The 64565-nt window shown below is 37.3% G+C and overlaps 1 protein-coding gene across 1 annotated transcript; it reads left to right on the forward strand.

Annotated features, from left to right (window-relative positions):
- The first annotated feature begins 6031 nt into the window (after positions 1-6031).
- TXNRD3 (thioredoxin reductase 3) lies at positions 6032-56522 on the forward strand. Its single transcript, XM_011376067.2, has 16 exons — positions 6032-6464; positions 19955-20015; positions 21012-21121; positions 22858-22962; positions 23202-23274; positions 24724-24843; positions 31484-31626; positions 33108-33223; positions 34046-34271; positions 35478-35570; positions 40085-40161; positions 40739-40895; positions 44491-44598; positions 48207-48302; positions 51929-52063; positions 52266-56522. The coding sequence occupies exons 1-16, from the start codon at positions 6237-6239 to the stop codon at positions 52326-52328; spliced, it is 1911 nt and encodes a 636-aa protein (XP_011374369.1). The 5' UTR covers positions 6032-6236; the 3' UTR covers positions 52329-56522.
- The last annotated feature ends 8043 nt before the right edge of the window (positions 56523-64565 follow it).

Below are 64565 nucleotides of genomic sequence, written 5' to 3' on the forward strand. Positions count from 1 at the left end.
GATAGATGATTGGCTAAGGAAGCTGTGGAACATATGTACAATGGGATATTACTCAGCCATAAGAAGAGATGAAATATTGCCTTTTGCGACAGCATGGATGGACTTTGAGATAATCATGCTAAGTGAAATAAGCCAGACAGAAAAAGTTGAAAATCACATGATATCACTTATATGTGAGATATAAACCTAAAATCAACAAATGAACAGGACAAACTAACAGAGACTCATGGACACGGACTATAGACTAGTGGTTACCAGAGGGTAGTGGGGAGTGAAGAGTGGGGATGTAGACGGGGTAAAGGGGGTCAAATATTTGGTGACAGAAAGAAATCTAATTATGGGAGGTGAACACACTGTGTTAATATATATGCACCTTACTGTTAAAGTGTATAGCTGAAACTTATTGGATTTCATTAACCAATGTCACCATAAAAAATAAAAATAAATAAAAAATTAAAATTAAAATGTAAAATCAATGGCTTTTATTACATTCACAGAGTTGTGCATGATGACAATCAATTTTGGAACATTTTTATTACTCAAAAAATAATAATAAATACTGTAACCTTTAGGCATCCCTTTCCATGCCCCCATATATTCTCCCTGACTTCCCAGACCAAGGCAACCACTAATCTACTTTCTCTTGCAATGTCTTCTTGGCTATATTGTCTGATTTCTCGTATCTGTCTTCAATTAATTAAGAATTTACAAGAAATAAAAAGTGATTAATTACATTATATCCTGTCCTAATAGACATACATAGAAGAAAAAGACAAATACATGTTGAAAAAAAAAGGATGAAAAATGATACATATACAAATGTCAACAAAACAAAGTAGATTTGGCCACAGTAATATTTTTAAAAAATAGAATTTAAGAACTAGAGTTATCTAGGTAGGACAAAGAAGGATATTTTATGATATAATCCATAAAGAAATTACAAGTCATGAATTTTTCTGCACCTAACATCATAAACTTGAAATCTTTTTATTCATTAGGATGCTTTTCATTGCTAATAACAGAAAGCACAATTTAAGTTGGCTTAAATTGTGAAGAGAATTCACTGGACCACAATAGTCCAGACAGGACAGCTTTCAGGTAAGATCTGATCCAGTGGCTGAATGAAGCTCTCAAAGACCTTATTTCTTTATTCTTCTCATCCTTGCTTTCAGGGCATTTTTTCACCTAAAGCAGTCTCCTCATGATCAGAGGACGGCTGCTAGAAGGATATGTAGATAAGTATTTCCTCATGAGCATCTGGTCTGAGTTATCTCTCCCTTTTACTACACACACACACACACACACACACACAAATAATACTCTTTGTGGACTAACTTGGGTCATATGATCATGTCTGAACCAGTCCATGCAGCCAGGGGAATGGCAGGTAGTGGTGGCTTAGGCTTGGCTTATGCATAAATTCCGAAATAAACTGAAGCAAGGAGGAAGGCATTTCTCAGTTATCTGAGACCATCATGGCCTACCCATGATTTTTAACTTATCTCTCTTATGAATTGACAACCAAAATAAATAAGGATGCTGTGATGTGAATTATAAAATCATAAGCTTCTACTTTGTATACAACACATTAAAAATGCATATTCCTTTCAAACAGTCAAGAAACAGTAGCAAAAATTAGTTGCTGTCATACTATGAAGAGAATCTTAATAAATTTCAAAAAGTAAAAATCAGAGAAGCCATATTTTGAGCATAATATAATTGTTTTTGCGAAACTAGACAGAATATTCCAGCACAGCAAGACTCCAATCTCTCCTTTATGACAGACTGCAGAGTGGTTATGGCTAGGAGTCCTAGAGCCTCATGCAGGTTGATGATATACATTCCTCCACCACTGTCACCAGACTTTCCAACAAACTCTAGTGGATGATCTGCCAGCAGAGTGAGATACTGAACAAGAACTTGCTTAGAAACATTATGGCCAACAGGTAGGGATCCGAAGATCTCATCAGAAGACAGTGGCTGGGTGAAGGGGGCACTAGAGGGAGTGGTATAATCACTCATCTGGAGCATGATTTGAACCATCTTGTTGCTGGTCTGGGTTTCAAAAGTGAACTGGTCCATCCTGTTGACAGATGTGCTGACAACGGTTTGGTTTTGGAAATGCTTCATTAAAATAGAGATTGTCTTAAAAACTGTGTCATGGTTCTGAAAGGCCCATCCAATGATGCTTTGATGGATCCACTAGTTGTAAGGGAATGAGTAGGATGCAGAACAAAACATGAAGTACCCAGGAAGTAGGGAAGCTGAAAGAGCAATGTGTTATCCTTCCTCTCAATGACCCAGACTCTGGCCGAGGAGACTACCAGAGGGTGAGAATGAAAGAGGAAGTGATAATGACTGAGTCACAGCCCACAAAGGTTTGGAATAGGGAGGTCTGATTGTGAAGCTCTTGAATTTTGAAAACAGGTTGGATGCATCCTTAGGGCCAAGAAGATAACAGATTTGGCAAAAGAGTATTAAGGACAATGAACATAAATTGAAGCTTTGGGTAGCCCTTTCCTACTATAATATTTTTCAGCATAGAGCCAGTTGCATAGAAAGAAGTTATACTTAAGAAACCACAGAGTCCTGTGAGTAAATGGTTAACAGCAGGCCTGGACTGACCTTGGCCTACCTGGGAAAATGACCTCAGTTCTCTCTTCTTTCAGTACCATCTCCCTGGAAATTATAGGGGTAAGATAGATATGTAATGTTGTGTCTGCTTTCTTTGCTGTTTCTCTGTGATTTGTGGGTCTATACCTGGACTGGGGTAGCTGTGCTTTACATGGCCAGAAGAATATTTTTTAAAATGGTGAGAAATTGAGGTGACAGCTTTTGTGTTGTTACCCTTGAATATTTTGTCTGTCATCTGCAGCAATTATGCATGTCTCATGTGTGTAAGGGGACATCAGAAGTTGTGTACCTGGGTAGCTGTTGGAACCTCCAAAAGATGAAGTGATGATGCACGCTGAGTATCCTGTCCTGTGTATCCTTCTATAAAACTATCTAAACATAGTATTAGACCAAAGCTTATCATGGTTTGTGAATTTGATTGCCAATCTAAACCTGTGACAACCATTGGTGATACTGAAAGAACAAGTAAGAAATTGTAGATGAATGGCACACATCACAGAAGAATCGACCCACAATCAGACATTGGGAGAATTCACAAAAGTAGTTCTCTATAATTTCAAAAAAGCTAGAGAAAACATGTCTTTTTTTAAAAAAATGAGGGTAGAAAGCTCAAGAGAAAAACGTATAAAATTTCAAAGAAGAAATAATAAGCTCCCAGAAAGTGATCAGCTAATTAAAAGAAAGCAAGCAGAATCCATAATATAAATTACAAATAAAAATAAAGGTAGTATAGAGCACAAGCCACATTAAAAAACAGCAAATATATTCTACATACAAGTAGTTATATATAAAATAACACATATAGAACAAATGTGACTGAAAACACAGTTAGGGACATGGTTAATAAGCTAGAAGAAACAAAAGCAAAAGTTAGTAGAAAACAATAAGTTTACAACAACAATTATAGAGATAATAAATGTGAAAGCAAAAGAAACCTAACATATCATAATTTTCCAAACGAAGAAAAACAAATAAAATAGAAACGAGATCTAAAGATGTAATAGAAGAAAATTTCCTTATAAAGATATACCTGGATTTGCAGCTCAAAAGGTCACCAAGACATAGCTTGGTGATTTCTCCAAATTTCAAGGATAAGTAAAAATTAGAATAGGCTTCTATATAGAAAAAAAAAAAGGACATATTATGTGGTAGTCTTCAAGATATGCCCACAAATTCTTTGATACAATTCAAGAGGTGGAGCTAAATTCTTTTCCCCTTGGGTCTGGGCTGGGCTTAGCGACTCATTTCTAGGTAAAACAATACAGCAGAAGTGATGGGATGTCACTTCTGAGGTTAGGTTATGAAAAGGTTATAAAAATGTGGCTTCCGGCTAAGTTGTGCTTACACTCTCTCTCTCTTTTTAATCATTTGTTCTGAAGAAAGTCACTTGTCATTAGACACTCAAGAAACCTATAGAGAGGCTCAGGTGGAGAGGACTGAGTCCTTTCAACAATCATGTTAGTGGGCCTAGAAGCAGATTCTTCAGCCCCGGTGGATAGCTTCATTGCAGCCTCATACAGACCCTGAGCCAGAATCATGCAGCCAATCTGTTCCCAAATTTCTGGACCACAGAAACTGAGATAAAAGTATATGTTCTTTTCAGCCCAGTTTTCAGGTAATTTGTTCTGCAGCAATAGATAATTAACATGTGATACAAGAAGGAAACTATTGTTTTCAAAATTTTCTGTATCCATATTCCATTCCAGAAGATAGGGAGCAAAATCTGAAAAGTTCAGAGGGAAAGAAAGCATGATCCAGGAATTTTAGGGCTAGCTGAGTTGTTCACATGTGTATGTAACAGACAGACATGCTCAAGAATGTAAAAACTCAGGGAAGACAACAACTGTGATAATTTTGGCAAAAAAATATTTGATATAATTCAAACCAAACAATGAAGAAGGGATTAAAATTCTAAAATACATGAATAAAAAAGACATGGCAAGAGTATTTGACTTCAAAACTACTAAAATAAGATTAAATTGTGAGAGGTTTAGATGGGATGCAGAATACAAATGTTATAAACTTGACAATGTGAAAATAATAATATAATTCGTAAAATTCATGAGTAAGGAGAGAAGAAATTGTTGTAATTTCTTCATTTTTCTTACCAGAAGTAAAAATATACAGTTGAAAGTTGAAATTTAAAAAAAATTAATTACCTCGATCTCATTATAATCATTTTTCTTTAAAGAGATCTTTAGAAACTAATATCTTCTCTGGAAAAAAATTTGTGAATAAATAATTTCTACAGTTATATTTTAGCTTTGTTCTTCAAATTTAATTTACGTTTTACTTTGAAATTAGCATGACTATATGTTAGAAAAGTATCTCTCTCGATACTTGTATGTGTTTAAATGTTTACAGAGACATCTGGAATCATGGTCATGGTACATTAAAAATAACTTCTTTTACTGGGACGATTATTACCGTATATTTAGTTTTATCCTTTCTATTTTTATGTGTTGCTTGAGCTTTTCTGAAAGAAGAGTAATGAGCATATATACTTTTTGCTAAATTAATATTTATTTTTAAACAAACGAAGAGATAAATGAATTAAATGTATAGCATAAGGAATAGGAAAAAATGAAAAGTGAACTCCAAATATGACCAAAGGCACTAACAGGCGAAAGTTCCTCACCACAGTGATCTTCTCTATAGATTTCTTCCTGGGGAGGGGGAAATCTGGCTGAAGAAGTAGAAAACGTACAGACCCTAAGGCAAGAATGGGTTTGACAAATCTGAGGCACAAGGTGGCTGAAGGACAACAATCTAGAGGGAGCATGTCAGGAGATGACATATGAGGACTAGGCCATACGGGCTGGTCAAAGTTCCTCTCTTCATTGAGGTTTCAATTATTTGTTGCAGCGCAGGGGACTGTAAATCCCAGTGATCAAGTTCAGCCCTGAGATCCTGCACCTATCCACCCATCCAAATAATGGATTCCTGTCTGAAATAGATGCTTTCAGTGTCTCCTTGTTAGTGGTGCCTCCAGAATTCTATGTACTGGGTAGGGACTGAGAGGTAGCAACCTAGGAAACTCGTTTTGAAACAGCTTTGCGATAGGGAACATAGTATTTTTATTTAGTTTGTGGTAGATAAACTTTTAAAAACTAACCATTTTTCCTAAGGATGGCTTTATTTATTCACAATTTCCAGAAGAATTAAACATTCATCCTCATTGAAGAATATATATTTTTAAGGTAGCTTGAGGAGGCTGGTGGAGATTACAAGGCGTGGAGAGTCCTCCACAAGGAGCACCCCGGGGCGGTATCACGGAGACTGAATAGCCTGGGATGTACACATAAAACTGGGATAACGAGAGAACGCAGCTTTACACCCACCTCTTTGCGGAGGGTAGGTGACTCATGCGCAGCTGCCCGGCACACGGCCTAGTTCGCATGCGCGGGGCGGGGTGAGCGACGGTCCCGCGGATTTGTGGCGGATGCGGGCTGTGGGCGGTGTTTACGGTTCACTTTTCCGACCTCAGTCCCCGCGCCGCCGCCCGCGTATCGGTCTCTGAGCAACCCCGGCCCGGCCCGGCCGGGAGTGACAGCGAGGCCCTGGCGCAGCCGCCACCACCACCGCCGCCGTCGCGGGCGCAGATGTCGCCAGGGCCGGTGCAGGTGGGCGCTGTCTCCAACCGCCGTCCGGGCAGCGGCCGCAGCGCCCCCATGTCATCGCCGCCCGGGCGCCGGGCCCGCCTGTGGTCCTCCGGGACCAGCCGCTCGGCACCTGAGGCCCGCGAGGAGCTACGGCGCCGCCTCCTGGGCCTCATCGAAGGCAACCGAGTGATGATCTTTAGCAAGAGCTACTGCCCGCACAGCACGCGGGTAGGCGGGGCAGGCGCGGTCGGGGGCGAGGCCGCTGGGGGTGGCGGGGTCTTCCGGTGTCCGGGCTGGTCCTTCCTTCTGTACTTGGGACTTCGAGCTGCCCTTTCTGCTCCCAGCAGGCAGAGACTCGGAACCTTTTCCCTTGGGTGGTGACTCGAAGCCAGGGCTGGGTCTTTTTGCTCGGTCCCTTTGGCATCTATAGAGAGGTAGCCAGAGGGCCAGGCCTCCCGGAGCAACCGCCACCGCCTATACTCCGGCTGACTTGATTTGGGATCGCGGCCTGTGGGATTAATCGCTCATCCTCTCCCTGTTGGCCTGGTGCTGGCTTATTTATTAAGAGCTTTTCCGGAGGAATAAAAGATATATCTAAAAAGTTTAGGCCTTTTACGAGTAATGCGAGGAGAGGCCACGATTTGGGAGTAAACTAGAGCTGGAGTCATATCCCACTACCTGTGTCACTTTGACCAGTTAACAGCTCCGCAGAGCCCTGGTTTCCACGTTTTGTAAAAATGAACTTAAGAACGGGTGTGAACATAGTATGCAATAGTGGGTAATTTCAGCTATATTGCACACTACCTTAACTTTGGGCTATCTAACTGGGAATCCAGCATTTTTATGGGCAGATTTGTTCTGAATTTTAAAATAACCCACTTAGAGATGAACACTTGGAAGATAAACCCATCTATATTATAGGGACTTTCAATATTTTTAACTGTACTTCACAGTATCAGAAAATTGAAACGAAATAAGCAAGCATAAACTGTTGGATAGGTTCCTGGACTTACAGGCTATGTTCTTCAAATTTCTTTTCAGGTTTACATTGCCTTATATATTGTTTCATAAAACATGCATATCATGCACGTACATCTTAAAGAATAAAGAAACAAACTAGTATTCCAGAAACCACCTTGGATGTCTCTCTCTGATTATATTCTCCTCTTCCCTCAGAGTTAACCACTATCCAAAATTCCTTGCTTTTCTTTATGGTTTTACCAAATACATATGTATCCTTAAACAATATTTTGTTCCTGTTGGCCTGTTTTGGCACTTTATGCAAGTAGAATAATATGTATTTTCTTGCAACTTTTTTTCCTCAACAATTATATTTTATAAATTTGTGTATGTTAGTTTCTGCAGCTTTGCTTTGTTAATTTTCATTACAATAACATTCTCTAGCATGAATCATACCAGTTTATTGATTCTGTTGTTTCTAATATTTTGCTCTTAAAAGCAATACAGTTATGTCTATTCTTTCACGTATCCCTCAGTGCACACATACAAGATTTACTTTAGATGCCTTGAAGCTGAAGTCATGGAGGATGCATTATTTCTACCTTAGCTAGGTGATGCCAAACTGTTTTTCCAAGAGGTTATGTCATGAGATTCTTGAACAGAGAGATGGGACACTGAGCTATAAGCAGGAAGCAGCGTTTATTGATGCCGGCACTGGCTCAGCAGATTCTTATCCAAAGGCTGAGCCCCGATTGTAACATACTAGGCAGTTTTATATAGTCTTGTCATTCCTACACGACTACAGATATAAGCAGGAACAGTGATTGTTTGGCAAACTATGAGAAAACTGATGTCAGCTGGAGAGTCCTTGGAAGGAGGTGGGGAGACAGTCAGGAACGAAGTTGTTTGAGCAGGAAATGGCCAGGCAGTGTCAGGCTGCCACAGTTATACCAATTTACTCTCTCACTGGCAGTAGGTAACAGTTCCCCCTTGCTCCATGTCCTTGCCAACAGTTGATATGTTTAATTATTGCCATTTTGGCACTTTTGAAATGGTGTTTTGTTGTGGTATTAATTTTGTATTTCCCTGGTGAAAGTTGAACATCTTTTCATGTGTTTATCTGTCATTTGAGTTTCATCTTTGATGAAATGTTCAGGTCTTTTGCTTTTTTTCTCTGTTAGGTTGTTTTATTTTTGTACTGACTTATAAGCATTCTTTATATATTTTGGATACTAATCCTTTGTTTATATGTATTGGAAAATCTAGATTTGGTTTTTCTTTTCATGCTCTTTATGAGATATTTTGGCTGAATGAAGTTTACAAGTGTAATATAATTGAGTTTATCATTCTTTTTCTTTTATGATTTGTGCTTTTTGTGTCTTATTCAAGGAATCTGTTTCTACTCTGAGGTCATAAAGATACTCTCCTATTTCAGCTCCTGAAAGTTTTAGAGTGTGCTTTTCACATCCACCTTCTTTTATTCCACCTGGACTTGATGCTGTTGTCAGTGGAGATCCGGTTCATTTTTGTTCTTTATGGCTTAGCAGTTGTCCTTGCTTCACTTACTGGAGAGTCCATCCTTTCCATGCTAACTTGAATGCTCTCACTTATACATTGGTCTGTTTTCAGGCTGTGTTTTCTACCTCTATTTTTTGCAATTTGTCCTTTGGAGCTAATAAAAGGGCCAAGAGATCAGAATTGTGCCTGTCCTCTGCTGTATCGCTGGGGCCTCTGCTGTATCGTTGGGACATGTAGTGTGGGTTGAATGAATAAATGGTCTTAGATTATTCTAGTCAATCCTTTGTCAACACAGAAAACCTTAGGAAAATGTTTTTCATTCTGTTTGTTTCTACACTCCCAGTAATGTGGCCACTACTTTGAGTCCTATTACATAATTGGACAGCTTTTATTAGAATTTTTTAAAAATTGAGCCAAATCTGTTCTCCTGAAACATTTACTCACTTTAGGAGGTTAGTGTTGCTCCTGTGTGCAGAATTAAGAACCCTGCTTTTACTTGGATGACAGATCTTTCAGTATTTTTCCTGAGTGTTTTTCTAGCCTGGCTAAGCAGTCCACTTTCTTATGTGCTCATATCATCTGCCTTTACATGTGATTCTTCACTAATTCTATTTGGAAGTAGTTTGACCATGAACTTCTTAAATTTAGCATCCAAAGTGGACACATATGTTTCTTGATTGGCTACTAATATCATTTAACAAGTGTTACTGGGTGTTCAATGTTGTTTGGGACACAAAAATGAATAAACCGTGGTCTTACCTCTCAAGAATTCATAGTCTAATTGAACTCTAATCAACCAGCTTTCATCTACAGAAGTGCCTGTGGAAAACAAGTGCAATGAGAATAAGAGACAAAAATAATTACTTCTGTGGAGGATCAGAAAAATTTAAGGAAATGTATTTAAATTGGTCTTTGAGAGATAAATTGGAAGTCTGAAGTAAGGAACAGCATCTAGCTAAAGAAGTAGTGAAAGTAAACACAGGAACTGATGCAATGAAAATAGTGGGGTTAAACACAGGGTATATGAAAGGAGATGGGCAGAATAAATTGGAAAATGACTGGAAGTTTAATTTCAAAGTCATATTGGGGAGATCTTAAAATGCTTGCAGATAAGTGTGGACTTAATGATTCAGGCAGAGAAGTCATCTCAGACTTCTGAGAAGAAGAGTGAAAGAGTTAGACCTGTGATTTGAAAATTGGCAGTAGTAGGAAGACTAGATTACAGGTGGAAGCAGCTAGTCAGAAAGTAACCATTAAAGTCAGATACAAAATGATGGCCCAAACTAGTGAAGAAAATGCCCTGATTTCTTTTTAAACCCCTTCTCCACATTAATTTTAAGCCATGTTTTCTCAATCTTGATTCATATACTTGTGGGTCAGCTTCCATTGCTCAGCCTTTTTTTTTAAATAGTAAAATATAGACAACACAGTTCACTATTTTAATAGCTTTAAAATTCAGCAGCATTAGTACATTTACATTGTTTTGCAACCATCATCACTAATTTACCCACAGAACTTTTTCATCTTCCCCAACTGAAAGTTTGTATGCATTAAATAATCTTACCCTGTTCCCCCTCCCTCAGGCCTCGTAAACCACCATTCCCTTTTCTGGCTCTATGAATTTGACTGCCCTAGTTGCCTCAATACAAGAGCAATTATGCAATATTTGTCCTTTTGTAACTAGCTTATTTCACTGAGCTTAATGTCCTCTGTCTTATATTGTGTGAGAACTTCCTCCATTTTAGGGCTGAATAATATTCCATGGTATGTGTGTATATACTACATATTGTTTATCCATTCATCCATTGATAGATGCTTGAGTCACTTCCACCTTTTGGTTATTATGGATATTACTGCTGTGAACATGGGTATAAAGATACCCGTTTGAGTACCTCTTTTCATTTCTTTTGGGTATATACTCAGAAGTGTAATTGCTGAATCATATGGTATTTCTATTTTTAATTTTCTGAGAAACCACCATCCTATTTTCCATAGTGGCCAACTCATTTACATTCTCATCAACAGTGCACAAAGATTCCAGTTTCTCCACATCCTTGTCAACTCTTCTTATATTTTTTCCCAGATGGGTATGAAATGATATCTCTGTGGTTTTGATTTGTAGTCCTCTGATGGCTAGTGATGTTGAGTATCTTTTCATGTCCTTATTTGCCATTTGTTAATGGCCATTACTTTCTTTAGAGAAATGTCATTTCAAGTCTTTCGCCAGTTTTTTTAATTGGGTTATTTTTTGTTGTTGTTGAGTTTTAGGAGTCCTCTATATGTTCTAGATATAAATCCCTTGTTAGATACGTGATTTGCAAGTATTTTCCCCAATTCTGGAGTTGCCTTTTTACTTAGTTGATAATTTCTTTTATGCACAAACATTTTTTAATTTTTATGAGGTCCAATTTGTCTCTATTTTCTTTTGTTACTTGTGCCTTTGGTGTCATAGCAAAAAAAAAAAAAAAAAAAAGCCGTTACCGGACACAATGCCATGAAGCTTTGGCCTGTTTTCTAAGAGTTTCATAATTTTAGCTCCTACCTTTACATATTTGATCCATTTTGAATTAATTTTTGTGTATGGTATTAAGTAAGAGTCCAGCTTCATATTTTTGTATGTGAATACTCATCCAGTTTTCTCAGCACCATCTGTTGAAAAGACTGTCCTTTTCCCCTTTGATCTTGGCACCACTGTCCAAAATCATTTGACCTGATACGCAAGGCTTTATTTCTGGGCTCTCTCTTCTCTTCTATTGATCTATGTCTATCTTTACGCCAGTACTAAATTGTTTTGCTTACTGTAGCTTTGTAGCAAGTTTTGAAATCAGGAAGTGTGAGACCTCCAACTTTGTTCTTTTTTTTCAAGATTTTTGGCTATCTGAGGTTCTCCTGATATTCCATATGAATTTTCAGATGGGTTTTTCTATTCACAATTTGTTTTGGGGACTTTGATAAAGATTACACTGAACTCATAGCTCACTTGGGATAGTATTCACAACTTAACAATATTAAGTCTGCTAATCCATGAACGTGGAATTTCTTTCCACTTATTAGCGTGTTATTTAATTCTTTCAGCAACATATTATAATTTCCAGTGTACAAGCCTTTGCCTCCTTGTTAAGTTTATTTTTAAGTATTCTTTTTCATGCTATTATAAGTGGAATTGTTGTCTTAATTACTTTTTTTAGATTATTCATTTTTAGGTAGAAAAGCAACTGATTTTTTGTGTATTCACTTTGTATTTACAACTTTGCCGAATTTGTTTATTAGTTAACAGTTTTTTTGGTACAATCTTTAGGGTTTTATACATGTAAGATCATGTTACCAGTGAACAGAGGTAATTTTACTTCTTTTCCAACTTGGATGCCTTTTCTTTATCTTCCCTTATTTCTCTGGCTAGGACTACTATGTCGAATAGAAATGGTGAAAGTGGGCATCCTTGTCTTGTTTCTGATCTTGGAGAAAATGCTTTCACCATCAAAGATGATGTCAGCTGTGGGTTTTTCATATCTCACCTTTAGTGTATTGGGGAGCTTCCTTTTCTTATTAGTTTGTTAAATATTTTTGTCATGAAAGATGCTGAATTTTCTAAAATGCTTTTTCTGAGTCCATTGAGATAATCGTGTATTTTTTTCCCCTTTTATTCCATTTATGTGGGTATTATGTTGATCTGTGTTCGTATGTTGAACCACCCTTCATTTTAGGAGTAAATCCCACTTGGTTATGGTGTATAATATACATTTAATATGGTATTGAATTTGTATTGCTGGTATTTTATTGAGGAATTTTGCATCATATTCATCAAGGATATTGGTCTGTAGTTTTCTCGAAGTGTATTTGGCTCTGGTATCAGGGTAATGGTGACCTCATAGGGTGAGTTTAGAAGTGTTCCTTCTTCATTTTTTTGGAAAAGTTTGAGGAGGATTGGTGTTCATTCTCCTTTATATGTGGTGGAATTCACCAGTGAAGCCATCTAATCGTGGGCTTTTCTTTGTTGGGAGGCTTTTGATTACTGATTCAGTCTCCTTACTAGTTATAGATTATTCACTTTTTCTATTTGTTCATGATTCAGTCTTAGTAAACTGTGTTTTTCTAGGAATTTACACATTTCATCCAGATTATCCAATTTGTTAGTATGCAGTTCATAATACTTGCTTGTAATCCTTTTTGTTTCTGTGAAGACAGTAGTGATGGTCCCTCTTTCATTTCTGATTTTAGTTATTTGAGTCTTCTCTGTTTTTTTCTTGGTATAGCCAGGGCATGTCAATTTTGTAGATATTTTCAAAGCACCAGCTCTTGGTTTTGTTTATTTTCTGTATTGTTTTTTTTCTCTCTTTTGTTCATCTCTGCTCTAATCTTTATTTAATTTCTTCTTTTTTGCTAGTTTTGAGTTTAGTTATGTTCTCTTTCTAGTTCCTTAAGTTGTAAAGTTAGACTGTTGCTTTAAGATCTTTGTTCTTTTTTAATAGTAGCATTTTACAGCTATAAGATTTCCTCTTATCAGTGTTTTCACTGCATCTCATAAGTTTTGGTATGTTGTGTTTTTATTTTACCTGTCAAGGTATTCTTTAATTTTCCTTGTGACTTTTTCTTTGATCCACTGTTTAAGAGTATATTGTTTAATTTCCTCATATAGTCATGCACTGCATAACAATATTTTGGTTAACAATAGACTGCATATATGACAGTGGTCCCATGAGATTATAATGGAGCTGAAAAATTCCTATTGCCTAGTGACATCATAACTGTGGTAACATCATAGTGCAATGCATTACTCATGTGCTTGTGGTGATGCTGGGTATAAACAGACATACTGTGCTGCCAGTCATATAAAAGTGTAGCACATACAATTAGGTACAGTGCAAAATACTTGATAATAATAAACACCTATATTATAGGTTTATGTATTTACTATATTATCATTATTTTAGAGTATACTCTTTCTTCATATAAAAAATTTGGTGTAAGTATGGTGTGTTATGCCTGTGCAGCCTCATATACCTTGTGTTTACGATGTCTCTTGATTGCATAATTTTCTTTTGTGCTTGATTTAATCTCATGTTGTTTTATAAATTTCGTGTAGCTTCAGTGTACATTGTTTATAAAGCCTATAGTCGTGTACAGTAATAATGGCCTAAGCCTCACATTTACTCTTCATTCACTCACTAGCTCACTCACTCAGTCACTCACTCAATCACTCACGCACTCACCCAGAGCAACTTCCAATCCTACAAGCTCCATTCATGGTAAATGCCCTATACAGCTATACCATTTTTTTAAATCTTTTTACCATATTTTACTCTAGCTTTTCTGTGTTTAAATATACTTAGATACACAAATACTTAACACTGTGTTATAATTGCTTGCAGTATTGAGTACAAAAACGTGCTGTACAGCAGTGGTTCCCCAACTTTTTTGGCACCAGAGACCAGTGCTCCTTTGAGAATCTAATGCCTGATGATCTGAAGTGGAGCTGAGGTGGTGATGCTAGCCCTGGGGAGCGGCTGCAAATACAGATGAAGTGTCATTTGTTCTGCTGCTGCTCACATCCTGCTGTACCGCCCAGTTCCTAACAGGCCACGGACTGGCACTGGTCTGCGGCCCAGGGTTTAGGGACCTCTGCTGTACAGGTTTGTAACCTAGGAGCAATAGGCTATACCATAGCGCCTAAGTGTGCAGTAGGCTATGCATAATGATGAAATGGCCTAATAATGCATTTCTTAGAAGGTATCCCTGTGTCCTAAAGTGGCGCATGACTGTATTTGTGAATTTTCTAGTTTTCTTTCTGCTGTTGATTTCAATTTCATTCTATTGTCATCAGAAAAGATACATTGCATGATTTCAGTCTTTTTATTAAAACTTGTTTTGTGGCCTAGCATATGGCCTATCCTGGAGAATGTTCCATGTGTACTTGAGAAAAATGTGTATTCTGCTTTTATTGGGTGGAATGTTATGTAATAAGCCTTGTAGGTCAAGTTGGTTGATAGTGTTCTTCTAGTCCTCCAGTTCCTTATTGACCTTCTGTTTGGTAGTTCTACCGTTTTTGAAAGTGGAGTATTAAAGCATCCTATAATTGTAGCTCTTTCACTTTCTTTAGTTTGGTCAGTGTTTGCTCTGTATATTTGAAGCTCTGATTTATATTTTTATAATTCTTATATCTTCTGAGAATATTGACCCTTTAATAAATACATTATGTTCATTTTAGTTTCTTGTAACAGTTTTGTGTTAATATAGCCATCCCTGCTCTCTTTGGTTACTATTTGCATGGAATATCTTTTCCATCCTTTGGCTTTCAACCTATGTATGTTCTTAGCTCAAAAATGAGTCTCTCCTAGACGGCATAATGTTGGATCCTGTATTTTTATTTGTTCTGCCAACCTGTGTCTTTTGATTGAGGAGTTTAATCTACTTACATTAAAGTAATTATTGTTAGGGAAGGACTTTTGCCATTTTAAAATTTGTTTTCTGTATATCTTTTAATTTTTTTTGTCTCTCATTTTCTTCCTTACTGTCTTCCTTTGTGTTTAGTTGATTCTTTGTAGTGACATTTTTTGAGTCCTTTCTCTATAACTTTTGTGAATTTTTGATAGATATTTTTGTGGTTCCCATGGGGATTACATATACCATCTTAAAGATATAGTCTGTTTTAAACTGATAGCAATTTAACTTTCATTGCATGCAAAAACTCTACTCCTTTATAGTTGTGCCCCCCTTATGTTATCAGTGTCACAAATTATGTACCATTTTATAGATTTATTGTTGTTTCATGCTGTTGTCTTTTAAATCCTTGAAGGAGAATAGAAAATATAATTACGAACCAAAATTACCATAGTGCTAATTTATATAAATGTTCATGTGTTTACCTTTACTGGAGAAGTTTGTATTTTTATATGGCTTTGAATTCTTGTCTAGCATTCTTTCAACTTGAAGGACTCCTTTATAGCATTTCTTATAGAATAGCTCTAGTATTAATACTCCAACTTTTGTTTATTAGGGAAAGTCTTAATTTCTCCCTCATTTTTGAAGTACCGTTTTTGCCAGATATGGAATTCTTGATTTTTTTTCTTTTAACACTTTAAATATATCAGCCTGCTGCCTGTGGCCTGCAAGGTTTCTACTGCAAGATTTCTAATAATCTTAGGAGGATTTTTTGTATTTGATGATTTCCTTTTCTGTTGCTACTTTTAAGAATTTGTCTTAATGATTTGCTTTTCTGTTGCTACTCTTAGGAATTTGATTTTGTCTTTCAACAGTTTGATTACAGTGTTTCTTGGTGTGGGTCTGTTTGGGTTTATCCTTGGAGTTTTTTAAGCTTCTTAATATTTGTATATCTACATCTTTTCTCCATTTTGGGAAGTTTTGGGTTATTATTTCTTCAAATAAACTTTCTTCCTCTTTTTTTTTCTGGAACTCCCACAATGTGTTTGTTGTTTTGCTTAATCTGTCCCCATCTCCCTTATTCTGTTTTTCTTCATGCTTTTTTCTTTTGCTACTCAGACTCAATAATTTCAAATTCTCTGTCTTCAGATTTGCTGATTCTTATCTTCTGCCTGTTCAAGTCTGCTGTTGAACCCCTCTAGTGAATTTTTCAACATAGTTATTATATTTTCCAGCTTTACAGTTTCTGTTTGGTTATTTCTACCTCTTTGCTGATATTTTCATTTTGTTCATACATTGTTTTCCTGATTTCCTCTAGTGTTTTCTATCTTGAGTGTATTTAAGATAGTTATTTTCAAGTCTTTGTCTAGTAAGTCTTAAGTCTATTTGTTCAGGTATGTTTATGTTTAGTTTTTCCTTTGAATGAGCCATATTCTCTTGTTTCTTTGTATGCATATGATCTTTCATTGAAAATTCTGTATAATATAAAATAGGGATCTCTGCCAGTCTTTGCACACTGGCTTCATGCTGGGGGAAGTCCTTCACTAATCAGTGCCATATGAAGGCTTAAGATCTTCTCAGGTCTTTTCTGGGCATTTGTCTTCCGTGAGCCTGTATGTGTACTTTTCACACATGGGCCTAATCTTGTGTACATGGCTTTGAAGTGTGTTAAATTGTTTAAAAGTCTCTCCTCTGCTGCTTCTTGGGGCCTTAGCTGATTATGTTGTATTCCTCTGCTTGTTATCCCTTGCCCCCAGGGGTCTGCAGATTTGTAGTCTGCTTTTGGTTTTCATGAGCCATGCCTACATCTTCTCATGGCCTCCCCCTAGCCTGAGACCTCAGCCACTTTTGACTATCTGAATTCCGAATAAGGTATCACAGAGACCAATCCTTTAGACAGGCTAGAACATTGCAAAGTTGGTCTCTCTGCTCTCTCCATATTGTGGAAGGCAACTGGAGCCTGGTCTGCTGCTCCCCGCTTACTTTGCTAGGCAAGGGTGACTATAAATATCACAAAATTATCTAGCAAATGATTGGCATATACTTGGTTGCTATAGATCTTTGACCACTTTCCAGAGCTTCTATTAAGTTATATTACTTTGAGATCATTGAACTTATTGAATGTGTAGTTTGCTGTTTTCCATCAAATTTGGGACATTTTTTTGTCATTTCTTAAAACATTTCTTCTGCTCTTTTCTTTTTTTCTGATGTTCACACTATGCATATATTGGTGTACTTAATTGTATCCCATATTGTCTAACTATTTTTTTCTTTTTTTTCTGTGTCAAGTTGCATAATCTCTATTGGTCTATCCTTAAGTTTGCTAATTTGTTCTTCTGCCAAGTCAAATCAACTGTTGAGACACTTTAGTGAACTTTTCATTTTAGTCATTGTACTTTTCAATTCCATAATGTCCATTTGGTTGTTATTTATCATTCTATCTCTGTACTGATATTTTCTATTAGAATAGACATCATCATACCTTACTTCAGCTCTTGAAACATAGTTTAACCCTTGAAACATACTTACAATGGCCACTTAGTCTAATCCGAATGATATCTGGGTCCTCTTAGAGATAGTTTCTCTTGCCTTTTTTTTTTTTTCCCTATGTATGGATCCACTTCCTTGTTTCTTTGTATGTCTGGTAATTTTTTGTTGACATGTAAACATTTTAGGTAATAATATTATAGCAAGGCCATATACTTGGTCCCTCCTTTTCTATGGCTTCTTTTGGTTTGCTTGTTTATTTCTTTGTAGTTAGTTGGCTGTATTATTTTAGGGAATTTTATTTCTACCCAAAGATATAGCCTTTGATGTCACTCCTCAGAGAGTAGAGCCTTTGGTATCTGCACAGTCACCTTGGGATGACAGAGATTTTAGTAGGGTTCTTGTTGACTGTCTGTGTTATGTTTGTTTGTTTGTTTGTTTGTTTTTGTCTCTATTGGTATCATTCCTAGATGTGAGGTGCTACAAATCAAAGGGTAGTTGTGCTGTTGTTTTTGACAATGCCCTGGAGTGTAAATTGTTCCACGCTCTTCTTCAATTAAATCAAGGCCCCTTTGCAGGGATAGTTTTTGAGGCAAGTTTGAAGCTTATCTGACCCTAGCAGGACTATTTTTAGCGATTTCCTTCCCTGGTTTTCTCTGGTAAACTGGCTGGCTTACAGGTTAGGTTGTTGAGCTCCCAGCCTCCTCTTCATTGCTTACCACCAGAATCCCCATTGTTTTCAAGAGCATCCTTAGACTTGAACTTCCCCACAGTTTATTTAAAATAAAGTTATCTCCTTTGTGTAGAGGTTTAGAGCTCTCTTATCTTATGGCTTCTTTCCGCAAGTGAAATCTCAAAGACCTTGCTCCAGAGCTAGAGTAGGGGACAGTGACCCGATTCTCTTCGGTAACAGCTTTAGGAGTAGGGCTCTTGGTAGGGCAGTAGCCTCTGGTTTTCTTGGCTTACCTCTACCAGTTTAGAACCTCTACTGACAAGTGGGCTGAGGCAGGGGTGATTAGGGCTTCAGTATTTTCAGCCAAGGGTAAAGCCTTTGAACTTTGGGTGGAGGAAGGGAGCTCTCATTTTGTTGGCCACACTCAGAGGAATGTAGCTTTTGCCACCCAGAGCTGTGGAGAGACCGAGAAATCCTGGTGGTTAGCCCCTTCTATCGAATGGATTTCAGGAACTAGGGAGCCTCATTTTCTTGGCTGCTCAAAGTGGAGCTTCCATTAAGGTGACCTAGGGCAGGGGAGGAAGGGTGTGAGTCATGGCCCAAGTGGCTCAGACACTCCCTGTTCTTATTGACATCTAGTAGATGTTCTTGAATACATGTTTCTTCATTTGCTGTGTGCTCTTAAGACAATTTCCAGAGAGTTTAAATGGTTTTTAAAAATAATTTTCACCAGTTGTGGATGTTTTGTCAAGGAGCAGGTCTGCCAGACTCCTCATCCTCCATCCTGGAATTAGAACCTCTGGGCTTTATCTTGAGGGCTGAGGGCATTGAAGATGTAAGTATTGGTGAAAAATGGGCTTTAAAAAACTACTTTGGCCGCAATTTAGAAAACTGGAGGGGACAGCTGGATGCAGAGGGAACTCCTAGGATATTACCGAGAAATTGCAGTAATGGATGTTGGTGCACAATTTAACATAGCAACTGTGGGAAACTAGAAAGTCGAACTAGTTTAACATAGAGAATTGTTAAGACTAAGTAATTAATTGGATGGGTGGAGAGTTTGGTTTGGGGTAGGAAGATGTTGTAAGAGAGGGAGGCATTAAAATGACTCATAGTCAGTACTTCACAAAGTTGTCAAAATGTATATTCTGATTCTGCATGTCTAACAAGCTCCCAGGTGCTCCTGGTCCTCTGTCTCCTGTTTGGGAAGCAAGGCCCTAGAGTTTCTTGTTCAGGCAACTGGTGAATGGTGGCAGTGTGAATTGTCGGTTTACTTGTCTGTTTCTACTACTAGATGGCAGGGATTGTATCTTATTCATTGTTATATTTGAGTACAGAGTAGATGTTTGATGGGTAAATATTTATTGAAGGATTTAATATTAGAAGGAAAAGGATGTGGAAACAGATGAATTTCATTTTGGGCATGTTGCATGTGAGGTGCCTCTGGGCACCTGTCTTGAGTTCAGAAAAGGAATTTGGACAAAAGTTATTGTGTTGGAAGTCGAAGATTCAAATGATAAAAGAGGGGAAGAGGTAGGCTGAGATTATTCTGGGAAGAGTATGGAGGAAGGGAGGAAAACCATAGGCCAGAGCTCATATTCCTCAAGAACATTTATTTTGGACATCTTTTATTACTATGTCCATACTTCATAACTCCGTTGAATCTTTGAGAGAGCAAAACTTAAGTGAATTTTTGTTACAGGTTAAAGAACTCTTTTCTTCTTTGGGAGTTGAATGTAATATCTTGGAACTTGATCAAGTTGGTAAGTAGAGAGGTTACTACATACTGTTTTCAATAAATGTCAATGAGACTGATTTTATTTGCTTTGTTCAATTCAATTTACTCTTGTCTTTTGGGTTAGGTGAGCTGTTTTTGTCTACATTCAACCATGTAGAAAATGAACCTCTATATGACATAATTTGATGTAGATTTTTTATTGATATATTTTAGTATTTGAGGGAGTAGGAGGAAAATGTATAAGATGCTAACTTTGAAGTTCTTCAGGCATTTCAGATGTATCAGGCAAATTTCTAGCAAAGTAGATTAAACTGTAATAAGTGAAAAGAATCTACTTCTATTTTCTGATTGTATTACCCTTGAGAGAGTATGCATTAATCTTTTAGCTTTGTACTTTTGAATTCTTGTCAAATATGTTAATTGATCTAGTATTAATTGAACATTTTACATATGCATGTCTTTTGCAGGGGTCAGGGACAGAAAAAAATTGATGTCTGCTTTCATGGGACTTACCAACTTCTATTAGCCAGTTACCTTAATAAGTGAAATGTTCTTGAATCTTGGAGACTTTTCCAAAGAATATATCAAATAGTCTTTAGTTGTGGTCTGGTTCTCTGTTTAGGAATGGAAGATAAATTTTGGTCTGTGATCATAAAGATTTTTCAAATATAATTGTAAGAAATATTTTCTAAGTTATTACTGTTAAAGCAGATTTTATCTTGATATTTGCTCTTTAAAGAGTATTCTTATCTATTTGTCTGGCATCATTGAATTATATATCAAAATCTAATTTAGAAGGGTTTATTTGAAAAGAAATCAGATTGGTCTTTATCCATTAAGATTTCCTTTGAAAACCTGTATGTTTTCTCCTCTTGAATCATCATTTCATAAAGTTATATAATACACTAACTTCGTATGGGTGTGTACATGCGAGCATTTGAGTGTTATAACACTTCAGTTCTTCTCACAAAGGTTTGGAACCCTTTTAGTGTTTTTATATATTTAATTTTTTATTCTTTAGATGATGGGGCCAGTGTTCAAGAAGTGCTGTCAGAGATCACTAATCAGAGAACTGTACCCAATATTTTTGTGAATAAAGTACACATGGGTGGATGTGACCGGACTTTCCAGGTAGTAATGGTATTATGTGTTCTTTAATGCTGTTCGTTCATTTTGTTTAAAAAAATATTTAAAAGGGGATAAAATGGTTTTTACGAATCTATTTGTTTTTGGAAGTCGTAAAATGGAAAAGCTTATAGGATGGTTATCAGATAATCTTGATTTCTTTGATGGAAATTAGCTTTTCTACCAACTCAAACTTCAGAAACTAAGGAAAAGGAGGTTTTGAGTGTGAGTGAGGTTGCCAGATAACCAAGTGAGCCACCCTGGAGACCTGGGTCTCTTCCTTCTAATGGAGGTAGAAATAAGGGTTGTTCTCTCTTTAAGGTTTAGTGAAATGAGGTCAATGCTAGCATTATTGGCTAGGGTAAGTAAAATTCCTTGTCAAGGCTGCTAACCCTGGGAGCTTTGCAAAGGCCTCACCTTTGTTTTTTGTTTGTTTGTTTGTTTTTTAATTCCTAGAATATAGAAATGAACAGGAATTAATCAGTTAAGTAGTGATAAAAATCGATGTTTATTAAATAAGGTCCTTATTTTATAACGAGTTACTTTTATTAAGATTCTGCTCTTTTATATCTTTTATGTATGTATGCACATGGTGGTAGTTACTGATTGATTAAATACTTATTTTTTCATATTTGAAATTCTAATTAAGAATTATATTTTTCTTGGGAAAAAGATTATCCGCGTTGTATGTTAATCTGTGATCGACATCATTATCTAGTAATGGTCTGCTTTATTTTTCCTAGAAGCTATAACTAAATTCACATGGTGGTAAGTGTCTTAATTATGGTCCCTAAACATCTTCAGGAGTGCTGGTTTTGCCAATCCTAGCCTAGAAAATGATGTCAGAGGATGAATCTGGAAAGGCAGAGATTTCCATCGAAGGGGTTTCCTTCAATGGCAGATGTTTAGGAGACAGATTTCTCTAGGGCACCTAAAAGGAAGGGGGACAAAGGAGTCCTTTTTAGAATGTGCTGAAAGCCTTTGTGGGCACCCGTCCTTCAGAGAACCACATGGCATCTGTTGAATCCCATAGTTTCATAGCACTTCCTTTGTGCTTCCCAGGATGAGCTGGTTCCAGCATGGTGTTTCTAAAGCCAATACAGTGGGTCTGAGCAACTAACTTTGCATAAAGAAAACTATTGCTAAAAGACATACTGAACCACTAGCCTCATCTAAGCTACTTTTATCACAGGGAGGGCCAAGTGAACAAGGGAATATAGTGCAGAGCCAGGCTCGTGACCATTGCTGAAAGAAAAAGCAAAATTTATCAGTAAGCTGCAAAATTTAGATCAGTTTGTGAGAAAACTGAAAATTCGAAGTGCATGTCTTGCTGATGATGCATAAGAATTGTTTTCAAAAGGAGGCCTAGCATCGGTGAACAAAATATAGAGGATCTTGAAAAAATGGTACCTGGCTATTTTATTGCACTTGGTTATAGTATTTCAATGATTAGACCAAGGAAAAGGGCCTTCCTTGTCTGTCATAGATATAAAGCCATGACCTCTGGTAATTTGACACATGCCTGCCAATCAAGAGGTAATGAACAAACATATGTACTTTGGCATATAGTCTAAATAGTTGGAACTTATTTTATTACCGTTCAGATAAATTTATAATTCCAATTTACATGAATTATTTATTGTTTCTAAGATTTTTAGAAAAGAAGTTCATGCTGATTAAACATAGGGTGCAAAGAAACAGTTTTAAAACAAGTCACACCATATTCTTTCATTAAACTATAGGCACATCAGAGTGGTTTATTACAGAAGCTCCTTCAGGAAGATTCAGCATATGATTATGACCTCATTGTCATTGGTGGTGGTTCTGGTGGCCTTGCCTGTGCTCAGGTATGAAAAAAAATGGAACTTGAAGATAATTTTCCTGGTAATTGCCACAAGAATTTCTCTGCTACTTAAAAGCTAATTTTGATGTTACAGTCTAAGCTTTTATTGTAACAGCTGGTTTAATAGAGAAAAGACTGTGTTATAACACAAATAGAACCTTTTTATTTAGGGAAAAGACAGATTGGATGAGTGTTAGGAAAATGACAAGATCTTTATTTGTGGCTTTTTTTTTATTTTTGTAGGAAGCTGCCATTTTGGGAAAGAAAGTTATGGTACTTGACTTTGTTGTCCCATCACCTCAGGGCACATCCTGGGGTAAGCTGTTTTTCATTGTTGTTCTCTGTTCTTTACATACATCTTTGGCTTTGTTCAATCTCATTTAATCCTCCCAACAATCTCAGGAGGTATAAATAGCCTGTTCTATAGGTGACGAAACTGAGTCTCAGGTGAAATAACTGGCTTAAGAGCCCATATTTAAAAAGTGCCGATTTGAAAAGATAATACATAAATAATTCAGAAAACTGAATTATAGTTTCCCAATACTTCTGCCATAATTTTTGCACACATGCACTAATATTTTCACATAGTTGTGTTTGCTGTGTACACTGTGTTGCGCTCACTTAAGTTTGCCATAACATTTTTCTGTGTTTCTGCATTGATTTCATAACTGACTTTCATGGCTATGTGGTGGCCAGTTGAGTTAGTGTGTGTGTGATCGATCATTCCAGGTCAGTTTAATAAAGTGCACAGTAAGTTTCCAGCCCTGAGACTTTCCTGTAGACGAGAGTGCTCATCTTTCCATGTTCCTTTCACTGTAAAACAGAACACATAGATTTTGTGCTGGATATTTTCTGTTTATGTTTCAAATCTGTTCTCCATCATCTCTACTCTACTGTACGCCCCAGAGGGCTGATGAATTGGTAGCCCTGCCCTCTGGCTTCTGGTGGGGTTTAGCCAGTTGGGGTAATAGGAGGAGAACAAGGGAAAGAGAATGGAGTTGGGGGTCTTCATTCTCCAGACTCTCTCTCTGCTGGTTGCCACAGGCTGGCTTCATACCCCTGTGGCAGGCCACACACAGCCCCTGCCATAGCAGCCCCCTTGGGCTGTGGCACCTACTCAGTGGTGCATGGCCCTTCATGTGGGTTGGCGATGGGCCCACCGTTACTGGTTGTTACTACTATTCTATCTCTCCATGCTCTTCCTGCCCATACCCCAGTAAAATTTCCCTATAAACTCTCTTTAGTTACCCAGCTCGAGGGTGTCATCTTTTCCTTACACAACCCTGGCAAAATATGAAAATCGTTTAAAAAATTGAAACTTACTCAAAAAATTTTGGCCAGGAATTTTATATAGTAAAGCTAATTACCTTGCAATAGACCTACTATTGGCTCAGAAGAGTCAGAGTTACAAAGAGTAAAGGCTAGAAGCTGGGGTTCTGGCCCTTGGTGTAATATATATCTAATTAATCTTAGACGATTCTGATCCCTTTGTAGGTCAGACTCAAATGAAAATTTTGGACTCTGTCTCTAGAAAACTGTTCAAATGCATATCCATATTTTTGCTCATCCTTGGGCTTCCTTCACAGACCCCTGGTTAAGTAGTTTATGTTAATCATTTGTGTGTTACTGTGAGATGTGATGTTGACCTCACAATCATTAGAGTTTGTCATTTCCACGTTTTAATAACAATCACTCTGCACTTGTGTAAAACTGCGTGCACATGTGCACGCACACATGAAACATTAAAACTTATTTTCTTTCTCAGGTCTCGGTGGTACTTGTGTAAATGTAGGCTGTGTTCCTAAGAAATTGATGCATCAAGCTGCCCTTTTGGGGCAGGCATTAAGTGACTCAAGAAAATTTGGCTGGGAGTATAATCAACAAGGTGGGTAATGGTGTATAAAAATATAGATTGGGAGAAAAGAAGAAAGAATGAGTTTCTTAGAGAAGGACTTGCTATTTATATTTCTATCGCTGAGTTTGAACTTTGTTTAATAAACACTCACTAGGAATCTCCTATTTATCAGCCAGGCACAGTAGATTCTAAGGTGATGAGTTAAACCTGGCCTTGCTTTCATGGGCCTTACTGCCTAGGAGGGAATTGTTGCTGCTATAACCATTTCAAACCCTTAGTAGAATGTGAGAGAGAGTAATCACTATTTTCAGATTTCTTTCAAGTATAAGGAAAATAGAATAGTAAAAGTCATTACTAGGATTTTTTCTATTATTGTGATAACGTTTTCCCTTTTATCAGTGGTTATGTATGTCTTTGGTTAATGAAAGATAGAAAACAAATTCATCCAATAACACTACTGGTTAGGCTCTGAGGATATAGATCTGAGGAAAATACAGCTCCTGCCCTTAAGTAGCATAGTTCATTGGAAGAGAAGCCATTCAGTGCACTATGTAATTCATGGTGCTAATTTGAGCATCTTCTTAAAGTACACTTAATGTAGTCTTGAGGGTTGGAAGTAAGCGGGGAGGTGACCCTTGAGCTGCACCTTGAAGATCACATGGAGCTGGGACATTTATGACAGGAAAGCTTTATTTAGATTATGGAGATGTGAGAAAACTTGGAGTATTTGGGAGATAGTGAGGGCTGAACTGAAGAATGAAGGAAGGATATTGGGATAAATGAGATTAGAGAGGTAAGCAGGTCACGAAGGCTCCTAAATGCCATTTCGAGGAGTTAAAATTTACCCCAAAGGTAGCAAGAGCTGTTGAGGAGTTTCAGCAGGAGAGGAACGTGAACCATAGCTTGGATTCTGAATCCTTCTGATGTCACCAAGGAACTTTGAAGGCTGGAGGTGAGTGGGTGGGTGGGATTCAAGTCCAAAGACAATAAAGTGAGGTGAGATGGTTATTGCATAACCCAGAGGAGAAATGATGAGGCTTAGGCAAAGACTGTGAGGTCAGCTGGAGAGAGTAAGAAATAGAATCAGGTGGTTTAAGACATGAAACTGACAGGCTAGATGTGGAATGGTGATCTCGGTTCATTAGAATAATATGGAATTTTTTTTTAAAGTACAACTTGTCTCTTTTCCCAGAGATTTTGATCTAGTAGAGCTAGCTGTACATGTGCATATTTAAAGTTTTATCGATACTTAGGGTGATTCTGCTAGGCCACTCATGTCATTGGTACGACAGAGGGAGAGGAAGGACTTCAGGAAGAGAGATTGAGTGAAAATGCATTCATTGAGATAGAAAACAGGTTTGCAGCATATGGGTTCCAGTTGGACATACTCGCTATGAACAAATTTCCCCAGACAGTTAACTCAGTGGAGAGCTTTTGGTCAAACTGTAGTATCAACTGGTTGTGGAGAAAATGAGGTCTCTCCACTTGGCAGTTTAACTTCTAGATAGTCTTCACTTTCAAGAATCCTTCTCCCTGGTGTTCCACTTAAAGCCCCTTCAGAACATCCTGGTGGAATAGATACCTATGGATGGTTTGTATTCTAGGGAGGTCTGGACAAGTCTTGATTTTAGAGCCACGGCATTGTAGGTGATAGTTGAAGTCTTAGGAATTGCTGAGGTAGTCTGGGGATGGAAAGAATAGAAGACCGAGAGAGAATCCTGAGATATGTTAATACTTAATGTAAGCGATTGAGGAAGAGGAAGAAATCCAGAAGAGTTGTGTCACAGAAACCAGGAGGGGTTAGATTTCTAAGGGCAAGATTTAGGGCTTAGGGAGTCTTCAAAGAGAACTAACTTGAGTGAAATACTGCAGAAAGGTAAAATGGAATAGAATTTGAATTATGTACATTTCAGATCGGTAGGTAGTTGAGGAGTCTCTTTTTAAAATTAAAAATATTCATACCCTGTTTCTATAATAAATAAGCCTAAGTAGGGAGAAAACATGGAATGCTTCCTTGGTAGGGAAAAAGGCCATGAAGGACGGATCTGCACACTCAGCCTATGACAAAGAGGCTAGCCAGGCAGGGTGGTGTGTGCATGATACTAGATGGCAGGCTCGCCCCACATGCTGATGACTTTTTGATGCATCATCCTTGTTTGTGACCACTGCCTCACACTGTTGGGGCTCTGCACTTTCAAGGAGACAGCAGGGTGTATGTTCATACCACTTTGCCTCCGCTGAGGGGCCAGTTGATGTTCTTGAACTCTTCTAAGTGCCTAATATTTCTAAATAATTTCTAATTTCCTTGTGTGGGTAAAATCTTACATTAGATTCCTTAAAGTTCCCTGTATTTAAAATAGTTCTAAATTAATTTTGAGGTGCTATACTAAGAAATACCTAGCTAGCCATTACATGAAAATTGAGGCTTAACAATTTTTAGGCATAGCTTCAGTGAATGGCCAGAAGAAGTCAACAGAATCTTAGAGGCAAGAGAAAGGAAGTAAAAGCGTGCTGAAATCTTGTTCGGGGAGATGTTGTAGATACTTTCATTCTTGATGTTGATAGAGAACTATATATTAAAATAAACTAAAAACGTATACATAATCTCTAAATTAGAAATTGAATTATAGAACTTACAAGTAAAACAAAGGGAAAGGAAAAATATACAAAGAAACAGCATGATAGTATAATTTAGAACAATAACAGAAAATAAGATATCTAACATAATTGCAGTCTTTTACATATTAGAATAAAACTGAGGGTCAGATTTTCAGGTTACGTAAATAGCAAAATTCTTTGACATACTGTTTATACAAGACATACACCTAAAACCAAAAGAGATAATTATTGAAAATATATGAATTTTTAAGTAGATTTTTAAAAATTTTAATAGATAAGAAAAGGTATCAGGAAATACAAAGCAAAGCAATTGCAGTTATACTACTGGATAGGTAGACTACATGGCAAAAACAAAAAAAAAATTAAAACTTAGGAATTAATGAGTTATCACCCTCTCTAAAATAAAAGTGATAGTGTATTTGAAAATACAAATAAAGTAGGCAATCTTTTGTTAAATCCATCAAGGCAATAAGGGGAGAAAATTCATACAAGTATGCAGTATTAGGTGTGAGAAAAGAAATATAACTATAGATAAGAGATAAAACAAATTCAATATATAAATTAGTGGTAAGAATTTTAAATATCTCAATGAAAAAGAGTATCTACTAGGAAAATATTAATGACCAGAATTGACTTGAATTATCAGAGAAAACATTGTTTAAGAACAACCCATTCCCTAAGACACTGTAGATTTACAAGTAAATTTTCTCAAATCTTTAAGTAATACTTTATAATTTAAACTATGTAGGACTTTGAAAAAGATGGAAAGGTTTACTTTTTTTTTTTTTTTTGAGGCTGACGTAATGGTGATACAGAAAAATGGTATGAAAATAGAAAACTATAGCCTGTAGAAGTGTCAGAACTCTAGAAAAAGCATTAGCAAATCCTCTCCAGCAGTATACTAAAAAATGCACTGTAATTTATGAAGGTTTATTCTGGGGATGCAAGAATGAGTCAACATTAGGAAATCATAAAATCCACATGCCAATCGTGATTTCAGCTCCAAAGGCATTTGATAAAAATGTCACATCCGTTCTTGCTTTTCAAAAAATTGTTAGTAAAATAATCAAAGAAACAACACTCGCCTTACTTCATGAAGAAAAGTCAGAAGCAGATATGTAATGGAAAAGAGCTTGAGTCATTTGCATTAAAGTCGAGAGTAAGACAGGGCTGTATACTTCCACTACTAATATCCATATTGTTCTGGTGCTTCTGGTCAGTGCACAAAATGAAGAATAGAAAAGAAAAAGTGTACTTATTTGAAAAGGAAGAAGAAAAAGATATTGTAAATTTATAATATGAATTATATACAATATACCTAGAATGTACAAAAGATTGAACTAAAAATATTAGAACTAATAAATTCAATAACTTGCTCCGAAACATGCAAAAATCAATAGTTTTCTTAAGTATCAGCAATAATGTTAATTATATAATGGAAAATTGCAAGAAAAAATGATAGAATAACTTGGAATAAATTTAACTAGGAATGTATAAATTATAAGAAAAGAATATAGAAGCATAACAAAAAATATACTCTGATTTTGGTAGGATGTCTTGATATTGTAAAGACATTATTGTAAATTTTATTTAAGTCCAGGAAAAAAACTTGATAATTTTTTTTTTCTTTTTGGAACTTGACAGATTATTCTAAAGTTCATATTGAAAAGTGTGTGATGATAGCTATGCAGTCTTTGAGAAAGAATAGAGAATGGCTTTTCCCATCAGTATTTAAAATTGTGATACTGTTGTGGGACTAAACAGATTAATAAAATATTAGAGCAAGTGGTTCCAAAATGCCAGTTCATAAACTTGCTATATCAAAATCTGGGGGAGCTTTTTAACTGTTTGGGTTCTGAGGTCCTGCTCCTGATTGCATAGGTTTAAGTGGGTCCTACGATCTGTATATTTCAACATGATTCTCAGGGTGTTCTGATGTGTGAGAACCTCTAATATAGATTGTCTTTTACAACAAGAACCAGAAAAAAAAAGATATTTGAGGTGTCGGAAGAATAGCTTTTTCAACTACTGGGGAAGCGAGGCAGTTATACCTTAGGATATAAGGGTATGCGGCATTGTAGAAAGGGTCATCACTGCTGAGTCATGGCATGGGGGTAATGTAGTAAGCAGAATGACCCTCTGGATTGCAAAATTTTAGTTGACTTATTATACACTGGCATCCTATAAAGCAGTGTTTTCCACCCCAGCCCCAGGAGGTGGAGCGGAGATGGTGATGCTAGTGCTGTGGAGTGGCTGCAAATCCAGATGAAGCTTCACTTCCTTTCCCTCCCACTGCTCACTTCTTGATGTGCGGCCCATTTCCTAACAGGCCGCTGGACCAGTACTGGTCTGCAACCTGGAGGTTGGGGACCCCTGCTATAAGGGGTGATGTGACTTGTGGGCCATAAATGTTTACACTGGCCGAGTCTCTCTTTCCCTTGCTTGCCTTGTAACATCCTGTGTCCCTGATGAGTGGTGGGGCCTTTTTTTTTTCCTTAAAATTTTTAATTTTTTAATTACAGTTGACATTCAATATTATATTAGTTTCAGGTGTACAGTGGGTTAGACATTTATATACCTTATGAAGTGATCTCCCTGATTAGTACCCCCCTGACACCATAAGTAGTTATAATATAATTGACTATATGCCCTATAATACAATTGGCTTTACATCCGTGTGACTAGTTTGTAACTGCCAATTTGTACTTCTTTATCCCTTTACCTTTTTTACTCAGCTCCCCAACCCCCCTCCCATCTGGCAACTATCAGTTTGTTCTCTGTATCTATGAGTTTGTTTCTGTTTTGTTCATTTATTTTGTTTTTTAGATTTCACACATAAGTAAAATCATATGGTATTTGTCTTTGTCTGGCTTATTTCACTTAGTGTAATACCCTCTAGGTCCATCCACGTTGTCACAAATGGCAAGATTTCATTCTTTTTTATGGCCTAGTAATATTCCATTGCATATTTGTACCACTTCTTTATTTAATCATCATCCAGTGGACTCTTAGGTTGCTTCCGTATCTTGGCTATTGTGAATAGTGCTGCTGCGAACATAGGGATGCATATATCTTTTCAAAGTAGTGTTCTGGATTTCTTCAGATAAATACCCAGAAGTGGGATTGCTGGGTCATATGGTAGTTCTGTTTTTAATTTTTTGAGGAACCTTCATACTGTTTTCCATGGTAGCTGCACCAACTTGCAATTGTAGTGGGGCCTTTCTTGAGAGTGCTAGATGGGGTAAGTTTCTAAATGTGACCAGAGGGAGAACCCTCAGTTGGTTGGGTTTGTCTTTGGGGATCTCATCCAGTTTGACAGGAGCCTTGGGCTGGCCTCTGTGTCTTATAAACACAGTGCTGCATGGAGATGGTGTGTTTTTTTTGGAAACCAGCATCAGCAGTCGAGGTGAATGCTCAGAAATAAATCCCACCTAGAAGATACAGGGATGATGAGGAATCCGATTCCATCAACTCCCACCCCAGCTTCAACTGGAAGTAGGTAAACATTGTATTACAAATGGTGTGCACTGGTGAGCACTAAACCACATTTATGGTGAAGAAATGTAGGATATTCAGTGTGATGAAACTACTGCCAGATGAACCAAATTGGGGTGGCGTGGGCTGGTCTGGGGAGGTGAAAGTGCAGTGCTCACTGTCTCTGAGACCTGCTTTCCTTCACACGTAGGAGGCTACGTGCAACAGGCCCTCACAGAATGTGAAAGTGTCTTTGGGTGCTTTCAAGCGCAGATCACCTTCCTGCCTCATAACTCTGCGGGCATGGCTGTAGTAGCCCCAGTTTTCCCCATTCTCTCCTCCATGGATTTCTCCAGTTGTCTTCTTTTCAGAACTATGCTTTTTTTGCATGTTTTATAATATAAAAGGAAGAAGTATAAACCATAATTGGCATTAAAAAATTTAAGTTGCTAATTATCTTCTGTTCACTTCTTGATTCTTTAAAGCGATATGTCATATGGCTCATGTGTGGTTATATATAATTTACCATTTACAGTAAAATTCACTTTACGCCCTTACCCTGCTCATTTATTTTCAGTGAAGCACAACTGGGAGACCATGACAGAAGCGATTCAAAACCACATCGGCTCTCTAAATTGGAGCTACAGGCTGTCTTTGAGGGAGAAGGCTGTGGCCTATGTAAATTCCTATGGAGAATTCGTTGAACATCATAAAATAAAGGTACTGTTTGAATATTTGTCTTGTTAATTGCTTTTCCTTACTACTGTTTGTACTTACTTTGAGCTAAAATTCTGTTTCACATGTTAAGGACTATAACTAGTGCAATACGTGTGTTTCACCCATTGTTTGTGGATTCTACATGTCTGAGTAAATAGAGGAAACTACTTTTTAAAGAACTTGTAATTTAAAGTTATTTGCCCTTTGATTTCATTACTATCTTAGAAGAAAATGTTTAAACAGTTCAAAGTTTAAATAGTAAAATGGTCACAATTTTAGCCATGTTAATTTTTTTAAAAAAATGAAACCTTACCTAGAACTCCAATATATAAAAGCATTTTACTCATAAAAGCATTAATAAAAGTAGTATCAGAATTATTGTATTTTATAAATTTATATTTGTAAGGTTTATGTATTATAAGATCAATATATTAAAAAAGAGACCATTTTGATGAACACAAAAATTTTAAACTGGAATTATGAGAGACAATCAGATATCATCCTCAACATCCACTTTATTTTTGTACTCTGCTTTCATAGCAGTGTGTAATGATCTTGAAGGATATGAGGTTATTTTGTAGTTATTTGTTGTCTCTAGAAAGGTGTGAGGTAGTCCAATTAAAGCTTCCACTTTAGAACCATGCCTGGGCTAATCTGAATTACTTATTCACCTGAAACATAGTCGAAATATAAGTCAGTCAGTTTTATTTCTCAAACTGTCATATGCCTGGTACAGTTGGTTGAATAAGCCAATCGCCCCCAGCCAGACCTGCCTCTCCTTTGTTTCCTCATTTAGTGACACTAGCATCTCCCTAGTTATTCCAGCAAGAAACCTAGGGTCCTCCTCACTTCACCTTCACAGCCTGTACTTGTGGATCTGTTGCAGATCCCTGTTTAAACCACCCCCTTGTTGAAACATTTTCATTTCTTCTTGAATTTTTAAAATGCAAATATGTTTATGATTTACTTTTATAATTGAAAATAGACAGTGTGTTTATTGTTCACCTTTGTTGATTCTCCATAGCCTAGATTTTTAGGATGACACAGAGAGGTCTTTACATTTGGTGCTAATCTGTATGACTTTACCTCTGACACATATTCTCCTCTTTTTCACCTTTGGCCACTCGTTTCCCAGATGCTAGCTAGTTTCAGGCTTGTGTGCATTTATATATACTCTTCTCTCTTTAGGTTTCCATTCCTCTCAAATCATTTCACTTTTCTCATCACCACTTGAAATATCACCGCCTTTGAAGCCATTCTTGACTGGCTTTCCAGTCCTCTACTCCACCCTCACTGCAGTCTTTTTGGTTAATATTTTGTAATGACTTCTCTTTTGTGGTGGTGCTTATCACATTGGATTATTATTTTTGCATGTCTCTTTCTATTGATGGGAAGCTCCATAGAGGGTAATAATTAGTTTGTTCATGGTGTCTGGTACTCTGTAGCGTTTATTGAAAAGTGAGATTTACTTTCCTTTTTTTAAGGCAACCAATAGAAAAGGACAGGAAACTTGTTATACTGCTGCAAAATTTGTCATAGCAACAGGTGAAAGGCCGCGGTATTTAGGAATCCAAGGAGATAAAGAATACTGTATTACTAGGTAAGATTAAATAGACCATTATAACTGTAAATTGTATTGTTTATGTGTTTTCAATTTATTTATTTCCTGCCTTATTTCACAAAGATTTGAATTGATGAATAAAGGTATATACAATGCAAGAAGCTAAGTAGGTCTCAAAAAAAAAAAAAAAAAGAAAGAAAGAAGCTAAGTAGTTAATAGAGCAAAGAAAAGATAGTTTGAGTAAATAATAAGGTCAAATTTATACACAGAAATATGCTGTATGTTTCTAGGTAATTCCTATGGGAATTTGGCTCTAAACTTCCCAGAGGCCAAAGCAAAGAAGTGAATACAATTAACTTTAGGTTTTAGTGTCTATATAATAATAATGAACTAGCTGATCAGAAGAATCATGGCTGTTCCTAATACTGAGATTTAATAGGAATCTTCCCTGGATTATCATCAAGAGGACAATGTATAACTTAGTATGACGACTTTCAAATTTTTCAGCTGATGCACAATAAGAAAAACATTTTTGTCGCACTGTTGTTCATGTGAACACATACACACACATATCCAAAAAACCCACAAAACAATACTTCTTCTTATCACATAGAATGTAATCTAATATTTTCTATTCTGTTTTTAAAAAAATCTTTGCTGCAATCCACTAATTTGATTTTGAAAAAACTGAAGTATACTTCTTACTCCACAGGAGATACTATTACAAACTTCAAAAGGCTGTTTCTTTTAGTGTTTCTTCATTCAAGTCCCAAATTGCAATTCAGCCAACAAAAGACCATTATACTTTGAAATCTAACTCATTTTCATTTTTATTGTCTAGGTATTCTTTTTATTTTTCAGTGATGACCTTTTTTCTCTGCCTTATTGCCCTGGCAAAACATTAGTAGTTGGTGCATCTTATGTGGCTCTGGAATGTGCAGGATTTCTTGCTGGCCTTGGCTTAGATGTCACAGTTATGGTGCGTTCAGTTCTTCTTCGTGGCTTTGATCAAGAAATGGCAGAGAGAGTCGGTTCCTACATGGAACAACATGGTGTTAAGTTCGTAAGAAAATTTATACCTGTGATGGTGAGTTGAATGACATTTGGAATGCCTTTTATTTTCTTTTTACTCTCTTTAGCTTTTTATTTAACCTCTCCTTCATTTCATTAAATAAATTGGTCTGTACTCAATAGGAAACCTTAAAGATAATATTCCCACCCAGAATCTACAAACATGCCTCAATTTTGTCTCTGTCTCCTCCTCTGCTGACATGAAGGTGTCCTTGCTTTTCTCAGCCTGGGTTCCCTCTTCTCTCACTGTTCCTCTTACCTTCTGTCACCTTTTCAGGGTCGTCCCATCTTCAGCTAGTCGTTATCTTTCTCCCTTCAGTATTTCTCATCTTTAAACAAACAAACCCTCCCTCTTCTCTCTACCTTTCCCGACTTCTCTTTTCCCCTTTACAAGAAAACTTTTATCCATGCTACTTCATTTCTTACCTCATTTCCCACATCTTCCAACTCACGTGCTTTCATTCCTGCCACTCCTTTGAAACTGCTTATCAGGATCACTTGTCAAAGTCAGTGATCACATCTCTATTCTTATCTTACTGGGCCTCTGGCAGCATTTGGTGAAACTGACATTCGTTCAATTTGAAATATTCTTTGTTTCTGGACTTCTCTGGCCCCACAGCCTATAGTTCCACATGTACTAAACCTGTAAATATCAGAGCATCTTGTCCTTCTTCACTTCTCTGCCCTTTTTACCTGGGCAGTCTTCTTTAGGCCTACACTTTATCTCAATACCAATAGCTCTTAGATTTATATATCCTGCTCAGGCATCTCTCCTAAACTTCATACTCATTTGTACAGCTGTCTACTGGATATCCCCCCCACACACACCTTGAATTCCATATAAGCATTTCAAATTTAACAACATAAAAACAAAACTCTTGATGTTCTACCAAAATGTATTCCCCTGCTAATCTGCCTGCCTGGCCTATCTCATTACTCAGTAAATGATACGAGAGTCCTCACAATTTATTAAGCCAACACGTAGAAAGCATCCCTTCATTCTTCCTTTTATACTACTTTCAACTAATCCATTAATTTATTTCTACCTCCAAAATGTATCTTGTGACGGTCCTCTTTTTTCTATCCCTACTTAGTCCAAAAACCTAAATATATACACACATATACACCCACATGGGTACACCCACACTCACATGTACACCCTATGACCCATTTATTTTCTGTTCCCTTTAGATAGAATCATTACATTATTTGTCCTTACTAGGTTCAACAGGTGGAGAAAGGTTCACCTGGAAAGCTGAAAGTAGTGGCTAAATCCACTGAAGGACCAGAAACTGTTGAAGGAATGTATAACACAGTAAGTTTTTATTTCATAAGCAGTAAGTAGTTGAGCACACTCATAAATTAGCACAGATGAAACTTATGGGAAAATTATCCCAGGCTTAATTTGGGGGCGGTATTCTTTGTAGGAGTTTAATAAATATGGAAGGTAGTTAATCTGTTGACATTTGATAGTAGTACATGAAAAACGCCATAAAGTACATGTGTATGTGTAGCTATTCGTAGAACAAAATCTGGAAGCAGATATACCTGACTGTTATTAGTACTTACTTCAAGGACATTAGATATCTTACACATTTCTTCATTTGAATATTTTTGCAATAAACATTAAATCTATCTTATAATTTTAAAAAAAGATATTTTTATTTTAAAAAAATAAACACTATAAAATCTCCACAAAGTGTGACCTGTTCATGGACTACTTTGGAATGGCAACAATTCTAATTTAAACTGATGTTTAGATGCCAACATTTCTTTTGTAAACTGTAGTTTATAGTTTTAACATAAACTATACATTTATGTTTTATGTACTGTTATATACATGATTTTTTTTAGGTAAAAAAAGGAAATAATAGAGAGAGTCAACAAAGTTCAAAAATATATAATAGAGCTCAAAAAACTCTCATTTGATAATTTGTCCTTAGATTATTTTGGATTTTTTTGTGCACGTTCGTATTATTTGTGAATAACCACAGTTTCTTCTTTTCCACCATTTTCCTTGTTATTTTTTTTCTTGCAAAAGTGCACTAGCTAGGACTTCTGTATCGTGTTAACCAGAAATGGCCATGGCAGGCCTTCGTGACTTGTTCTCAGTATTGAATGAAAGTTTTCAGTGTTTCATTATTAAAGAATAATGTTTTTTGTAGGGTTTTTGTAGATAATTTTAATCGAGTTAAAGAAATTCTTTTATATTTCTTGTTTGCTAAAGTTTTTTTGGTTATTTGGGTTTTCTTTTTTTAAAAAAAATCATGAGTGGATGAGTACAGTTGTAACACTGTTCCATTTGTAGCTTTCTTTTTTTCTTTAATTTGTTAATGTCTTGAATTACATTGATTTTCTAATCTTTAGCCAACTTTGTATTCCTGGTATAAACCCACCTTGGTACAGGTCCTTTTTATATATTGTTGGATTTGTTTATTTAGAACTTTTACGTTATATTCATGAATCATATTGGCTTATACTTTCCTCTAACATATTGAACTTTTCAGATTTTGGTATCAAGAGTATTCTAGCTCATGAAGGAAGTTTGGGGTGTGTTCCCTCTTTTTCTGTTCCCTGGAAGCATTTTTGTAATATTAGAACATTCTTTATATGTTTGATAGAATTCACTGATGCAGCCATTTAAGTTTAGAATTTTCTATGGAGAGTCTATCTATCTATCTGTCTATCTATCTATCTATCAAGAGAAGGAGAGAATTCTGTATATAGACATATATATATTTGACCAGTGATTCATTTTTTAATAGTTGAAGGACTTTTAAGGCTTTCTATTTTTCTCTTGAGTTACTTTTGAATAGTTATTTAGGAGTTAGTCCATTTCATCTAAATTATCAAACATATTAGCATAAAGTTGTTTACATTATCTGAATTTATAAATTGTTTATTTTTATAGGGAGGCATAATTTATATGTAGTGGAATGCACAGATCTTAGATGTACAGTTAAATTAGTTTGAAAGATATACATGTTCTCTAATCCATACTTCTTTGAGGGTAACAAAACATTGCTATGAGTTTAGAAAGCTCTCATGTCCCTTCCTATTCTCTGACCCCAAGCAACCTATTCTTATTCTGTCACCATAGACTAGTTTTGCCTATTTTAGATGTCACAGAAATGAAACCATATATTAGGTACTCCTTGGTATCTGGCTGCTTTTACTCAGAGTAATGTTTTTTAGGGTTTATCCATGTTGTGTATATTAGTAATTCTTTTTGGTGTATGAATTGTATAAATATACAGTTGTATGAATATATCAGTTTATTCATTTTCCTGTAGATGGACACCTAGGCTGTTTAATGTTTGGGCTAATTGTGACTTAAACTCCTATGAAGATTTCTAGTATAAGCCCTTTTGTGGACATATATTTTCATTTCTCATGGGTAAATAAATGCCTAAGAGTGAAACTGCTTGGTCCTAGCATAGTTTCTATATTTAACTTTTTGAGTAATTGCCAAAGATTGTGAAGATATTCTCTTCTTGAAGCCTTAAAGTTTTATCTTTATGTTTGGGTCTGTAATTCGTCTTGAATTAATTTTTGTTTATGGTGTGAGGTAGGACTTGAGGTTCTTTTTCTTCCATATGGGTATCTAGTACCATTTGTTGAAAAGGCTTCCTTTTCTTTATTAAATTACTTTGGTACCTTTGTTGAAATAGTTTGACTTTTTAACCATCAGTCTATTTCTGCACTCTTTATTCCATTAACCATTTGTCTCCTTCAACTAGCACCACATTGTTTTGATTATTGAAGCTTTATAGTAAATCTTAGACCAGGTAGAATAAGTCTTCCAAATTTGTTTAAGTCCTTTATATTTCCATATATAAATTTTAAAAACAACTTGTCGATTAAAAAAAAAAAAAAGCTGGCTGGGATTTGATTGAGATTGTATAGTATAGATCAGTTTGGAAGAACTAACATCTTAATAATACTGATTTTTTTTCAGTACATGAACTTCGTATATTTTCCCCTTATTTATCTATTCTTTAGTTTCTATCAGCAATATGTTATTTTGCTTTAGAGAGCTTTCATGTATTTCACTAAACTTATCTTGAGTATTTCATTTTTTTAAGCGATCATAAATAGCATTTAAAAATTTTTAACTTTTAATGGTTAGTTGGTAGTGTATAGAAATATAAATGACTTTTGTACATTGACCTTGTTGTAGAGTCTTAGGATTTATGTTTGCATATATAATCAGTTTGGTTTTTTCTTTTCAGTCTGCATGCCTTTTGTTTTTTTCTTGCCTTGTTGCACAGGTTAGACCTCCAGTACAGTTCTGAATAGAAATTGTGAGTGTGCGTCCTCATGTTGCTTCGATCTTAGGGGTAATCTTAGTTAGGCATTCAGTCTTTTATGATTGCTAGGATGTAAACTTTTTTATACATGCCTTTTATCAGGTTGGGAAAGTTTTCTTTTATTCTTAGTGAGCTGAGGATTTTATTAAAATCCTCAAAGAGTGTTAAATTTTATCAGATGCTTTTTTTTACATCTATTGTGATGATCAAATTATTTTCTCCTTTATTCTGTTAATCAGATGAACTCCATTGATTGATTTTTGCATGTTAAACCAAATTTGTATTTTTGGGACAAACCTCACTTGGTCATGATCCTTTTCACATATTGTTATATTTGATTTGCTAAGATTTTGTTAAGGATTTTACAACTATGTTCATGAGGATATTGGCTTATAATTTTATTTAAATATACTTGTTTGATTTTGGTGTCAGATATTTATGCTAACCTCATAGAAAGGAGTTGGGAAGATTTCCTCTTCTTTTCTCTGAAAGAGTTCTTGTACCATTAGTATTATTTCTTATGTGTTTAGTAGATTCTACCAGTGAAGTCATCTGGGTCTGGAGTTAATTTATGGAAAGTTAATAAATTGTGAATTCAGTTTCCTTAATGAGAATGGAAGATAGGGTATTAGTCTGCTAGGGATTCCATAACAAAATACCACAGACTGGGTGCCTTAGGCAAAGGAAGCTTAGTTTTTCACAAGTCTGGAGGCCAGAAGTCTGAGATCAAGGTGTCAGCTGATTTGGTTTCTTCTGAGACCTCTCTCATTGTTTCTTCTGAGGCCTCTCTCATTGGCCAAGAGATGGTCACCTTCTCCCTGTGTCCTTACATGATTGCTCTTTAGTCTGTTGTATGTTTTCTAATTGCTCTTTTCATAAGGACACTAGTCATAGTAAATTAGAGCCTACCCTAATGGCCTCATTTTACCTCGATTACCTTTTTAAAGGTCCTGTCTCCAAATACAGTCACATTCTGAGGTATAAGGGGCTAGAAATTAAACATGTGAATTTGCTGGAAGTGGGGGAGTAGGGGGATATAATTCAGCACATAAAATAAGATTATTCAGATTTGTGTGTAAGTTTGGTAAATTGTGTCTTTCAAAGAGTTTTGAGGATGTAATGTACAATATGGTCACTACAGGTAATAATACTGTATTATTGTATATTTGAAAGTGGCTAAGAGTAGATCTTAAAAGTTCTCATCACAAGAAAAAAAATTGTAACTATGTATAGTAATGGGTGTTAACTAGATTTATTGAGGTTGTCATTTTGCAGCATGTACAAATATAGACTCGTAATACACCTGAAACTTATATATCAATTATACTGCAATTTAAAAAAAACACATTTTGACCTCAAAAAAAAGTAAGGAATCTTTATCATCTAAGCTGTCAAAGTCATTGGCCTAGGACATTCAAAATAGTTATTAAACTTGTAATGTCTGAAGGATCTATAGTAATGTTCTCTCTTTCATTCCTGATATTGATAATTTGTGTTTTTGATCTCTCTCTAAATATAGGTTTTGTTAGCAATTGGTCGTGACTCCAGTACAAGGAAAATAGGCTTGGAGAAGATTGGTGTCAAAATCAATGAGAAGTATGTACATGTGGGATCATTGCACTATTGCTGCACAAAGCAAAATGTTTATACAGATCACCTCTTAGAAATTCTCATTTAATTTTGCACTAAGGTGCAAAATTTTAATGCTTTAAATTTACTTTACAGGAAGTACTGTCTGAGCTCTGTTACCAATTTTTTCATTAATCAGTCAGTAACTGTTGTATGCCTCAAAGAGCTCATGCATGATTTTAAAAAATAATTGTGGAAATGTATGCACTTACTATCTGATTTAGAGTGAATTTTTATGTCCTTGGTCAAGCAAGGAAAAAAATTTCAAAGCTCTAATTGCAATTCTGGCAGAAATCTGGCAATATCCTCAGCACCCATAAAACGAGCATGGTTTCATCAACCAGCAGGATGTTTTTTTTTGGAGCTCCAGAAACCCTTGTTATTGTACATCTTATTGTAAGACAGTTTATGATTCCAGGTACATGAGTTCTTAGAGGGAGGTCTTTTCTCTATGTACTTAGTCTCTGTCTCTTGGAATAGTGTTAGTCATCCAGCAGTATAGAGTTAGTTATAATATATTTTTCTCCCTTCCAAAATCTAATAGGAATGGCAAGATACCAGTAAACGATATGGAACAGACCAACGTGCCCTATGTTTACGCTATAGGAGATATTCTGGAAGGTAAACTTGAGCTCACTCCCGTTGCTATACAGGCAGGCAAGCTGTTGGCTCGAAGACTCTTTGGGGGTCGTTTAGAAAAGGTAAATTTCTTACTATTGTTTTTAAGATAATATCTAAATAAAAATTATGACTTAAAAAATCAGTACAAATAACACTTGGGTGCTTGTTTTGGAAGTAAAGGGTCCTTCACAGATAAATCATTTAAGGTGACTTACTATTAGTAATGGTTTTCAATAAATATTTTTTTAATATCTGCTGTGTGCAAGATATTGTGCTGGGTGATATACAAGGGACTGGCATGGTTCCAGCACCACGGGGATTTACCAGATAGGTGGGGGTCATGCATAAGATGAGGAGCAGTTAATTCTGACTCCCAAGAGGCCTCCCGGTGGACAGTTGCACTGTCACAGAGTAGGAGGGGACTCATTGGATCAGGATGCTGGCCCTAGCTTCAGTTCCTGCTTGGTGTATGAACCTGGTTGAATTGTTTCACTTCTGTGCACCTCAGTTTCACCATCTGCAAAACTTATGGTGTGAATCAGATGATTGCTACAGTCTCCTCTACCTTTCATAGTCTTTGATCAAAGATTTGAGATGGGCCTTGTGGGATAATTCAAAATTGAGGAAGCAAAAGGCTCTTGATAAGTAGATAACTCAAAATCCCAAGAGCTCTGCAGTGCTTACTTTGTTCTAGAAATATGAGCAGTCTCTTAGCAATTCCCAGCTGAAGGAAGTCATGTCGTGCTCCGTTAGGAGTGCCGTGGATGTGCAGAGGTGTTGATGAGTAATGAGCAACTGGAGAAGTGGTCTTACTGAGTGGGTGTCAAGAATTGTCCCATCCACAGTACTTACAGCATTCTGGGGCATATGCAGGCAGTTGGTGATAGAAAGATACAGTTGGGAATGAGGCTGGAGACTTGATAAATTGATTTGGTGTCAGATCATCAGAAATCTGTGATGCCACAGTAAAGAATCATCAGTAAGGCCTTCTCTGGGCAGTGGGAGCTGTTGAAGACCTTTATTTCTCCAACATTAAGAAAGATGTCAAACCACAGAAAAAAATAATAAATAAATAATAAATAAAAATAATCACCCGTATTACCCTTTCACCTAAATTCCACAGTTAATAACATTTTGCCATCTTTGCTCTCTCCTTTTTTCCAGATGTATATATACAATGCATGTACATTTTTTTCTGAGCTTTTTGAAATAAGTGGCAGACATCAATGATGTTTTGCTCCTAAATACTTCAGCATATATCTCCTAAGAACAAGGATATTCACCTACGTAACCACAATTGCATCACTGTAGCTGAGCAATTCAACAGAAATGCAGTAATATTCACATTTCTCAGTTGTCCACTAAGTGTATGTGCATGTTTCTTGGTACACACAGTACATGGCTCTTCTAAGTCTCATTTAACCTGATACAGTCCCCTGCCTTTATTTCCCTGTTTGTCGGCTTGTTTTACTTTTCATAACTTTGGTTTTTTTGATGAATCCAGGCTACCTTTCTTGTAGAATGTCTCATATTCTGAATTTCTCTGATTGTGTTTGCATGATTTGGTTCAAGTGAAAAGTTTTTTGGGCATGTATTCTTATTCTTCATAAGGGCTGCTGTATGCAGCTTATTTCATTACCCCAGGTGCCTTATAAGATTGTGAATGAAGACCTTGTGCACACATAGAGGTGTTGGTAGATAAGAGGTGGCTGGGGATGGAGCTCTGCTGGCATTAATGAGTGGGGCCAGGAATGTTAAGTATACAAAGAATTATCCCATCCAAAATGCAATAACATTTTGAGGTGTATTAAAGCAGAGTAGTTGCCTAATGCTTTAAGAGGTTAGTCATGGTGGTCGTAGGATGGAGAGATTAGAAGAGAGAAGTTAAAGGTACAGACTGGAAGGAAGGCTACAAATAGGGCAAGATGAACTCAAGTTCAAGTGGAGGAGATGATATAAGATGTGGAGAAAGTATTTTAGATGAAAGGGAGGAAAGTTGAGAAATTGCCCGTTGATTTTTCTTAATTGATATGAAACAGGACACAGGCATTTGTTGAAAACAAGGCTTCCACTGTAGGCCATGGGATATGGGGTCAGCTGCTGGTAAGTAAATGGATTGATGAGCATTTGAGGGACCAAGGGAAGTCAGAAAATACTAAGGCAGTCTACATGGTTATGTGACTTTCTCTAGCCATGTTGGGAAAAAAAACAAATCTTGGCTGACCCATGATTTGCGGTTAACAATTGCAAAATGAGATTACAGCACATTTTAAGTGAAAGACTCTAGGCTGATGTTTATTGTGCACAATCACCTCATTGACGCAGGGATACCTGGTGGTATTTCGATGTGTCCTCCTTTTGGGTAAAATGGAAACTCACTCAAACTAAGCAAATTGAGGGAGTTTCTTATAAAGAATCACATGAATGAGTAAGTCAAATCACACAGTGACTTTGAACAAGTACCATGCCAGGACTGGGCCTCACTGTGGTTAGAGCAGGGCTGGGTCTGGGGTCACAGCTGCTCTGGGGCCCTGCCACATGGGTGGGGCTTCACAGGGTGTCCTTTTAGACTAACTTGGATACAACTCTGCAGGCATGTTTCTTCCTGTCCCTCCCACTTTCACCTGGGGGATCCTTCCTTTGCTCCTAGTTCATTTTCCTGCAAAGAAAGGACTTGATTGACACAGCTCACCTTTTCCTGCATGGATTTCTAGCCAGCTTATGGATTACTTTGGGTTAGATGTTACCCCTGACCTAATCACCTGTAACTTGTTGGCAGAAGTTGAGGGGACATATATTACTGTGGCCAGTATCACCCCTTGAGGGGCTATAGATGGGCAGGCACAGAGACCTTCATCTCTGGTGATATTCTCCAGTGCTTTCTCTCCACACACAGTTTTAATGATGCTTCTGCCAACACATTTCAACTCTTCTCCACAGTCACAAACACACTCTCTCTAGGCAGGGATGCTACCTGTACTTGCTTTCCTATTGGCAGATGCACGGAGCTGCTGGAAGAGTGTGTGTAAGGTTCAGAGTCTGCAGTCTTCTTGTGCTGTGCACTCATGCCATGCCTCAGTCTGATAAGGCCTGTGAAAGGGGTTCCATCGTAACCAGAGGACTCATGAGATCCTGGCCCCTTTATTAGCCCCCCAGTGCACATATGCCATCTACCCTTGATGATCCAGGGCAGTCACTAATTCTCACATTGTTGAACTGCTTCTTTGCTCATCATCTCAGTGGCACCGTTAAATGAAATGACCAAGGGTGGTCTCAACTTCTAGTGATATAGTGTCATTTTTGGTCACTTGGTAGAGGTACTCCAAGAAAGTAGGGTCCAGAATTGTAGGGATGGAGAACACTTTAGAAACTGTCTACAGGGGCAGTGAAGTACACCACCTCCACCCCTAGAGCATGATTTTCAGACCAGAAGTGTGAGATTGGGGCTTTGAGAGAGCCAGTCCTGTTCATCAGTCACTGGTCAGCGTGTGATCTCTGCCGTGGAATCAGGGGCTCACCCTGTCTCCTTTAGTGTAATTTAGAATTCCCTGAAATGGTAATGTGTCACAATCACTTACATTTAACTGGACTTACCTATTTTCCTTTTATAAATGTATGTAATATAGATTTTATTTAAAAATGTCACAAAATAATAGCATGTAATTTATCTTTCAGTGTGATTATATTAATGTTCCAACTACAGTGTTTACTCCTCTGGAATATGGCTGTTGTGGATTATCTGAAGAGAAAGCTATTGATGTATATAAAAAAGAGAATCTGGAAGTAAGATTGTGTTTTGTTTACTTTTTAAGAATTTCTCTTTTAATCAACGTCCTCTCAGTCACTTTATTTTGTCATTTTGCTAGTTATTGTAATGGTTATATTGTAAGAAATCATCCTATTTTAGGAAAATTAGAAATTAAATAATTTAAATTCTGTTTCTATTGCAAACTAATAATAATACATTTGGAGAAAGAGAGAGGTATAATATATGCATTAGAACTTCTGTATAACAGGTAAGAAACATCTACCTGAGTAAGCTTATATAGGAAAGCACAAGTTAATATGAAATCTTTTGGGAATGATGGAATGTATCAAGGCCTTAGGAAGGAATAAGAACCAGGAATTGGAAAACCATATCAACTGTTCCTTTTACTTGCTTGGGGTTTATATGTATGCTTGTGTGTGCGCATGCAGTTCATTCTTCTGTTCCTGCAGACTTTATTTGTCCCTGGAATGCACATAGCAGTCAAAATATGACCTTTTTTTTTTTTTTTGCTCCCAAGCTTATCTGATAGTTCTGGTTTTATGAAGAACTGATTGCCTCGCTGTTCTTCAGTCTCAATTCTAAATTATGTGAGAGGACCTTTGATTGGTTCTAGTTGGATCATCCATCCAATCACTTCCATTTGATACGATAGTATCCAGACTCATGACTCTGGGAGCCTACACTATTGATGGCCTGTAGGTGGGGAAGATGGGCAGTTCCCAGAGTTGTCCGCCTTTTGTGGGCTATGGGCTACAGACTCCCACAGAGATGTCCTCCACACATTTTTATTTCTACCTCTCCTTCTCCTTCCACCCCTGCCTCATTCAATCACAACAACCTTATAAATATTTCATTACATTTTGGTGGGTGGTTTGAGTGGCCTTTTTTTTTTTTTGCATACCCTCCCAATATAGGAGAGAAAGAGAGAAACAGAGTTGGAGGATTATTACTACTCGAGGTGTTAAGCAAAAGAGAATTGAAATCTCAAGTCCTCTCCCTTAAAGACATTTCAATTTATTATTGGGAATTCCTTTAAAACATAGTACTGAAATTACCTAGTTAAATGTTCTAATGACTTACTGAAACTCTTACTCTTCTGGTGTAGCAAAAATGTATGAGTAAAACTTTATAATGTTATTTTAAATGGTTTTCAATGAGACATTTATGTTTTAGAGAACATTGTTTGATCGGCGTTGTAATTAACTCCTTGTGATAATGAGCCATCCGTTCTGCAGTGCTAAATTTCCACTTGGGTATTGGAGGATTGCTGGTAACAATTATGGATTTACCACTTTTAAAACTTTTTGAAATTAATGAGACATTAAAATAGAGAGTAAGGAAGAATATAGAAGGCCATACCCCAGTTAAAGGAATATCTTTATGTGAAAAAAGTTCCCCAAGTTTGTGGGATTTGTTTATCCTAAGGGTCACTGCAGATCAACTCACCAACTTTATATATTTATTTTTTGCATTTGACAGGATCAAAAAAATTTCATGTATTAGTATTTTTTAAAATTTTTGTTATAAAGACATTTGAGGAAGCCTCTCAAAAATATATATATGATATTTTTTAAATGAAGAAATCAAAGTAGAAAGAGAATGAGGGTATACAAATAAGGTGATGTTAGAAGGTTAACTTGTTGGCTCACAAAATGCTATAAAGTCCTATAGCCCAGGGGTCCCCCAACCCCTGGGTGGTGGATTGGTACAGGTCTGTGGCCTGTTAGGAACTGAGGCACACAGCAGGAAGTGAGCGGCATGTGAATGAGTGAAGCTTCATCTGTAATTGCAGCCACTCCACCATGCTAGCATCACCGCCTCAGCTCCACCTCAGATCATCAGGCATTGGATTCTCATAGGAACACTGGTCTCTGGTGCCAAAGAGATTGGGAACTGCTGCTATAGACTTGCTTTAGAATTAAGCTGAAAATTGAAATTAACTCTAAGCTTCCTACTACCTGACTAGAAAAGGGTGAATTGAGAGATATTTCTTTACATTCTTAAAAATAGGGCCTTTAGATATGGTGAATTATATTCTCAGACTACCCTTTTAGTAAATATGATAATGGCTTTTATAGAACTTTCTTATCCTCAGCTGCAGTCCCATGGCTTAATACCAAAGCACAGTATAATAAAAAATAAATCTTAAAGGGGCCAAAATAGGGTTGTGCTCTGGGGTGGCCTGACTTAATACAAAATTTTAGAGTACAGATATACCTCAGAAGTATTGCAGGTTAAATTCCAGACCACTGCAGTAAAGCGAGTATCACAATAAAGTGAATATTACAATAAAGCCAGTCACATGAATTTTTTGGTTTCCCAGTGCATATAAAAGTTATGTTTACACTACTTTAGTATATTTAATGTGCAATAGCATTTGTATCTCAGGGATTAGGGAGGCCCAAGGAGAGGAAGAGAGATGGGGGAACAGCTGGTCAGTATAGCAGTGAGAGCACATGCATTATTGATTGTTTGCCATCTTACATGGGTGCAGTTCATGGTGCCCTAAAACAATTACAATAGTAACATTAAAGGTCACTGATCACAGATCACCATGACAAATATAATAATAATGAAAAAGTTCGAAATATTGTGAGAAGTACCCAAATGTGACAGAAATATGAGCAAATGCTGTTGGAAAAATGGTGCTGACAGACTTGCTTCATGCAGGATTGCCACAAATCTTCATGTAAAAAATGCAGGATCTCTGAAGCACAGCACAATAATGAAGCAAAGCACAACAAACAAAATATGCCTGTACAGTTGGGCAAAATCATCTTGTTCCCATTGGCCAGCTTCACAAGAAAGTTTCTTACAGCATATTGCTAGCCTGGGAAAAGATCAGAATTCAAAATTTGAACTACCATTTCTACTGAAAGTGTATTACTTTTGCACCATTGTAAAGTCAGCAAGTCGTAAGCTGAACCATCGTAAGTTGGGGACCATCTGTAGTTTAGAATACATTTCTCATCCTGGCCCCAAACATTAGTCCAGTGCCTTCTGAATGAAAGGATTAGGAGGGTCAACACTGGGAAAATGTAGCTGTAGCGAGCAGGTGGCGCAGGTGAGGCACATTGTGTTTTTTTCTGGTTCTTAGACAGTTGAGCCAGATTGAAGAGCCTGAGTGGTGCACTTGGGGTGCTGGAGTGAGGACTTTCAAGTAGCATAGGTAATGTTCTCAGTATCTTTAAATGAGTTGAACTCTGTTTCTTCTGCTTTTCCTAGATTTGGTTTGAAAATGAACCTTGTAGGCAGGTTGTAAACTTGTCAAAGGCAGAGTTAAGCCTTTATTTACCTTTTCAGCCCACACAGGGCCTAGTGCATTGCCTTGGATAATAGTACTCTGGAAATGAATTTCTAGAATTTGAAAATTGAATTTAGTTAATAGATTTTTTTTTTTTGACTAACATCAGAGCAAAATGAAAGTTAACACTGTAGCTGGCATTTTAGGAACTCTGGTTCAGCTGCTCCCATCAGATACCTAAAGTTGGGATCATGGAACTTTATAAATTTCTGGAAGCTGTTGTAGAGATTATCACGTTTGTGTAGTTAAAAAGCATATTAAGGAGTGGTTTTCATATATACTAATCTTGGCCTCTTTATCTCTCTTCTTGTTTTCCAGGTATATCATACTTTATTCTGGCCTCTTGAGTGGACAGTAGCCGGCAGAGACAACAATACTTGCTATGCAAAGATAATTTGCAATAAACTTGACAATGTACGTAATATGATTAGAAGTTGAAATGCTATAATTTTAAAATGTACCTTTTATTCTAGTATTTGGGTTTTTATAATCTCTTTAAAGGTAGTTTTCAGGGCAAGGTATAAATTCTTCAACCAATTAACCAGTTAATGTGTTTGCAGAAGTCGAACAAGTCATAGATTATAATTGAGACTTACCAATACCTTCTTGAAATAATCATTGAAACTTCTTTTCTCAGATCCGTCTAGATGATCTGTGAAAATTTTGATTATAACTAATAAAATGTAATGTATATCTTTGTGTATATTTTGTAAAGTGTGTGTCAAAAAGCCTATAGAAGGAGATACTTAAACAAAGTGAAAATTCTAGTTAATTAGCTAATTCCTAATGAACTCTTTCATTAAAGAAGAATCCGTGGGATGGAGAGCCCATTGTTGGTGGTTTCTGCCTTCCCCTTATTGAGGTGAGCATGAAGCTGATAACAGATACCCTGATTATCAGAGTTTAAAGCACAGCTTATTTATGACTTGTTTTATAAAGAACACTGAGTGTAGAAAGCCATGTTAGCAATTGGTTCCTCCTTTTTTAAGAGTTTGTAATCTCTCTGGGGAGATAAAACCTAAAATTAGATAAATATGAACAGCAACAGCTGACTTTATGTAAAGTTACAGAGTAAGAGGCTTCCAGTCAAGATGCTGGAGTAGGTAAACACTGTGCTTGCCTCCTCTCACAACCACATCAAAATTACAACTAAACTACAAAACAGCCATCATTGGGGGTCACTTGAAGTCTAGCTGAACAGAAGTCCTATAACTGGGGACATAAGAGACTGGCAGGAGAAGCAGAGATGAGGAAGGCTGGTCCCATAACCCTGTATAGTAGTTGAGAATTGAGAGAGATATCTCAGCTACAGAGATACCTCTGGAAGACTGAGGGTTCCTAGCCCCACACCGGGCTCTCCAACCTAGGCTTCCAGTGCTGGGAAGAGAAGTTTCCACAACTTTTGTCTGTGAAAACCAGCGGAGATTGTGCCTGAGTGAGACGGAGGGCCTCTGGAGTCACAGACATTCCTCTTAAAGGGCCCACACACATAATTGCTTGTTGATGGACTCACTCGCTCTGAGCTCCAGCACTGGGGCAGCCGCTTGAAAGGCACCAGAGACAAATGGAGAGGAACTGAGTTGTCTGGCTTCAGGGAGAGGGCTGGAGGGGCAGCTTTCTCCAAGATAGAAGTGCTGGCAGAATCCATTTTATCTTCGTTGAGCCCTTCCCCCTCCCAGTGTGCAGATGCAGGTAGCCACCATATCTGAGTCTTCATCAACCTGGCTAACATTGGTTCCCCTACCCCGCTGCCTTGGTGATTCCTTGATACCCTGCCCCACCCCACTTACGGGCCCACTGAAGCCTTTTCCAGTGGCTTATCCATACAAACAGCCTGTCCTGGGTCATGCTGCAGAGTTTCCTAAAATCTCTCAAAGGTTTTCAAAACCCAAACAAGCAGCACGTGGACTTGGAGTGCCCCATACCTCTTACTGAATAACCCCAAGCCTGGTACTAGCAGCAGCCGGCCTCAGTTCGTGGCTTGGCCTCTCGAGGCACTTCCAAGCCTAGCACAGGTGGTGACCATCTGCACATTGCTTGGTGACTTGCCAAGTGGCCCCAAGCAGGGCACAGGCTGTGGCTGAACTTTGCCTGTGGCAAGGCCCCTCCGAGGAGTCTCTGGGGGCTGGCACACCCCATGGCCCACTTTTGACCTAACTAGAGCACTACCTGGGGCTCATTTGAAGATGACACACCCAAAGGCAGACTGGGCAGGCACCAGAGCCCTGCTAAAGTGAATTCTGTTATGTAGGGTCAGCCCCTCACTGTCCAGTTTTCACAATCAGCTCAAGGGTGAGGGCCTTCTCATTGATATGCAAACAGCAACCAAGGCTCAACTGTAATAGAAGGGTGCATACAACCCATACAAGGGACACACATGGAGCATCTGGCTCAGGTGACAAGGGAAGACTGGGCCCCCACAGAACACCTACTACGTAAGGCCATTCTACTAAGACTGAGAGACGTAGAAGTCCTACCTAATTCATAGAAACAAACAAGGAGGCAGCCAAAATGGGGAGACAAGGAAACATGGACCAAATGAAAGACTAGAACAAAGCTCCAGAAAAAAGTAAAATGGAGACAAGCAATCTACCAGATGCAGAGTTCAAAACACTGGTTATAAGGATGCTCAGTGAACTTAGGGGAAGAACTTTAATAAAGAGATAGAAAACAAATAGAACCAGTCAGAAATGATGAATACAATAACTGAAATAATGCATTAGGGGAATCAACAGTAGATAAAGCAGGGGATCAAATGAGCAATTAGAAGATAAGGTAGCAGAAAACACCCAATCAGAATAGCAACAAGTAGAAATCCAAAAAATGAGGATAGTGTAAGTAGACCTCTGGGACAACATCAAGCATACCAACATTCACATGGGGTACAAGGAGAAGAGAGAGTGAGGAGTTGAAAACCTATTTGAAGAAATAATGACGGAAACCTTCCCTAACCTGGGGAGGGAAATAGACATACAAGCCCAGGAAGCTCAGAAAGTCCCAAACAAGATGAACCCAAAGAGACACATTATCATTAAAATGCCAAAGGTTAAAAACAAAGAATCTTAAAAACAACAGAAACGCAGTTAACAGTGGGGCTTCCTTAAGACTGTCAGCTGATTTCTCAATAGAAACTGCGAGCCAGAAGGTATTTGCATGAAATATTCAAAGTGAGGCAAAGCCAAGACCTAGAGCCAAGATTACCAAGCAAAGCTATCATTTAGAATCGAAGGACAGATAGCTTCCGAGACAGGAAAAAGCTGAAGAGAGTTCATCACCACTGAAGCAGGAATTACAAGAAATGTTAGAGGGATTGACTGCTTGAAGAAGGAGAAAGAGGAATAAGAAGGAGGAAGAAGAAAAGATCAAAAATGTGAATTATAAAATGACAGTAACTACACTGTTGTACACTTTTACTATTTACTATTGAGGATCAAAACAGATACTAGGGTCTGATTAAAAACATTGGCAAAAGGACAGCCTAACTGCTGTGTAGCTTGGGAATATGCTGTAAATCTTGCTTCCTGTCTCAGTGGTCTGCTCATCACATGTGCCTCCCACCTCCCAACATGCAATCTTAGGGAAAAAAGCACCCCTAGCATCCACTCCTTGATCACTGCTTTGTTGTTTTAGGAGCCAGGCAGCTTGCTTCCTGGGCAGGGAATCACTGCAATCCCAGTGAAACCCCATGCCTTAGAATTATTCCAGTGTTAGACTTTCATTTAGATTTCTATGTTACCATTTAGCACTAGCTCAGCATAATTCAGAACTTTCCATCATACATACTATTGAGCTCCATGTAATGGGTAAATTGCTTATTTCTAGTGAATTTGAAGCAGATCACTTGATGTGTGTTTATTGGCTCATTTAACAAATTCTTACAGTGGCTCAGTTTCATTGCAATGCTCTCTGCTGAGTTCAAAGTTTTTTGTTGTTTTTTTGTAGTAGATGCTGTCATTTTGAACTGTGAACTTGAAATCCATAGATTCCTATTCAGGCCATTAACCTACTGTGCTTCCCTTTGTTTTGTTTCTGTGTTAAAGAATCTGGTAATAGGATTTCATATTCTTGGACCGAATGCCGGTGAGATTACCCAAGGATTTGCAGCTGCAATGAAATGTGGGCTCACGAAGCAGCTACTTGATGACACAATTGGAATTCATCCCACATGTGGTGAGGTACAGAAACAGGACATTTTTAAAATGGACTTCAATTGGTATAGTTTGAAAAACTATTATAATGCACATCATCAGAAAGTTTTTGTATTAGTAACTACTTTGTATGTTTTAAAGGAGAATAGATGTGATATTCAGAATGTGTTTTCTTAAAGCAATACTGAACATAAACATAAATTTGTTTTGTTTTCTTCCCTTCTAACAGATATTTACCACTTTGGAAATCACAAAATCATCGGGACTAGACATCTCCCAGAAAGGCTGCTGAGGCTAGAGCTGCTGCTGTCTAATCTCCCTTGTCTATTTCCATTTCTTTGAAAGATAAGAACATAAGAACGCTCAGAAAAAGTGAGATTGTGCTCAGGGCCATTGCTCTGTTTCTCAGGGCCCAGTGCAGGGCTTTCTTCATAGCACCCAGATGAGAATGTAGACAAGGAGACTGGCAGCAGTGGGCATCTGCTCAGCAGCCTCAGCTGACTGGGAGAGGCAGTTACACTGCTTCCTTGACGTCTTAGTTCGGAACCCTGTGTGAGGTGAGCTAAGACCAACACTCTTCCAAGTCAGAACTGAGTTTCCCTGAAAGACCTTTTAAACGTGCAACTACCTTAAGTTATCTTTCTGGTTGCTAGTGTTTTTATTCCCTTGTTTTGTTGTTTCTGTGAAAATATTTCCTCAGTTATGAAACTCTAAAATGGCAGTCTTCCAGTGTGTGGGCATGGGATTCACGTGGTCACTGGTGAGTGGTATCCGTGGAGTAGCTGGCTGCAGAGGACTGGGGTGCATTCAACTTTCACAGTTGAAAGTTGCACACACTGAAAGAGTTTAGTTAGCTATTTTCTCCTTTGAGTACACTTTTACCCACAGTCAGAAGCCTGCGTCATGCTTCACACTCTCCTGGTTTCCTGATGGTAACCGCCTTGGAATTATTCTACCCTTAGTGTCTCTAAACTGAGCAGAATATCTCATATCAGAGAGAGATGCTTGAATTTCTTTTTCATGTTGATTTTCAGAATAATAAAAAGTTTTCAATATTGTATTATGTGAACTCTAATTTAAAACTTTAAAATGACTCAGTCCATAATCTAATTATAATCAACTTCAGTAAATAGGTGATATTAGGAGATTCTATTTGAATTTACACACCTGTCAGCATCTAAAAGGCCCCTGTAGTGGGAGACCTACCTAAGATTCTTAGAAAATCATGTTTTCCTGAGGAACACACCACATAGTAGCCCAGCTCAACGCTCTTTTAGATAGTACTTGCTCTCTTGAGCAGTACACACCAGCCATTAGCCCATTGCCATAGGATTAGATAGTTCCAGGGTTATAATTTCTAAGCATATGTTTTAAGAGAAAAATTTAAAGCCAATAAACAATTAGGGAACTCTGTTCGTAGAGGGACATATTGCTATCCTCTCTGGAGGCAAGGAGTGGTGTGGGGATGGGGACCCAAAGATAACTGACATAGGATCCCATTATTGATTTGCTATTTTATTAGGTAGAGAAAAATACAAATGTAACTGTGGAAAAAGTGAGGCAGAGTGTAGTAATTGCTATAATTGAGGTAGAAACGGTACGGTGAGAAACAGGAAGATATGTATTTCCATTGGATGTGGGGTAGGGGAGGAATAATTGAACTGAGTTTAATGGAAGCAGCTATATTTGAGCTGAATCATGAGGGATGAATAGGATTTCAAAGTTATGGAGAAGGCTCTGATACTTTCAACAAATTCAACTAAAATATTAGATAAAATAATTTTAAATTTTAAGATAAATAATTTTAGAAATAATTTTAATTTTAAAAACAGATAAAATAATTTTAAAACTTCAACTAAAATACTAGATAAAATAATTCTTGTATTGCTAAGCAGTACACATACACAACCAAGGGTTTCTAGAATCTCAAATGAAATGAAACCACGAACCCTGGGAGTCTTGGGTTTTGCTTTGCAATGAGCATAAGACAGTAAACGTAAAGCTCAGGCCTGCCTCAGGTAAAGTTTCTAATAGGACCTTTGTGTAAAGCTCAGACTCCAGTGGACTATACTCCTAGTAGAAGGATGAGTGAAAAGCACTCTGCCTTACGGAAAGAGACAGCAAAGATACTTTCTTGCCTTCTCACTGGCATGAGTGGAAGGAAAGAATCCATCCAAAGAATCTGTAACCACCGTCCAGGTTACAGATCATTGGAAAGGCTAGTTATCTCCCCTTAGCAAGGGAGAGAGAAGGCTTGGGTATAAACCTACCAGTATTTGGCTCCTTCACACCCTTCTGTCTCCCTTACCCCTCTCCCCCAACCAGTTCATATAATGGTGAGATAAACCTTGTATGCATCTAATAACATGCAGATGCATACAGATCTGCAAGGAAAAATTAACATCTTCCATTATAGTAGAGATCTTCATATACTTCACTAATTAGGTCAAACACAAAAAACAGTAAGGATGCAGATTTTAATAGCACAATTAACAGGCTCGATTTAATGAACTGAGGAAGAAGACTATTTAACATGAATACTTACTCATTTCAAACACTCATGGAATGTTTATGAAATTTGCCAGGTGCTAGCTCAACAAATTTTTAAAAAACTGGTATATAGGGATGGGGCAAAAGGCTTTTAGCTGTGGGACTAACACACTTAACAACCTAGAGACCTTAAGGTCCATGCAGTATGATGGAATATGGAGTAGGGAGGTATTGTGAGGTGAGCGAGGGGTTAATGGGAGGCCAAGCTGGAAAGAGCCAGCTTAGAGCCAGGAACCAGTCACAAGAAACAGGGAATTATGGAAAGATCCTAGACTTTGAAGAACAGATTTGAGAATGCCTGGGTACCATGATTTACTAGATGTATGAAAAAATAAATTGCTTAACTTTTCTTAGTCTTCATTTAAGTGTAGACAGTGCCTGTTTCACAGACTTATAACAATTGAATACATTTATTGAGTTTCCAACATATAGCATATTGATGTAGAGTATCTTAGCTTCCATGATGACGAGTAGGGGCCTTATTTAAGGAAAGCTCTTATAGACACACAATAGATAGATAGGAGAACTACTGACAGATCAGTGCTTTGGCATACTTCACTGTGATAGGCAGCCTCCACCTTGGCCCCCAAGGTGGATTCTCCAGGTATGGGTAGTCACATTCTTGTGTAGTTCCCTCCTACAATGTACCAAGGTTGGTCTGTGTGACCAGTAGCATATGATGTAAGTGATGATTTGTCACTTCTAAGATTAGGTCATACAAGGATTGCAGCATAAGTTTTGGTCACTCTTATGCACACTCTATTGGATCACTTGCTTTGGTAGAAGGCAGCTGCCATATCATGATGACTCTCAGGAAGCCCATGGAGAGGCCCAGACGGTGAGAACTTGGTCTCCAGCCAACAGCAATAAACAGGTCTGCCAGCACCTATGTGAAAGAACTTGGAAGTGAATAATTCCCTAGGCAAGCCTTTTCCTAGCCAGCAGCTTGACTACAATCTCGAGAGACTGTGAGCCAGAAAAATCCAGTTAGGCCACTCCCAGAGTCCTGACTGTCAGAAACTCTGAGATAATAAATACTTATTTTTCAAACTATGAAGTTTTGGAGTAATTTGTTACACAGCAATAGGTAACTAATGTATTCACCAAGGAAAATTAAAATTAGTACAGATTTCATCAAATGACAAATGTCTTGGAGGACTTTTCTCCTTAGGGCAGACAAACTCATACAGATTTGGAATTTTAACAAAAAGAGATTAGAGCTCAGACTTAGCTGAACTCCCTTCATTATTCCAGACAAGGAAACCTCAAGCAGGAAAGCTCAAGGGGCCTTAGTGGAGAGCTTCTTGAGTCCATGGTCTTGGGCTTTGGCTGTGGTTGGTCCCTGTTGAACTTTCTTGGAGCCTCCATGATTGTCAAAGGTGAAGAAAGATTACTTGAGAAACCATTCAACTTAGCAAGGGAGAGCAATACCTTGACAGTCTCTCATCTCAAATGAGAGAGAAGGGTATATAGAGTATTTGCGAGGCTCCAGTTAGTAAAGGGATGGTTATATGGCAAAGGTTAGTAAGTAGGTCTGGGCAGCAATTGGTCAGATTTTATAAACTAGTTGCTAAAACAATGTCAGTGGTCTTTAGAATTTGAGATATATGAGACCATATTGAGTTCTTGTTACTGTAGTCATCTCTTATAACACATAGGTCTGAATGAGCTAGTGTTAAAACAGTTCAAGCTTTGATAATTTGTTGTATAATATGGTTTAGTACACTTTATATGTTTTTGAGTAATTGTACAGTGTTTCAAGTTGTGGTTTATTTTTCCCAATGGAGAACCATCCAGTGTGTTTAGGAAGGAAATGACAAGACTTTTAGGAATTTATTTAAGAAATTATCAAATATTCATTGAGACTTATGCTTCCATCCATGCTGGAATAACAAGGACTAGACTTAACATTACTCAATAAACAAACTGGAGGAAATACAGAATGATTACATTGAGGCATGAACAGTGGACAGTGCAGGACTGATCCCTGAGAGAAGGGAAACAAATGAGGTGATTCCCTATGATTGCCCCAACTTTCTAGATGGAAGTAACTTTCAGACTACAAATACGAGGAAGAACCCAAACAGAGCCTGACAGTCTTGCTAAGCTAAAATAAAGATTGGAGTTCAGTGAGTTTGAGGTAGGTGTATGTTGTGAGGAAGACACAGGTGGGAGCTATACAGAAGAGATCCAAAAATCTGCAGCAGTATGCTATTGAGTCTGCTGAATTCTAAGCCACACATTCTCAGAGTGAAATTCTAGAGGGTCAGGCAAAAAAATGACAGGCAGTAATAGGTGAACAATTGCCATAGGTCTCAGAAGATAGGGGAAAATTCTAACTGACCAGCAGAGCAATGTCCTCAGTAATCTCCCCAGAAATTAAATGCATACCACATAAGGAGTCATGCTTTAGTAGAAGAGTTGAACTATTCCTAGAGACAAGTCTACTGTAGACCCACCCTAATAAAGTCTAAAAATAGGTCTTAATGGGATCAAGATGACCCAGAAGTCACTGCCTACAAAAGAAAGCCAACCACTCATTAAAGGAAGACAAAACATTCAACAGTGTAACAACAATAATACCTAATATTCAATAAAAAATTACTAGACATGTTAAGAAGCAGGAAAATGTGATACATAAAAAACTGAATAGAAAGAGACTCAGAAATGACTACATCATTGAAATAACACACAAGGATGTTACAGGGAAATATAAAAATAATGAATAAAATGGAAGATATTCAGAAGAATCAAAATAACTTGTGGAAATGAAAATACCCATTTCAGGAAGTCCCATGACCATTAGCTAGTTTGGTGATTTGCTGGAAAGACACGATTCAGCATAAAGCCATATTCATGCCTAAGATTTGTTACAATAAAAGAAAAAGTAAAGGAATGAAAAAAGTATATAGACAAATGTTAGGTCACATACAGATTTCCAGGTCTTTTGTCTCTGTGAGAGTCATATGAATACTTTTCAGCTGTGAATTGCAAAGAAACATGATATGTCTACACCCATGGAAGCCCACTATTCAAGTCTTGGAGTTCAGAGTTCTTAAAGGGAAGGGTCATACCTATGATGTGGACCAGAAGTATGACACCAAGTGCACATTATAAATCTTAATGTTTACTTTAAACACAGCGTGGTGCATCTTGAGCTGCTGCTTCAGACATATGTAATAATGTCATTAACAAGTAACTGTGTGAGTATTCCATGAATTTAGTTCTCAGAGCTGAGCCAAAGATCACTGTCCTGGCTATAGAGATAAGTAAAAATGAGTAAAATAGACCGACTTCATTAATTATTCACAGTACCAAAGAATATTTCATTGGATATAATCATCAACAGATTAGACACTATGGAAGAAAAAAGTAATGAATTAAAGACATGATAGAAACTATTCAAAGTGAAGGACAGAAAAGAGACTGGCAAGTAATAACAGACCCAACGAACTCTGGAACAATATCAAATTAACATGTATAATTAGAGTCCAAGAAAGGGAAAGGATGCAAGGGGCAAAACAATATTTGGAGAATTTTTAAACTTTGATGAAAACTATAAGCCCACAGATAGATCAAAGTCTTATAAACAGAAACTCTTACATTAAAGGCCTGTTAACCTCAGTTCTTTTTACCCAGTACATCACCCCTGGCCTCCAACAAAAAACTATAAGCCATATTAAAAGACAAAGTTTGAAAAGGTAGCACACATCAGAATCAGACTCAGATATGGCAGAGATGTTGGAATTACATCAAAAATTTAAAACAACTGATTAATATGCTAAGTGCTCTAATGGAAAAAGCGGACAATATGCACAAACAGATGGGTAAAATAAGCAGAGAGATGAAACAGAAACAGAAGGAAAGGCTAGAAATCAAAAAACAGTGTAACTGAAAAGAGGAATGCCTTTGATGAAATCAAGTAGAGTGGACATGGCCAAGAAAAGAATCAGTGAGGCTGAAGATGGGTTGATAGAAATGTCCCAAACTGAAATGCAAAGAGAAAAAAATAATGAAAAACAACATCCAAGTACTGTGGGACAATTTCAAAACATTTAATGTGTAATTTAATACCAGAAAGAAAAGAAAGTGAGAATGAAGCAAATAAGACACTTGAAGTAATAATGTCTGTGAACTTTCCAAAATTAGTTACTGACACTAAACCATAGATCCACAGAGCTCAGAGAACACCAAAGAAAGTAGATACCCCTCAAAACTACACCTAGGCATATATTCAAACTGTAGGAAATCAAAGACAAGGAGAAAATCTTGAAAGAAGCCAGAGAGAAGGAAAAACCTTATGTATAGAGGAACAAGGATTAGAATTACAGCAATCTTTTTATCAGAAACCATAAAAACAAGAAGAGAGTGAAGTGAAATATTTTAAGGAAAACCCACAAACCTAAAATTCCATATTGAAATTATCCTTCAAACGTGGAGAAATAAAGATTTCTTAGACAATGTGAACCGATATAGTGTTATTTGAAAGTGAAAAATCTCCAGGGCAGTCAATACATTTCAAAGAAGTATAATATGTGAAAAGAGCAAAGATGGAATATAAAATGTCAATTAAAACCAGAGAAAACAGAAAAAGGGGGAAAAGAAACTGCAACAAAAAAAGTTACAAATGATAGATATTAATCCAAGTATGTCAATAATCACTAGAAAATGTAAATGGTCTAAATACACTAAGTGTAATAAAATGACCATATTTTTTTTTTATGTTTGCCAACGACTCATAAGCCTCGCCCCTCTGTCTTTCCCTTCTGCCCATATCTGGAAAAGCTGATAAGAAGACCCAGGTGTTCTTTTTGTTGCCAGCAGGGAGTTCAAACTGTGAAAGCCCTAGACCATGGGTGGAATCCTCACCCCAGTCCACAACCTAATCACCATAAATTCTCCAATATCATTTCCTTTCCTTGCTTTCTCAAGCCATTTTTGTACCAGCTTTTGGGATCTGCCCAGCTCTCCCTGAAAACCACAGTATGTGAGTAATAAAGCTTTTATACCCTCTTGAACTGTGTTCGAGGTCATCAGTCTCAACAACCAAACCATCTTTTTGTTGAGTCCATCCTATCTGAAGTAGCCACTCTAACTGGTGCTGCAAGCAAGGGTGTCTAGACAGTGACTGCCACCACTAGGAGCTCTTTTCCTTTGGCTTGCTAACTGGCTTTGTTAACCACCTGGTAAGCATGTACTTGTAGTTGTTGCTTGCTGGTAAGCTTGAGCTTTGAGCTGTGCTGCTTTGTGCTACATTTGCTTAGTTTTCCTAGCCTCTGTTAAAAATTTAACTGACCTAGTTAGAAGTTTTGATAGTTGACATTTAAGTACAGGAGCGTGGGATTGAGACTCTTCTTAAAGTGGCTCTGGGTCAAGTGTCTTGATTTGGATCTGTGTTCCTCAGATTTAATCATATGTGTCAAGCACAAGCCTTAACTGAAGCTAGACTCAGGATGATAACTCTTAAGCTGTGACCATTGATTGTGTGTTTCAAGGAGGCATGATGCCTATGGGCCCACTGATTGGTTGCTCATGTGGAAGAAGAGCAGTTACTCTTTTGGGCCTGTGAGGTTCCATTTACACACTATAAAATGCCTTTGACTGCCACTGCTCCTATGCCTCTACAACCAAAAAGGATCCTGACCCTCAGGATTATAGGAAAAAAACACTCATGGCACACCTGTGGCACGGCCAAAGGATTAATCCCATCACTGTCATGCAGGAGGCCTATAACCTTAGTGATACTGATTTGAGACTTTAGAGGAAGAATCATAAATATGAACAGGATAGGGAGGACCCCATCATTGAAGTATACCAAGTAACCACTAAAAAGGACAGGAAGGAAGGGAGGGCTGGAGAGAGAGAAGAAGGAAGGAAAGAAGGAAGAAAGGAAGGAAAGAAGCTGAATATAAGGGAAAAGCAAAACTCAATCAAAGGTACAAAATTTGAATCAATTGAAAATCTAAAATTTACTAAAATAATTTACACAACAAAAAGATTAAAGGGCACTGATTGGCTTTTTTTCTTTTACCATTTTAATCATTTTTAAATATACAACTCAGTAGCATTGAGTACATTCACAATGCCATGCGACCATCACCATTATATCTCCAGAACCTTTCTGTCATTCCAAACAAATTTTGAACCCATTAAACCATAACTTCCCAATCTCCTTTCCCCCAGCCCCTGGTAACCTCCATTTTCCTTTCTGTCTCTGAATTTGCTTATTTTAGTGCCTCATTTAAGTGGAATCATACAATATTTATCCTTTGTATCTGGCTTATTTCACTCAGAATAATGTGTTCAAGGTTTATCCATGTTGTAACTTAAGGAATTTCACTCCTTTTTAGGCCTAAGTAATATTCCATGCTAAGGATATACCACATTTTGCTTAGTTGTTTCCACATTTTAGCTATTGGAATGTTGCTATGAACATTGTATATGTTTGAGTCTCTGCTTTCAGTTCTCTTGGGTATATACTTAGGAATAGAATTGCTGGATTGTATGGTAACTCTATGCTTAACCTTTTGAGAAACTACCATATTCTTTTCCACAATAGCTACACCATTTTATTGTCCTACCACCAATTCACAAAGATTCCAATTTGTGTACATTCTCACCAGCACGTGTTATTTCCCAATTTTTAATAATAGCCAACCTAATTAATGTGAATCGTGATCTTATTGTAGTTTTAGTTTGCATTTCCCTCATGACAAAAAGTCTCATAAGAAAAACATCAAATTGCAGTTGAAGTACATTCTACAAAACACCTGACTAGTCATGAAAAACAAGGAAAGTGTGAGAAACTATCACCACCAAGAGGAGCCTCCTAAAGAGACATGACAAGTAAATATAAAGTGTTATCCTGGATGAGATCTTGGAACAGACAAAAAGACATTAGGAAAAAGTTAAATCTGGAAAGGAAAAAAAAAATGGCGTAAATGATAGAGGCTCTGTTCATCCCTCTGGCAACCAAATCGAAGTTGTAACAGAAACAAGCAAACAGCAAGGAAAATTGCTAGAGAGAGAATTAAGAAATCACCCTGCAGCAGGAAGAGGTAGGAGAGGGTGAGGACGTGAGGCTGCCTGGTCCCGAGTGTCTAAGTGGGACGGAGGCTGCAGCAGCTGCAGACGCCACAGTGTCCGCAAATAGACTTTCATGGTGAGGACCTGTTTGCTCTGAGCCCCAGTGCCTGGCTGGCAGCATGGGGGCCACCAAGGACTTACAAGGGGACACTGAGTTGTTGGAGCAAAAGCCAGATGTGAGGCTTTCTCCAAGGCAGAAGTGCCGGCAGTATCCATTGTTCATCTGTTGAGCCCTCCCCTCTCCCAGTGTGCGGACTCAGGGCCGCCATAGCTGAAACATCATCTAACTGGATAACAGAGGTGGTCTGCCAGAGGATTCCCTGAAACTCCACCTCCCCCAACTCATGGCCCCACCCAAGCCACATACGGTTGTGTCCTCAGCGAGTCGGTGCTCCTTGCTGAGCAGCTCCAAGACTCAAACTGGTGGCGGCTGACCTTGGTTTCTGCAGTGGCCTCTTGAGGCAACTGTAAGCACAGCATCTATGGATTGCTTGCTAAATCTTAATAGGTGGCCCCAGAGGGGCACAGGATAGGGCTAAACTTGACCTGCAGCTGAACCTCTCTCAGAACTGTGCCACTGGGCACCTACTACACAAAGCCACACTAATAAGACCGAGAGACTTAGGAGCTTTGCTTAGGACATAGAAACAAACACAGAAAAGGCAGTCAGAATGGAAAGACAACGAAGCAGAAACCATATGAGAGAACAGAACAGAGATCCAGGAATAATGGAGTCAAGCAATCTAACATGCAGAGTTCAAAATACTGGTTATTAAGATGCTCAATGAACTTAGGGGAAGAGTAGATGAACTCAATGAGAACTTTAACAAAGAGTTAAAAAAACATTAAAATGGAAATGGAAATTATAAAAGGGAACTGGTCAGAAATGAAGAACATGTTACCTAAGAGAAGTATATTAAATGGAAGAAACAGAGTGAATAAAGAAGAGGATCAAATGCCCTATATAGAGGATGGAAAAGCCAAGGACACTCGGCCAAGACTATAATAATAATTTAAGGAGCCTATGGGACACTATTAAATCTAAAAATATTCGTGTCATAGGGGTACCGGAAAAACAAACAAACAAGACGTTGAAGAGCTATTTGAAGAAATAATGATGGAAAACTTCCCTAACTTAGTGAAGGAAATAGACATAAAACCCCAGGAAGCTCAGAGGATCCCAAAAACCAGGAACCCAAAGAGGCCCACACCAAGACACCTCATAATTAAAATGCCAAAGGTTAAATACAAAGAATCTTAAAAGCAGCAAGAGAAAAGGGAGCACCCATAGACTGGCAGGTAATTTCTCAAAAGAAACTATGCAGGACAGAAGGGCTTGGCACAAAATAGTCAATGTGATGAAAGCCTAGGATCTACAGCCAAGAATATAATCCAGCAAAGCTATCATTTAGAGTTGAAGAACAGATAAAGCGCTTCCCAGACAAAAATAAACTAAATGAATTTATCACCACCAGGCCAGTATTACGGGAAATGTTGAAGGAACTTCTTTAAGAAGAAAAAACATGTATCAAAAACAGGAATAAAGAATGGTAATAATTACATTCCTATCAACAAGTACCTCAAATGGAAAAGAATTAAGTGCTCTAAAAAAAAAAAAAAAAAAAAGAGTAGCTGAATGGATAAGAAAACAAGCTCCCTCCATATGCTTCCTACAAGAGACTCACTTCAGCTTAAAAGACACACACAGACTAAAAGGAAAGGGATGGAAAAATATAATGCCTTGATGGACCTAGAGGGTATTACACTGGATGAAATGGATTGGATAGAGGAAGACAAATATTGCATGATATCACGTACATGTGGAATCTAAAGAACAAAATCAACAACAACAATAAAAGCAGAAATAAAATCATAGATACAGAGAATATTTTGAAGGATACTAGATGGGAGGGGTTAGAGAGAACAAAAAAAAAAGCAAAGTAATTAAGAGGTACAAATGGAGAGTTGAAGAATAGACATGGAGATGTACAGTGTAGCATGGGAAAAATGGTTAATAATGTTGTAATAAATATGTAAGAGGGAAAAGGGGTACTAGGTTTAGTGGAGTGATCACTTTACGAGTTATGTAGATCCCTGATCACTATGCTATACAACTGAAACTAGTATATTATTGTATGCCAACTATAATTGAAAGAAAAAAAACCTCATTGAATTGTACAATGTAAATGCAAGCAACTAATTATCTATTATTTTTAAAAAATTAAACAAATCTGAATAAAGTATGGACTTTAGTTTATAATAATGTATCAGTGTTGATTCATGAATTGTAATGTATGCCATACTAACAAGAAAACTGGTGAGGGAGTGTATGGGAACTCTATATGTTTTTTTTTTTTTTGTAAATCTAAACTGTTCTAAAGTAGAAAGCATTTTTTTAACAAAAAATATCCTACAGATATTAAAAAGAATATTTGAAAAACTTTATCTCAGTAAACTCGACTTTGAGAAAATGGAAAAGTACCTGGAAAGACACAAATTACCAAAACAGATTCAGAAGAAATAGAAAATCTGACTAGCACTGTATTCGTTAAAGAAATAGAATTTATAATTTAAAACTTTCCTACAGTGAACAATCCAGGACCAGATAGCTTTGCTGTCAAATTCTATCAAACATTTAAGGATGAAAAAACAAATTCTACACAAATTTTTTATAAAATGTATGATACATCACAATCAAGTTTATTTCAGGAATGCAAGATTGATTCAACATACCAGAAAAAGGAGAAAACAATAGAGTTATCTCAGTAGGTGCATAAGACAAAATTTAATACCTACTTATGATATAAACTCTCAGCAAACTAGGAATAGAAGAAAACATCCTCAATCTAATAAAGGACTTCTACAAGAAAGAAAGAAAAAGAAAGAAAGAAAG

This window comes from Pteropus vampyrus, unplaced genomic scaffold (assembly GCF_000151845.1).
Source record: "Pteropus vampyrus isolate Shadow unplaced genomic scaffold, Pvam_2.0 Scaffold285, whole genome shotgun sequence".
NCBI lineage: Eukaryota > Metazoa > Chordata > Mammalia > Chiroptera > Pteropodidae > Pteropus > Pteropus vampyrus.

What these genes read in the sequence shown, in the direction of transcription:
- TXNRD3 (XM_011376067.2), top strand. Translation starts at nt 6,237, where the DNA reads ATGTCGCCAGGGCCGGTGCAGGTGGGCGCTGTCTCCAACCGCCGTCCG. An exon ending in GATGTGACCGGACTTTCCAG is followed by an intron (nt 21,122 to 22,857) that starts GTAGTAATGGTA and finishes ATTAAACTATAG; the next exon opens with GCACATCAGAGTGGTTTATT. An exon ending in GTGGCCTTGCCTGTGCTCAG is followed by an intron (nt 22,963 to 23,201) that starts GTATGAAAAAAA and finishes TTATTTTTGTAG; the next exon opens with GAAGCTGCCATTTTGGGAAA.